We start from the raw sequence: 72,089 nt of genomic DNA on the forward strand, positions 1-72,089 counted from the left end.
TCCGTAAAATATCGTTTAAGTTGAAAACAAGGGTTTCAAGCTTCTCCTACCTTAAATTTAAAGCAAATAAGGAAGTTTTGAGAAGTTTGGAGATCATACTCCAAAACCCTAGTTTTTACCAAAGCTGTAAAACCGAAAAATCAACAATTTTACCCTGTAAAATTTTCCAAATAAACAGTCATATCCTACACATAAACATAAGCTATAGTTCTACTGATTTAGATTTCTAAAATAACTAATGTAAACAAATTCCCTTACCTTTTTATGTAAAATGAACCCGAGTAGCTCGAAATGGTAAAATCCTAGAACTTCCAACTAGTAAAAACACGTATACTTGCTAGACCGAGGGTGAGAGAGACAACCGGGACCCAAAACCGAGTTCAGAAAGGCTTTATGAATAAAAAGTTTTGAAACCCTAGGAGGGAGAAGAGAGAGATTTGAGAATTCCAAAAAAATGAGCTCAAATCTATTTATAGGTGAGCAGGCCTAGAGGAAAACCGGTGATGGTTTCCCCTGTCACCACCAAACCGTCACCGGTTTTGTGGTTGACCCGCCCTGTTGACCTAAAACCGACAATGGTTTTTCTGCTACTTAGAAAATTGTCCATGATTTTTGCCTTACCTTGCCAAATTCCTTTTTTTTTTTCTTTTGTTTTCCTTAATTTCTCTCTTTATATTCATTTTCTTTTATTTTTAGGGTTCTGATTCCTACGCCTCGGCTGTGCTACGTAGTATAGCACGACAAGCTAAGAAAGAATCTCGGAGGGATTCTCAGGAGCAGAGTCAGTTAGCGGCTAATAAAGGCTGCGCGCTCTAGCAGTTTTCTCAGACGAATCTGGCAGCATTTTCGAGAGGACCAAACCCAATTGTAGTGGAAGACTAAATTCAGGAGATGAAGGAACTATTGGGGGTGCTGGAATGCACAGAGGAGCAAAAGGTCAGGTTTGCCCCTTCAAACTGGTGGGGGAGGCAAAGAGGTGGTGGAGATCAGCTAGGCTGGTGGAGGAGCAGCGTCTAGAGTATGTATCCGTTACCTAGAGCTGTTTCAGGGAGATCTTCTTCAGTAGGTACTTCCCTATTGCCACTCGGGAGTGAGGAGTTCTGACTTCTGACCCAAGGGTCCATGACTGTACAGTAGTATGCGGCCCGATTTGTGGAGCTATCCCGATTCGCTCCACGTATGGTCCCAAAAGAGCCTAAGAAGGCTTGGATATTTGAGAGAGGACTGAGATAGGCAATATGAGTGCCGGTGGCAGCATTATTGGTCTAGAGCTTTACTGAGCTGATGGACAGAGCTATGGCAGCAGAGGCCAGTATGCTAGAGAGAGAGAGAGAGAGAGAGAGAGAGAGGTGAACCAGAAGAAGAGGCGTTTGTCTCATGGGTCTCATTCTAGCTCCAACCAGAGTACGTGGAAGCAGCCTAGTAATTTTACGAGTCGGCAGCAGGAGACGGGGTCTTGAGCCTCTCAGGGGAGTTCTTCGAGTGCCACTTGTCCCAAATGCCATAAAAATCATTTGGGCGAGTGTAGGGCTGGAACAGTTGTCTGCTACCAATGTGAAGTAGCAGGGCATCAGGTGCGGGGCTGTCACACTATATTGAAGTACCCACCTTAGTAGCAAAAGTATGGGAAAGGGAATTAGTCACCTCAAGGTGGTCACCAAGGGAAACAACCCACACACAGGTGTATTCTATGACGCCGAGTGACGCTGAGCATACATGAGATATAGTTATAGGTATTATTTATGTGCTTTCCCATAAAGCTACTGTGCTTTTTGATTCAGGTGCAACCCACTCGTTTGTATCTAGGAGGTTTGTTAAAGTATGTGAAATAGGGACTCAGCCATTAGGAGTTGAGTTAAGTGTGTCCACACCGAAAGGGTCGATTGTTGTATGCAATAAGGTAGTTAGAGACTACCCAGTAGAGATTCAGGGGAGAAGGTTTTCTGCTAGTCTAATCATCTTCAATGTGCATGGATTTGACATTATTCTAGGGATGGATTGGCTAGCATCTAGCTACACAAGCATAGATTGCCAAAAGAGGAAGGTAGTGTTTAGGCCTCCGGGAGAGCAATAGTTTAAATTCGTCGTTGTGTGTGCATTCTGCACCATAGATCCTTCCAGCGATTCAGGCAAGGGGATTACTCCAGGGGGGTTGCCATGGGTACCTTGCATATGTGAAAGAGACACCAAGGGAAGGATTGAAACTAAAGGATATCCCAGTAATAAGGGAGTTTACGGATGTGTTTCCCAAGGACTTACTAGGATTACCTCCTGATCATGAAGTAGAGTTTGCCATTGAGTTGCCTCCAGGGACAGCGCCAATTTCCAAGGCTCCGTACTGAATGGCTTCAATTGAACTGAAAGAGCTAAAGGAGCAACTATTGGAACTCTTGGATAATGGTTTTATCAAATCGAGCGTATCACCCTGGGGAGCGCCGGTGTTGTTCGTGAAGAAGAAAGATGGGTTAATGAGGATGTGCATCGACTACAGAGAGATTAACAAGGTAACCATAAAGAATAAATACCTATTACCACGTATTGACAACCTGTTTGACCAACTAAAGGGTACTCAAGTTTTCTGTAAGATCGATCTACAATCTGGGTATCACCAACTGAAGGTGAATTCGAAAGATGTATTGAAGACAGCCTTTCGAACTCGGTATGGCCATTATAAATTTTTGGTTATGCCGTTTGGTTTGACGAATACGCCTACAGCATTCATGGATTTGATGAATAGGATGTTCCACACGTACTTGGATTAGTTCATGGTGGCTTTTTATTAATGACATCCTAATTTATTCGAGGAGTTCTGTAGAGCATGAAGCTCATTTGAGGCTAGTACTTTAGGTACTTAGAAAAAGAGATTGCACGCTAAATTTAAGAAATGCGAGTTTTGGCTAGAACAGGTTGCATTTCTAGGACATGTGGTGTCCAGGGAAGGAATATCAGTAGACCAGAGTAAAGTAGAGGCAGTAGTAAACTGGGCAAGACCGAAGAGTATACATGAGATCAGAAGTTTCTTGGGTCTTGCAGGGTACTATAGCCAATTCATCGAGGGTTTTTCTAGGCTGTCGGGTCCTTTGACACAGCTTATGAAAAAGAACAGCAGGTTTGACTAGAATAGTGAGTGTGATCGAAGCTTCCAGGAGCTGAAGCAACTTCTAGTCACAGCCACAGTGTTGACCATTCCATCAAGGGATGGTGGTTACGTGATTTATAGTGACGCATCCTAGAAAAGGCTTGGATGTGTTTTGATGCTATAGGGTAAAGTTGCGTATGCTTCTCGTCAACTCAAGGAGTACGAGAAGAATTATCCTACGTATGACTTAGATCTAACAACAGTGGTATTTGCACTAAAGATTTGGCAACACTACCTATTCGGTGAAAAGTGCAAGATTCTTACTAATTAAAAGAGTCTTAAATACTTCTTCACCTAGAAGGTGTTGAATATGAGGCAACGCAAGTGGCTTGAATTGATAAAGACTACGAATGTACCATCAGTTACCACCCCGAGAAAGCTAATGTGGTAGCCAATGCTTTGAGTCAAAAGTTAGTGCCTTGTGTCAGTCTCGATAATTGGGATTCATCATGAGATCATGATGGACCTGGAAAGGTTGGGTGTAGAGTTAGTAGAAGGAAATCACCAGGCATTCATTACTGGCCTGGTGGTACAACCAACCTTATAAGAGAGGATCAGATCAGCTCAGATGAAAGATGTAGAGCTGGTAGAGATTGTGAGTGGATTACAAGATGGGTTGAACGCAGATTTCCACGTCTCAGATGATGGGATGTTAAGATTTCACACCAGTATTTGGGTATCGAATGATGAGGGGATTAAACGAACCATCCTGAAGGAGGCACATCGCTCTTTATATACGGTACATCCAAGAAGCACAAAGTTGTACAAGGATCTATGAGGTTCATTCAAGTGGTCTAACATGAAAAGAGGGAGCCCATTTCATAGAGCAGTGCCTGACGTGTCAAAAGGTGAAAGCCGAGCACCAGAGGCCGGCAAGACCACTACAGAAACTTGACATCCCAGAGTGGAAGTGAGAGCATATCTCGATGGACTTTGTGTCGGTATTGACTTCAATGGTGCATGGGCAAAATGCTATCTGGGTAATAGTAGATCGACTGATGAATACTGCGCACTTCGTTCCAATCAGGGTTAGTTATTCGATGGATAAGCTGGCAGAGCTTTATGTTCAGGAAATAGTACGACTTCATAGCGTCCCAGTTTATATAGTTTCAAATCGAGACCCATGGTTCACTTCTCATTTCTAGAAGAGTTTGCAGGACGCCTTAGGATCTTAACTCACCTTCAGTACCGCATTCCACCCTCAGACGAACGGATAGTTTGAGAGGACCATTCAGGTTTTGGAGGATATGCTGCGGGCATGTGTACTAGATTTCGGTGGTAGTTCGATCAGGTATCTGCCATTAGTCAAGTTCGCGTATAATAACAGCTATCAGGCTAGCATCAAGATGGCACCATATGAGGCCTTGTATAGTCACCGGTGTCGATCTCCATTTTACTGGGATGAGGTAGGTGAACAGTAGGTGTTGGGATCAGAATTAGTTCAGTAGACCTTTGCAAAAGGTCGAACTGATCAGGGAGAGGAAAGAGTTATGCGGATACTTGCCGACGGGTGCTAGAGTTTAAGATCGGGGATATGGTATTCTTGAGGATTGCTCCGATGAAGGGGGTGATAAGGTTCCTAAAGAAAGGCAAGTTGAGTCCTCAGTACATTGGGTCATTTGAGATCCTAAAGAAGATTGGTCCAGTGGCCTATCGAGTGGCGTTACCCCCAGCATTGTCTAGAGTGCATAATGTCTTCCATGTATCAGTGTTGAGGAAGTACGTGTCAGATCCTGCGCATATGATTAGCTATAAACCCTTAGAGATTGGAGATGTTTTGACTTACGAGGAAGTACCAGTCCAGATTCTGGATCAGAAGGTACAGAAGTTGCGTACAAAGGAAATATCGTTAGTAAAGGTATTGTGGCGTAATCATGCGATCGAGGAGGCTTCTTAGGAGTTAGAAATAGAAATACACCAGAAATACCACAACTTTTTAGTGATGAGAAGGGTTAGGCAGATCGATACGATTGATCAAGTAAGGGTTAGTTATATACATGTCAGGTATAGTAAGTATGTTGAGTTTGTCAATTGTTTATGAGTTTATATATGGATGGTCTCAGGGAGTTTTATGTATGGTATTGTTAACTCCCAAGACATTATGTTGTAACCACGGTATTCTTTCGCCATAAGAGAGGGTATGTAATAAACTTGGGCCGGAGCCGCTATGTGGGTGGTTGCCAACTCTTCTGTAGAGTTGAGTTGTGAGATGTATGTTCAGTAATAGTTAGAAAATTTTGAAGACGAAATTTTTATAAGGAGGGGAGATTGTGGAGACCTGAACTTGGAAAAATAAGTAAAATAAATAAGAAAAGAAAATTTTAGAAGTGGAACAGTAGGCTTCGTCGACGAAGCCTATGCTTTTGTTAATGAAGGCCTTATGTGGTTTGCCGAAAAAATTCAAAGCCTCATCGATGAAGAGATCCAGAACAGCTGGAAAATATCAGGCTAGGGTTCGTTGACGAAGGAAGAGGTTCATCGACAAATGACCTTGGTGGTTCATCAACGAAGGCACCGCTTCGTCTACGAATTTGACCAGGTCAAGGGGTTTATAAATAGGATTTTTGTTTGCTTAATGGTTAAGAAATCAAAATCTCTCTCTCTCTCTCTCTCTCTCTCTCTCTCTCTCTCTCTAGAACCGACGCACACACACTCTCTCTATATGATCCTTTGCTGTTTGTCGCTTGTTTCGACAATCAGAAGTTGCCACGAGGATCAGGGAGTGAACATCTACAATCTTAGGGGAGTAAATTCTTGATCTCGTGAAAAAGTTAGGGTTCAGTTCTCAAGCGTCTCGGTTTATCTTCAGGAAATAGGTAAGGGGATTAAGTTAAGTCAGTCTTTTTACGAAATTAAATCATTATAAATGTTTATGAAGTAAGTATTTTCAGGTTTTTAGTTGAAGTTTCTAAAACCAACCGTTCAAATGATCAATTTTCAAACCTAGGATATATGTTATGGTATTTTCAGTATAAACGAACGATGGGAAGCTCGGTTTATGTTTTAAACGGTATATGTTATGTTTTCTTGGTTGCCTACGGCTATTTTCAAAGTACAGAAAATTGCGTGGCAGGCAAATGATATGTATGTACTACTTTATAACTGAAATGATGTATGTTTGTGAAATACTGGAGCTGTTTATGAAAATACAGGAAGATTTATATGATGGCTACGAGGGCCAAGTTTTATATGTATGATGGTCGTGAGGGCCAAGCTTTATATGATGGTCGATGGTTGAATTATGTATATGATGGTCGTGAGCGCCAAGCTTTATATGATGGTCGAGGGCCAAATTATGTATATGATGGCCAAGGGCCGAATTATGTATATGATGGCCAAGGGCCGAATTATGTATATGATGGCCAAGGGCCGAATTATGTATATGATGGCCAAGGGCCGAATTATGTTTATGATGGTCGTGAGGGCCGAGTTTTGTACTATGTCAGGTTTTATATGAAATGAATACGAAATGGTTTTATTACTTAAATTGCACGATATGTTTTACGAACCCTGATGAACCATTATGTTATGAGCATGGTACCGTTGCTAGGAATTATATATGTGACCATGTGCGCCACACTATATTGCAAGAGTGGTGTGGTGGTTTATGTCGATTAGCCTCGGTAGAGGGTGTACCATACCTAGAAGTTTGGACTTTCAGGACATAGTAGGGCAATTGGGTCATGCAAGTAAGTTGTGGATGCTTGCGTAGTCGAAGTTATGATGCGGATATATGTTGACTTTGTCTAGGTTGATCACCCCAGGATTAATCCAGCCTTCGGGAAGCACAACCCTAACCACGGGGGTTTATACATGGCATTAGTCCCAGGAGGTGTCTTTTATGCATATTTGTATATTTATGTAAATGATGTTACGAAATGAATGAACTGTTTATGTCAGGAAAATGAAACAAGTATTTCCAACTATATAAATATGTATGATGTAAAGACAGTTATTTTCGGTTATATGAAGAATGATGTTTTCTGTAAGCACTAAAACATGCTGCCCACACACTGAAATTAACTTGATCACCTTTACTGAGAAGTGTCTCACCTATTATACAAATAATCTTTTTAGGAAACTACAGGTATCGTGCTTAGCAGGATCAGAGGGTGAAAGTTAGAATAGTTTCTTTTTGAGAGTGTCTATAAGAACTCTGATGTGAGTAGCTATGTTGTATGCCTTCGGGCTTGTATTATGATCGTATGGACCGAACTAGTTGTCCCTTTTTGGGCCGGTTTGTAATATGGATGTTTGGGAACTTATATGTATAAAGGGACTTAGAACTCTGATAATGTATGTATGGCGAGTGTTTCATTACTTCCACTGCATTTATGTTTAATGATTATGGTATCAAGTACACAGACGTCACTAAAGTAGCACCTCGAGCCCACGAAGGGTTCGGGGCGCTACAAAGATGGCATGATAAAGGAAGAGATAGTGAAGAAGTGTTGGATAACTAGTGGTCTCACACCACTTGATCTCTAAGGAGAACGTCGTAGCCTCTCGCCACTCAATCTTAAGGATTGGAACAAAGCTTAAACAAGCTTTAAAAGGAAATTCTTTTGATATATTGTATTCAAAACTTAGCTGTTGTTTTTGCTATTACAATAAAGACTTAGCATAGGGGAAGGGGAAGACAAGACATTACTTTTTACACAAGCATTGGGGGGCATAGCCTTGGGAACTAAATATGGGGAAACTAAATGATTAAACACTACACATATTAAAAACACTCACAACTTTCTAACAATGCACATGCAAGAAAGTTGTCTTGCATCATTATGAATTAAAGACTAACAATAGACAAAAGGGAGGCCCAATCTATGTCGGGCCTAGAGGAGTTGTGTGGGGCCTAATGGATCTGTGTGGGCCCCATATGGGTCTTGAGCTCAAACTTGCAATAGTAGATCACTAGGGTCTTCTCATGCTGAAAATATTTAAGATACTTCCATGTGTACTTGCCAAAATTACCAACCGTTGTAGACATATGGGGGGTCATCCATATGTCACCATAGGCAAACGAAAGAGGTAATGGATGTTGATCCCCATCAGTCCGGATCTCTGTATAGGAACACTGTCAACTTGCTAGTTTCCCGAGCTAGAACTCCCTACAACCGGGGGACGAAGATCATTGCCCTGAGTTTCTAACTTTACCTGCACAAAATGCTCATTTTGCTCCAATTTTCTAGCTCCTGTTTCTCTTCATCAAATTCTTGAGTACGCTTCACCATAACTTTCTCATCGAAAACTACATCTCTACTAATCACCACCTTGTTTGTCATTAGATCCCACAGCTTGAACCCCTTCACACCCTTTTGATACCCCAAAAAGATGCAGCATCTAGATTTTGTGTCAAGCTTCGATCTCTCCTCACTAGACAAGTGAACATAGGCTGGACAACCAAATACCTTCAATCTAGAATAGTCTACCGCATTTCCCGTCTATACTTCCTCTGCCACTTTCCCCTCTAGTGATGCCCTTGGCGGTCGGTCTACCAAGAAACAAGTGATACTAACTGCCTCAGCTCAAAATTTCTTCTCTAGTACTACATTAAGCCTAATGCACAGAGCTCTCTTATCTAGAGTTCAGTTCATCCTTTCAGCCACACCATTTTGCTAAGGTGTCCGGCGAACAATGAAATGTCTTTTAATGCCCTGTTGTGCACAAAACTCCATGAACTAAGAACCATAGTACTTGGTCCCATTATCTAACCTGAGGTATTTAATTTCCCTCTCGGTCTAGTTTTCCACTTTAGCTTTCTATAAACTTAAACTTGGCAAACGTATCTAACTTGTGCTGCATGAAGTAAACCTAGACCTTCCATAAGTAATCGTTAATAAAACTCACAAAAATAAACGTGTCCTCCCTGAGATACTACTCTCACCAGCCCCAAATATCAAAATGTATGTAATTAAGAATACCTTCCATCTTATGTATAGCTAATTTAAACTACACCCTACTTTGCTTCCCAAGAAAAAAAACTTGCAAAAGTTTAGCTTGCATGTTTTCATGCCCTTCAAGAGCTTCCTTTTGTGCAGTTTTTTCATACCATGCTCACCCATATGCTCAAGCTACATATGCCACAAGATGGTTTTATCAAATTCATAATCTACGATTGCAACTCCACCTATAACTGTAGTGCCCAACAGTGGATAAATGTTTCCATCAAACCTTTTGCCCTTTCATCACCATTAGATTGCCTTTATATACCTTCATAATTCCACTTTTAGACTTGTAGCTGATTCTATTACAGTCCAAAGTTCCTAATGAAATTAGACTCTTCCTTAGGTCTGGAATGTGTCTTACATCACATAGAGTTCTTACAGCACCATCAAACATTTTGATTTTAACATTTCCTATGCCAATGATTTTACATGATACATCATTGCCCATAACTATTGAACCTAAATTAACCAACCTGTAAGTGTTGAACCACTCATTGTTCAAAGTCATGTGGTAAGAACACATAGAGTTTAGGATCCAAGAGTCCGTAAGACAATCTGACCCCGACAAAACTGAAAGTATATCACCATCACTACAATCTAAATTTCCTCCTTGAACTACATTTGCTTTTTAGCATTCCTTTTTTTCCAATCCAGACACTCCAATTTTATGTGCCCCTTTTTACCACACTTAAAATACCGGATATCCTTTTATCTTCTTGGACTGGGTTTGGGATTTTTGACTCGATCAATTTCTAATTTTTTCTCTTCCACGATCATCGTTACCCTTCACTACAAGCTCTTTACCGTGTGAAATTTCAGCGCAGACTTTCATTCTTTGATGAAACCCCAACAACGCGCTTGTCACCTCTTCCACGTTCAGGGTCTCTTTGCCCCATGTCAAAGTCAAAACCAAGTTCTCATACGTATGAGACATTGGCAGGGAATTCAGTAGCATCAATGCCTTATCATCTTCTTCAAATTTCACATCAGCTGCATTAAATCACTTATGATTTGACTAAATGCATTGATGTGTTGGTTCAAATCAGAACCCTTCACCATCTTAAGCCAATGAAGCATTTGCTTAAGAAATAGTTTATTCGTAAGAGATTTAGACAAATATCGGCTTTCAAGTTTTTGCCAAACAGCCGTAGGAGAATTCTCTTGCATATAAATCGTCAAACACTTAAATTCACTTTGAACAAATTATTTTGTTGAATTGCTAGTTTTTCGTCTACTTGACTTTGAGCATATAAATATAAATTATATAATAAATGTATTCCTAGTTGAAGCATTGTCAACATAAATCCATAAAGTTCCATCGACTCTCAAGGGTCTAGAGTCCGTACTGTGCTCGACTCTTGAGGGTCCAGAGTCCATACTGGGCTCAACTCTCAAGAGTTCAAAGTTCCTACTATTATATTACAAATCAAACATGAAATTTAAATTGTTTGTGCAAAATTAAAACAAAAAACAACAAGAAATCTAAACTACTTCTGCAAAATTAAAGCAAAAACTGGGAAAAAAAATTGAAATGACTTCATATATCAACTACCACTTTATGACTTCTTATCTCACAAACTCCCACTCCTTAGCTCCTGTGCTGTAAATATATAAAAATGGCAAACCATTAAAATTCCAAGTTTTCAACAATAAGCCAAAATAATAAATTATATATTTTCAATAATGATAATTGATAGCATGTAATTTCTATGAAAAAAACTCTTACTTAAGCATAATCTCAATGTGAAACTAACCCTTTTGTATTTCTTTGATTGGCTTCTTCACCAATTATGGACTCCAATGCAACCTTTGGCAACTCTAAAAAATTGTATAAAAGTACTTGTAAGTTATAATAACTAATCATTCAATGAACAAACAAAATTTTTTGATAGTATATATACATATGTATGTATATAAATATAGTATTACCTTTTCCTAGATTTTCGAGGTCATCTAAGTCACCCTTTGAGAGGAGGCTTTAACCTCTCTTTTATGCAAAGGTCATAACAATTCCTAGAATTTATTTATCTTGATGGAATTCGAAAACGAGGGCACACAATTTTCATAAGGAGTTTGAACCCCATATTCTCTACAAATTTAAGTGGTGATTCATCAACAATAAGCATATAAGATAATGCCTTTCGAATTGCTTCTTAGTCAAATTTCCAATTTGTATAAGTTGTGTGTCTGAGTCCTCTACATTTTTTTAGGCTGGTTGATAATTTAGTTGTGTCTGTTTTGTTTCTTCAAAATATGGATTTTGTGGTCATCTAACCATATGACATTTGAGTGTGCCTGTACCATTTTTTTAGGATTAATCAATAAGGCAATAATGACACTTACCCTTAATTTCACTATATTTGGTCACAAATTTAGTGAAGTGATCCCACACTTCAGATTTCGGTCTCATTATCTTCCTCGTTTTTTGATTAGATTTTGTAGGATGATTAGTATTGCTCTCACCTACCATGCTTGGATTTGAAGGTTGAGGTTGGGAAGCCCCTTGCGTAGTTTTTGCATTCTCCGACACCTCCACCTCCACCTCCATAGGCAAGTCATTACTCATTTTTCCTTCAATATTGAAAAAAAAAGTAAAGCGCAATCTTAAATAAGAACTCTCAAATGGGCGGGCTAAAACAAATTCATACAAGGTTGAAAAGAATCTAACAAATTAAGAAGCAAAGAAAGCTCGTTTGCACCCCACATCATTGAGATCTGTGCAAAAGTGAAAACCTAATAAAAACAATCTTTATAAGAAGGAATTTAGGGCAAAAAACAATGTTCTCCAACCCAAAAATTAAGTCAAAAAATGAATCCAAAGCCCACTACTCATCTTATACTCAATATAAAGAAAATGAGTGAAATCTATGATACACTAGTTTTCATGAGAAACTCTATCCCAACATTATCATCCCACATATTCTCTTACAAGTCAAGTTAACTCTAGATCTTGATTGCAAAAATGGTAAAAAAAAATTAGCTTCCCAATGGGGAAAGATTGTAGCCACTTTTGTGCAAGGATGGATGTTAAATTCTTGTGAAAGCTCCCTTGATCTTATCCATAACTACATGAAGAAGGGAAGAATTTAAAACAAACCCTTGATGTATCGGAAATTCTCTAGATTATCACAATTCACAACACTTTTTTTTGTCATGACTTAGTGCAGCTACTAAACAACAACCAGTGTTCACACAAATCACACAAAATTCTAAACATTACTAAAATATAATTGAAAATTTTCATCGAACCAAGATGATAAATGTTAAAGCATCTAGAAACAAAAGATCAACACAAGATTCGCCAATCACAACTACCAGTTCTTATATGCAACAAATATTAATTGTATAGAATGCAGAAATGACAAATCTCAAATCTAATGACTTAGTAACAACCCGAGACTTTGAGAGGTGACGACCATTGCAGGGGCTAGGGCGACGGTTACAGCGAGGGCTTGGGCAACGACATGGTGACGACTAATAGAGGTGAGCATAATTCAATTTTAACCGAATTAACCGACCGAGTTCGATCGGTTTAGTTCGGTTTATTTATAGTTAGGTTCGGTTCGGTTCGATTTTAGAATGAGGTAAATTCGAGTATTTGGTTTTCAGTTTGGTTATGAGTAATTTATATTTCGGTTAACTGAATAACCTGAATTTTTAATTAATTCATAATTAAATATAAATTATTAAATTATATGATTTATGATTTTAATTTTTAGGCTAGGTTGGGCGCTAGGTTCCATTCAGGATTCGGCCATTCCAAAATCCCAATTTCTTATTTACCGCTTCCATCTTCCATCATCTTCCGCTCTTCCCTTCCCAAGTTCGCAGTTCGCAAGTCGCAACCTCGCCTGCAGCTGGCACTTCCTCACAGCCTCATTCCCAGTCCCAATTCCCTTCAGCTTCATCTTCCCTTCCTAGTTCCCTTCCCACTTCGCAGTTCGCACACAGTCGGCGACGGCAAGTTCAAACCTCCTGTTCCAGATCGGCAGATCCAGTCTTCCCCTTCGGACTTCGGCCTCCACCTCCCCAACTTTGCAGCTCGCACTCTCGCAGACTCGCAGCACTCCTTCAGACCTTCCGTCCTTCAGGTTTTTCGTTTTTCCGTTGTGTTGGAAACTCAAAAGTCTTTGCATTTTGATGTTTATTGAAATTTTAAAATACCCTAAGATGAGCACAATGTGTTTGATTAAATGCATGAGAGAATATTTCCTCCAAATTATTATATTTATGTTGATCGGTCTCCCTCTTTAAAATGGGTATCTTTGTGTTCTTTGTTCATATTTGTTTGAATGTTCATTGAATTTGAACTTTGTTCCTTTTTAATTTTTTTTTTTATATTTGTGTTTTCTTACTTTTGTTGTACCCGAAGTCCGGTGCCCTGTTCTCTTCTCCTTCGGTTCTTCCCTGCTCTTACCAATAACCCAGATGAAATTTTTTCTCATAATTAATTTTACTTTTATTTAGATAAATTTGGTTAACTGAATTACCTGACAATTTGGTTTGGTCAGGTATGGTTCGGTTAAATGGACCAATTAGGTCGGTTTGGTTATGGGATGGAGTTAACTGAAATAATTCGGTTAGTTCAGTTAATTGGCCGAATTAGCCGAACCAACCGATTGCACACTCCTAACGGCTAGGGCAACAACAAAGGGCCGAGGGCGAGGCGACTCAAGCTCTCGATCTCAAAGCCAATTATTCGAACGGTGGGATGGAAGTTTGGATTTGGAGTAGGGGTGAGCACAACAGACTGACGGAGTGCGCACTGGTTGGTCAGAGATTGGTGTGGAGGCTTGTTAGAGCTGGATGGTTGGGCGCTGGACGGTGGACATTGGATGCCTAGAGGGTGGAGGGCCTGGTTGCTGGAAGTGTGGAGTGTGGACTCTGGAAGATACATCAGGTACTGGGTTGGGTAGGCAGATAATCGGTTAACCGGGTTAACTGGTGAACTATTAATATAATTCGATTAAATTGGTTAATTGACATTTAATTTCCCCATAACTGAACCAAAAATCAAAAAATTGATTTTACCCAAAATTAAAACCGAACCAAACCAAACCGAACCAAATTAAAATTAAATTGAACTGAACTGACTGAATTTAGTCGGTTATTTCGGGTAATTCGGTTTTCACCAAATTATGCACACCCTTAACTGCCACCATCATATCTTGAAGGTTTGGAGGGTGTTTCCATCTTGGAGAATGATGGGATGGGTAAGGAGTAGAAAGAGAGTATCAATGTTTAGGAAGGGTTTAGAAGCTCAACAACTGATGGACAAGATGATCTAGAAAGAAAAGAAGTTCGATTAGATGGTGGAAAAGGAGAAGTGAAGAAAGGCTAGTGAGATTTAGGAAATTTATAATGCTTTGTTGACTACAACTGGAAGGGTTTTTGAAGAGGTTTTCTTATTTAGTTTCTGTTAGGCTTTTTCTTTATTTCCTTTTGTTGGCTGTGATGTGGTGCAATGCAAGTTATTGATGCACAATGTGCTTTTTCTACCACCCATAGCAGGGGAACCATGGTAATTCTTTTGAGCTTTTGCTTTTGATGTGACAATTTAAATTTGTGTTGGAGAAGCTGCAGTAGGGCAAACATCGTTTGCTGAAGGAAGTTTGTGGGGATGCTGCAAATGCTAGCGATTGATCAATACTTTGATGTTATAAGGGATTATGGCAATGAGATGAGAAGGATCGAAGTTGAAAATGAGGTAAAATAATGATGTTCTTCTCAACGCTTACCCTCAAACCTCTGATTTTTCTTTTCCTTCCAATCTTAAATCTTCATTGTTGTTGATATTCTTGGAGTTTTTTTGTCCCCTAAAATCTGGTCTAACTTAATTCTAATTTATTTTCAAAAATAGGATACTTGCACAAAGTGAAGTTTAGATAACTCTATTTATGATTTTTCTAAACTCAATTTCTATAAGAAAAATAAACATTCAATATTTTCTGCAATTGAGTAGAAGTTAGATTTTTATAATAAAATTAAGTTTTTGGTTTTTCAGAATTCTAGCTACCGAAATTTTTAAATTTAATTTTGGTGCAAAATTGAGTTTGCCATACTCAATTTCTTAAAGTTCTCCTTCTAAGAAGGAATGTTACCCATGGCTGGTTTGAACAGTCTGCTTCCTATTCCTTACCAAATGTAACCCACCATGATTTGGGTAGCTGCCACCACCCTTCATATATTTGTCCATTTAAATTAACGAATGGACATAGGGATGTAAATGGGGCGGATTTGGAGTGGGAGGGGCAGAACCTGAATCTATCCTGCCAAGAATTACCTGTCCTGCCTACTGCCCTGAATTTGCCTCAAGGCATTTAGGTCTCTCATTAGGGGATTCACCTCCTGCTGAAGACCCAAATCTGTGCTGCGAACTATAAAGAGCATACAATTTTCTTTTGAAAAAAAAAAAAATTCATTATGCATTTGTATTATGAAGGTGACATAACTTATCATATTTTTAATATAATTATAGATAACATAACCTTTTTAGTAGAATAATATAAAATAAAATAAAAATAATACTTTTTTGAATTTATGAATAATTGAATGAAAATAATATATTCATACACATATGTAGACACACTCAGGCATACATGTACATACATTTGTTATTTGATTCAGGGTGAGTTTTCTTTAAGCAGCCGGTATTTCAGGCAAGATTTCCTACATATTGCCGCGAATCTGCCTATGGTCCAAAAATTCATTCCAACTAATACTCCAAATCTGTTTAGAAACAAATATTACAAACAAGCCCCCAAAAATACTCATGATTCTACCACTAATTAAACTAAACATATAAAATAAACTAATTAATTAAATATCCCCTAGTTAGAAAAAAATTGGTTTTGAATTTTGAAATGTTGGAGGATCATAATAAGAAGTAAACTTGGACTCTTTGAAAGTTGGTGCTTGACTGTTGCAAGAAACCACATTCCATTGGCAGCTATTGACTTGAATTGAGAGTTGATATCAGTGAACAAATCGGGAATGACAATCTCAACAATAGGAATGTTTGAAAGACTTTGTATGTCTTCAAACTCATGCATTTCCTTGCTTATAGTGACTTCAAGTTGAGTAACTTTAACATGATCAATAGTGTCATTCTTTGTCTTGGTTCGTAGAGTGCGCTTCAAAATGATATCTTTACCATTATAGTGAAAGACATATGTTTTCATGTCCTTGAGTCACACACAAATCATCCAACCCAGGAGCACCAAGGAGTACTTGGCTAGCATTCATGGGTATGCATAAATATGTAAAGTAGCATTATCAACCGAAGATATCTCATGAGGCTCTGGGCAAGGTTTTAGATGAAGTTGCATAAGAGTGACCCTGTTTATAGAGACCACATTCATAGGGCATTTTTCATCAATGATGATTTTGCAAACATTTTCTCCACACTTGAATAAGGTGTGAAAAAGCTTGGAATTGTGCCCAAAGTTTGACAAATGTTTTTCCTTTTTGCCAATAACTTGTCGTATGATGCTGGATTTATACATACATAGATATATATATATATATATATATATATATATATATATATATATACTGCAACAATATATCACGGAAAATCCTCGACACAATTTGCCCAGAATTCTCAAGAACCATCTCCGATTCACTTTCTCTTGAGTAACATGCAGAAATGAAACAAATTCACTTAGGAAATTTACAAAATGCTGCAATCAAATCTGACTTTTGATGCTGGCAGTAATATTGTGCTTGCTTGCAAGTTGCAACATATTGTGTCTGCAATCAAAATTTCATGCAGCAGATCACAATATCATGGAAAAATTCCAAAGTCTTTTGGCTGCAGCAATTCTCATAAAACTGGAAAATACAGGAGACTGGCAGTTCTTCTCATGTGCATCACTGCTGCATGGAGTGTGTGCGCTGTTGGGGAGGGTCCTCTGCCAATGAATTTTTATCTGGTGGTAGATCAAGGGATGATTAGTCAAGTGCTGGTGGCAGTGTGAAGAAATAAGTCCAGGAAGTTGGGGATTTGAGGGGGCGATGGCTGGAAGATGTTTGGCGGGCACGTGAGACTTCAGCAGTGATCGGAAGTGATGAAATTGTAGGGGGTTAGAGTTTCAGGGGGTTCTGTTTTTAATGGCGTGGATTGTGTTGTGAAATGTTGGCTGGAAATTAAGGTTTGAATTCAAGGGGCATGCTGTAATTTTGCTGGAAGTTGCAGGTTGTTTTCTTTCTTTGTTTGACTGAAATTCAAGAAAATCAGAATCCAAGAGAAATTAGAAGAAATAGAAAGAGGAAGGAAAGGGAAGGGAGGAGAGAGGAGATACCGGGGGGTGGGGAGTCATGTCCAATTCCAATTCAAATTCATCAACAACTAACTACAACATGGATTTCTCACACTATTTATAAGAAAGCCTCTTAACATGAAATTACATAAACTCCTAAAACTACATTGTGTTACAAATTTACCCCTACTTTACCCAAATATTACAAATAACTCCCAAATACACATAATCCTATTCTGATTAATACTAAACAGACAGTAACGTACTAATTTTACCCAACAATTTTCAATCCAATTCTTCTTAAGTAGTCTCCAACATGGATCTTTCCAGTGTCTTGCTTCTTGTCCTACATTAACTCTCCCCAGTTAGAAAAATTCGGCCTTGAAATGTTAGAGAATCAAAAGTGTGAAGCAAACTTGGACTTTTCGAAAGCTAGCGCTTGAATGAAACAAGAAACCACATTTCATTGGTAGTACCATAGACTTGACTTGAGAATTACCATCAATGAACTCATTAGGGATGACAAACTCTACAATAGGATTGTTTGAAATACTTTGGATGTCTTCAAGCACTTCTATTGCTGGCTTGTAGTGTCTTCAATTTAAGTAACTTTGACATGATCACTAACCTCAGATTTTTTGTCCTGGTTGGTTGGTAGAGTAGGCCTCAAATGCTTTTCTTCCCATTGTAGTGGAAGACATGTGTTCCCCTGTCGTTAAGTTGCACTCAAATCATTTAACCAAAGAGAACCAAGGAGTACATGGCCAATCTTCAGAGGTATGATATCACACCAAACATTATCAAGGTAAACGCCTATTTGGATAGGAACCAAACATCTTTCATAAACATGTACAATAGAGTTATCAATCCAAGATATCACATAAGGATTTGGGTGAGGTTCCGGATGAAGCTGCATACTAATGACTCCATTCATGGAAACCACATACATTGGACATCTTCCATCAATGATGATTTTGCAAACCTTTTCTCCACATTTGATAAAGGTGTTGTAAAGCTTGAAATTACACCCAAAGTTTGGCAAATGACATTCCTTTTTCCTATAATTTGACACCGTGTTGCTGAATTATGCATATGATGCAGCTATATATTACAACCCTTTAACACAATTTCCCACAAGCCTTTACTCCCAATTTCTCAAAAACTATCTTTAACACACCTTGTTATTGATTGTCCTGCTGAAATGAAACAAATTCACGAAGAAAACTCTCAAATTGCAGCAAAAAAACCTGATTTTTGATGCTGCTAGTGACAGTTTCTAGGGTTTCGTGCCAAATTATCGTGCTTGCTTGAAATTTAGTGTCTCTACAATTAAAAGATCTCCTTGCAGCTCAAAATATCGCAAAAAAAAATCAAAATATTGTGGCTTGGCAATTACTCGTGAGACTGGAACTCTCACTAGCAGTTGCCGGTGCGTGGGCCACCATCAATGGTGCTTCAAAGATGACTTTTTAGGCGAGGGTAGATCAGGGGGGTGGGGAATACAGTGGTAATGGCTGTATGTCAAAAAAACTCCAGCAAGGGTGAATTTTTAAGGGGTCGGTGACTGGCGAAGTTTGGCCAGAGTGTGGAGCCACATGAATGGTTGGATGATATGATGAAATTTTGAGGGGAAGAGTTTTGGAGGGTTCTGTTTTTGGTGATGTGGGTGGTGTTGCAGGATGGTTGCTGGAAAGTAGTGTTCAAGATTTGAGGACATGATTGGAATTTGTGAAAAGTTCAGAAACTGCCTTTTGGTGGTTTTTATTTCTTAAAATACTGAAATTTCAGAATAGAAATTAAGAGATGAGAGAGTAACAGAGAAGGAGAGCTTAATGGAGATAATGGAAGAAGAAGAAGAAGAAGAAGGGAGAAAAGCAGAACAGAGAAGGGAGGATTAATACAAAACAGAGGGTGAGAGAACAGAACAGAGAAAAGAAAGAAGAAGAAGAGAAGAGGAGAAGAGTGAGGGAGAATGGGTGGACTGAAAGCTAGAGAACAAGAAGAGAAGAGGGAAGAAGAAGCAGCAGATTGGGAGTGAAGTTACAGAGCAGAGGAGGAGAAGGAAAGAAGAAGAAGAGAAGGAGAAGATGCAGCGGCAGAGGGAGATGGAAGTTGCAGAACAGTGAGGGGAAGGAAGAAGAGAAGAAGAGGGGGAAGAAGAGGGATTGAAAAGATAAGATAGGGGAATTGAAATGGATGAAAGAGATTGTGGTTGGGCTCTAATACCAAATGATGCAGGGGCAGCATCAAGGTTTTGCAGCCATGGAGAAATTAGAAGAAATAAAAGAGAGGAAGGAAAGGGAGGAGAGAGGAGATACTAGGGGGGAGTTCACATTCAATTCCAATTCAAATTCATCAACAACTAACTACAACATGGCTTTCACACACTATTTGTAAGAAAGCCTCTTTACATGAAATTACACATAAACCCCTAAAACTACATTATGTTTCAAATATACCCCTACACAAATGTTACAAACAACCCCCAAACACATAATCCTCTTCTAATTAGTACTAAACACACACAAACCAACTAATTAAACGCAACAATTATCAATCCAATTCTTTTTAAGTAGCATGGATCTTCCCAAGGTCTTGCTTATTGTCTTACATTTGAGAGAGAGAGTTTGAATTAGGAAAGAAGAAGAAGAAGAAGAAGAAGAAGAAGAAGAAGAAGAAGAAGTGTAGTGTAACATACCCCTACACAAATATTACAAACAACCCCCAAATACACGTAATCCTCTTCTAATTAATACTAAACACACAGTGACTTACTAATTAAACCCATCAATTATCAATCCAATTCTTCTTAAGTAGTCTCCAACATGGATCTTCCCACGGTCTTGCTTCTTGTCGTACATTCGGGAGAGAGAATGGGGGAAGAGAATTGAGAGAGAACATGAACAAAGTATGAGAGGGAAAAAATAGAGAAAGAAGATATGAAGACTAGGAATAGAGGGGGATAGAGAATGAAGAGATGAAGAGGAAATACACACAATCCTACTACTAATTAAACTAAACATATGTGATTAATTAAACAAAACCCAGAATTGAGAGAGAACATGAACAGAGTAGGAGAGGGGAAAATTAGAAAGAACAGAGGAAGAGGAGAGATAGAAAAAAAATAGAGAAAGAAGATATGAAGATCAGGAATAGAGGGAGATTGAGAATGAAGAGATGAGAGGAAATACACACAATCCTACTACTAATTAAACTAAACATATGTAATAAACTAATTAATTGAACACGTCCCTTGATCCTATTATTTTGAATTAATCTCCAGAAAGAATAGAGTAAGAGGAGAGGAAAAGAAAAAAAAAAATAGAGAAAGAATATATGAAGATCAGGAATAGAGGGGGATAGAGAATGAAGAGATGAAGAGGAAATACACACAATCCTACTACTAATTAAATTAAACATATGTAATAAACTAATTAATTAAACACAACCCTTGATCCTATTATTTTGAATTAGTCTCCAACAAGGGGTTTATCCATTGTTCAGCTTCTTGTCCTACATCAGGCAGCCACTTGTAATTCAAGCAGAGACCCAAAGAGTTTTAATAAATCAATTTTAGTATTTTACTTGAACTGCATTTAAAAATTTCATTTGGAAAAACAAAATTGATTTTATCTTAAATTGAGTTTTAGAAACTTGATTTTAAGAAAAGCTGAATTTTTATTTTAAATACTAATTGAGTTTAAAATTATGAAGTCGAATATATGTTGCCCCGACATTTCTATGATGGTATCATGCCCAGTACACACACAAACATATTTCTGACACTATGAACACTTTGACAAATAGTGTATAATGTTATACATTTCATCAACACTTTTAGGCCCTTCTATTCTAACTTTTTAAAATGTTTATACAAATGATGGCACATCGGAATAAGTTTTATTTTCCCATACTAATTTTTGTCCTATTTCTTCTGATTATTGTTTCAGACTCTGAAAAAAAAAATGTACAATGGTTATATTTCATTTCTTCACCAAGTGTTGTAATGAGCATAATGACCCTATTTTAATTCATAGAAAATATAATTATGAAAGCATAACAACGAAATCTTTGGTATTTTAAGAAAGTTACAATAAATTGTCAAAATTTAGAATGAAACAAGTGAGAAATTAAGAATTTTATAAAATAAAAGAAATACAAAGATGCATATGTATTTATATTTTATATTTTAAATAAAAAATGTTATATAAATATTGGAAACTTACTATTTGCTATACATAATATATTTAACTATGATACTAAATAATTATTAATTAGCATCTCTTGTGTAGTGTCCTGTATTTTTAGCATTCATCATGTGCTCATTTGTGTCATGTTCTGTCAATACCTGTGCTTCATAGAACAACTTTCTTAACTCAACTTCCTGCAATTATCTTTTTTTGTGTTCTTATGCACCTTTTTTTGGGCTAAATTGATATGGTGATTTGTGTGACATTGGAGGGGAAAGGAGATTGAAGAGAATTCATGGAAGATTAAGAGAAAAGAATTCTATGGTTCAAACCTCAAAGTTCCAATGGGCAATCAATAATTGAAGGTACCAATAAAAAAACAATGCAATATTTATTGGCAAACAATGTGCGAAATCAATATCAAATATGAAAACAACAACTTGAAATGTGAAAGCGCAAATGCTAATAAATCAAAAGCAGTAGTTATGCCTATGAGTAGTGTAAATACAAATTAGGTGATCTGTGCAATGTGCAATCTAACCAATGCTTATTGACTGTTGCAGCTTGCTTTAAATGAGCTTATTTGCCTTTTGCAATCTTTGTATATTGCTTAGATTTGCTCTTTTTTTTGTTTTTTAAGTTGACAAGTATTATACAAATTTGTGTAGTGCATGTGTATGTGTGTATTTGTGTGTGTGTTTTTGTGTGGCTGTGTGTTTTCATAAGCATAGAAACTTTCTAGCTTGCTGGAGTTAGATAGTGTTTCAGTTTTAGCAGATGCTAGTTCCTAACTTGGTGACTTTAATTTTCAATACTGTGCAGGGATTTAGACCCAAATTGCTCAAATGCTTGGGTAGATTTTTCTAGTTTCAAAGTAAGAGATTTCATGTTAATCAGTTGGCAACCCAGATGAGTATTGTCAAAATGACAATGGGTGTTTTGAACAGAAACATATACCTTTTGTAGAGAAGTGGAATGGTAATGGAAACTAGTAGTGGCAGTGAAAATCTGACCCATCCCAAATGGAGAAAGGTGGCATATGGAGGAATGCAATTTGGATTTGATGACAACTACACAGATGAATCTTTTCTTGAAGATATGGTAATGAATGCCAATGTTGTTAAGCGGGACATGCTCAAGGTGATGCTAGACTCAGTCTCTATCTCTCAGTACATATGTATCGTTGCTCTTGTTGTCTTGGTATGGACTTACACTCTTGGAACAACCATTAATGAAAGTCTCCTCTTGTTTCTTGATGTGAGTCTTTTTGTCTCAGGTTTCTTAGTTCTCCTCCTGACCGAAGAAATGTGTTCCCTAAATCTTCTTTTTCGCTATTTTCTTAAATTTTCCTTTTTCACGACTGGGTTATATGTTCTGGCTCCAATCTATCAAACTCTCACACGATCTATTAGCTCTGACTCCATTTGGGCAGTAACTGTTTCACTTCTCATACTCCATCTCTTCTGGCATGACTATTCGGGATCTCCTGTAGGAGCAACAGGGTCACTACATAATCCAAACTTAACCAGCTTTGTTTCCTTGAATGCTTCTATTGTGGCTTCAGTTTTCATTGCTTCCTGTCTCCCATCAAGACTACATGTTTTTGCTATCATGCTGTTCTCATTGCAGGTCTTCCTCTTCGCTCCACTGGTGACTTGTTGTATTAAGAAATACTCTTTTAGGTTGCACCTATGGTTCTCATATATGTTGATGATTGTGACTTTGGCTTTCGTATATATGTGGCATCAATTACTTTTTGTACTGTTGTTGGCTCTGTTGGTTTTTGTCATTGTTGTGTGTCCTTACTGGCTTATAAGAATTCAAGAGTACAAGTTTGAGATCAATGGTCCCTGGGACGAGGCTAAGCTCTGTTTTGATGTCACAGAGTGAGATAACAGTTGCATCTTTGTAAGTTCTGCGAACTTTAAAAATTAACAGTGTTATTTGGATTATTTATTTATTTATTTTGCAAGTTTTATCATCTAATCCAGTCAAATGCTATCTATATTTACATTCTAGGCTGATTGCTGCCTATAGTATGATTAGTGATTGGCTCTTCATTTCTTCTTTTAGTTATGATTTTATTCATCAGGAAAATATTTGAGGTAGAGTTCAGTTTTAGATGATTGAAGTAAAGACCTGATATCATTGCCATTTGCACATATAATTTCATATTGTTTAAAGATGGTTGGCCTGCAAACTTGCCCAACCCAAAAGATTCTTTTATGTGCTCAAGCTTTGGCCTTAACTAATGGCAGGTTAATAAATTGATTTTTGATAAAAAAAATTCAAAATTATAATTGATAGTAATACTTGTAATTGCTTGTTCTATGTTAATTTTGTGTTAATGTCATTGTTGGTTCTTCTTATTGTTTTGGTTGCATTGAGAGCTTTAAAACTTGAGCCTTCACACAATCTTATGCCAATCAAATAAACAGGATCAATGGTCATAATATGTTTTTAGTCTCAAAGTAGAAAAAATAGAATGAAATAGGGTATAAGAGAAATTTTGAAGCGACTATTGGTTGTTAGAACAATATTTAGTGAATGAATGTCTTTATATTGATAGAGGGAAGTAGTTTATATTTCTCTTGGAAGGAAATTAAGTGCATTAAATTGAGGCTTATATTAGGAAACTAAGAGTTAGTGATTGCAGTTGTTGTTTATTTAAAATAATGTTTGTATAAGATAGATAATTGGTTAAAAGCATCTGGAGTTATTGTGGTTTTTTGCTTGTAAGATTGATTAATATTGAGAAGAGAATTTGCTTTTAAAAAAAATTATTAATAATTTAGTTGCTTTGTTTTATCATGCTCCATCTTTATGTCATTGTTTCTTTTGGTAACAAATATGTTTAGCTAAATATTCTTATTTTTGGTGCAAATCATCAGTCCTAAGAATAGGACGTCTGTCTTACAGCCATATTTTTATTTGATTCCCATCATAGTAGTTAAAAGGGTGCCCCCAGAACCAGCCCCAGCCCCAGCCCTTCGTCTTTGACCCTTCAAAACAGCCCGAAACCAGCAGGAGGAGTTCGTCTTCAACCAATCGATCCTTCAGTTCTGCTGCCTCCTGCCGGCTGCTTCTTATAATATTAACTTGCACTAAGCCTCTAAGTTATATTATATAATGTATAATTAATTATGTAGTTTAATGCAAGTTTATACTTTTATAATTAATATGTAACATTTTTTACTAAATTTTAATGCAAGTTCATACTTTATAATTAATATGTAACATTTTTTACTGAATTTTAATGCAAGTTCATACTTTATAATTAATATGTAACATTTTTTTACTGAATTTTGCTGCTGTTTTGTAATTTGTTTGGAAATGCAGTATACAAACTATACATTTTTGTAAAATATATTAATACATAACATTTTTTACTGAATTTAGCTGCTGTTCTATTGTACTCTTTTCTTTTGATATTAAAGATGCTTCTGGACCTTCAGCCTGGCAATTTTATTTCATTTTCTAATTTGAAGCTTGAAATCTTGCATGCGTAATTACTTATGTTGAACTATGTTTTTTCACTTGGAAGTTAGTACTTGGTAGTCATATTGAATATTGTGGCATTTTAAATTCTAATATAACTATTGATGCGTTTTATATTAATTACACATCAAATAGGCATTGTACACAATTTTAATAATTGTACGTCTCACCATCATGAGGCGCCCGCCTTTGCCTCACGCCTCGGCTCCAAATACCTTATATGTCTCAGTGCACCTTGCATCTTTGACTACTATGATTCCCATTGTAAGACTTTCAGGAATGTATACAGGATTTCCATTTCAATGTTTGGTTCAATATAGGAATCTTGGTAGGTATTTCAATGTAACGGGAAGCGAGAGTAATGGTCATGAATTTTTTTCACGCATGCACAAAACCATGCCAAAATTGAAAAAAAAAGCATGAAATCTATTAATAAGCAATTTTTAATAAATTTTAATGGCTTTTATTCAACCTACAAATGCTTTTTAATAGGCAATATGATTTTTATATCAATTTTAGTGTGCTGTTTACAAAAAAAGGCATTTTTTTTTTAATAGTTCACATTACTTTAATGGGTAAAAGGATGTAGAAGCGTAATTAAAATGAAGAAACAAATAATTGAAGGCATAAAGTTACTAAAAATAAGTCAATACTCAATATACACATACATGAATTTGAAAAATGATTGGTATCAAATATCAATAATGAATACATGAATACAATATTATAAATTTATAACCTAGCACATGTCACCACAAAAAAAAATGACGTGGAGGGGTCTTCATAATCTACATCTCTATCTTGAGATTGGGATTGGGAATTATCTCCCCACACTTGTGGAAATACATTGCTGAATAAACCCATGTTTACATTATTTCATTGTTGCTCCTGAAAACCTACTGTGGTGAAAATACAATTGATATAGGAGGTGCATAATCTCTTGCTTGACCATATGCTGAATAATATCCATAAGTTAGGATTGGGGCTAGCTTTGGGTAGTGTGTAGAAGAAGACTCACTAGAACCTGAGATTCCTGACCCACTAGGATAAAAAATAAGACGCATAATATGGATCATAGTGTTAAGAATCTTGAGATGATGGATATGCTGGATGAGATCCATATGATTATGATGATATATCATCTAAACCAAAGTCGCCAAAACTATGAACCACATCATATGAATCTTCAACACAATCGCGATCTCTGTATTGGTGACTTTTTCTTGTTTGTGTACTATGACTCTCACTAGGGTCACCACTAGGTTTTTATGTTGAACTATGTTTTTTCACTTGGACTGAAATAAAAATATGGCCATAAGACAGACGTCCTATTCTTAGGACTGATATTCTCAGAAATGTTCAATAAAAAATATTCCCATAAGACGGACATCCTATTCTTAGGACTGATATTCTTGGGAATGCTCATTCTATGGGATTATTTTTTATGCTGTGAACCAAATGACCCGTGGAAGGTTTTTGTTTCTGATGCCACAGTTGTGGACAAATCCTGTTGTGAATCTTAAGAATCCAGCTCTTTGAACTGTTCAAAACACTGAAACTGGTAGTTAAAGAGCAGGTCTTGGGAAAACCTAGTTTTAAAAAGGTCTTACTTAGTGTTTGATGTGAGAAAATCATCTGCTGCAAAAGGTTTTGTTTTCAAATGGGCTTGATTCTGATGGGCAAATCCTTGAGAGAATCAAAGGAATCAACATATATTTATAATATTTGTTTAGAGATATTTCATTATTTATTTTGTGGTTTGTGTAACTGCTTGAATGGGGTGTGGATGAGGGACCATTTAATCTGGATGTTCCAGGAGTTTGAGTTCTAGGCACCAAACGTAATGAATTATGGATTTTCTAAACCTTGCCATATGGCCTTTTGTCCAGTTGCGATGCTATCTCCTTGAAAGTTTCCATAACATGGCTTATTTTTTTCGAGTGGATCATTTTATTCCCTGAAAATATTAATTCAATCCTGGGTAACTCTCATCTGATAATTTTGCAATCCATTTATCTGATTTTGATTCTTGCTGGGGTTGTCCTCTATCTGTTTGCAGGTCCCCAGGACAGGAGGTTTTGAACTACATCCAGTCTTTATATGGCAGAATTTTTGGTGATGGGGGACCATTCGTAGCAAACATGATTTTGTAGCGCAGCAGCAGCTGTTGATTTTTCTACCTGGTGGAGGTTTTGCGCGAGCGATAACATCAGTCTGGAATGGCCTTGAAACTTGAAGCTCTCTCTTGGAGGATTTGTTTTTTCCAGGTCCCCAGGAAGCCCTTTTGTTCTTCAGGGGCTGAGCGTATGTATTTGCTTTAGGACTGTAACCCCCCGCGTCTGTTAGATGAGCAGTTGGGGATGCTTCATATTTGTTCTCTCTTACTCTTTGTTCCGCGAGGAGCTCTTTGTGCCCCACCTCCTTCCATCAGATTTTGTAGCCATTCTATTGTTTTCCCCTGTTAATGCCAGGCGTTTTTTTTTTTTTTTCAAACTAAGAGGATTAGAAAAAAGCAGACTTTTCTTTGATGAACAAACAAATAGGTGGAAGGCGGAAAAGCATTTTCAAATGGGAGATCAGCTCAAGGCTCTATATGATAGTTATTAACAGATTAGGCTCTAACAGTTTTATCATATAAAATGTACCTCAAATGGTCAGTAGCTAACCTGTATTTTTACATGGATTTCCTTGATTAGTGAAATTATGACACGTACACATTGGGTTCTCAGCCGGCGATCATTGTTTTCTAACTGGTGCCAAGACATACTAATTGATTTCTTTTATAGTTCTTGCACGCCCATACTTATAATTTCAGTTGTGCAGCTGTGCGCATATGTGAAAATAAACCTTGGTTGAAAGGAATGCCCAAAATGCCAGATCGCCTTTTAATTATCATGCCAAAAAAATAAATAATCATGCTGATTTTTCAGATTAGTTATTTTCCTTGCCAATCCTTTTTTTCCCTTGCTAAACATTAAAACGAAAAACATTATGTGAAAATTCTATGTGACAAAAGAAACAGATTAATGTTTCTATACCAATCTGTTAGAATTGGAATCCTATACACACCCCATATTTGAAATTTGAATGTAAATTTGAATAAAATGTTACAGTACTGTACTAATATTTCATCCAAATCCAAATCAAATCAAAAGCATGAAAGAATATTGGTGGCTCTCATGTTGAATACACACCCTACTGGTGATTATAGTGGGCTAACAAATCGTGCCTGTACACTTTCAAATCATAATACAATACAAGAACTTGTGGCTTTGAATTTGAAATTCAGCATAGTAAAAGATAAAACTCTTTATGCATAAGTTTTTCCCACTTTACATTGTTTCTTTCCAGTGACTGAAAATGCCATGAATTTGGTTACATCTTACTCTCGTTTCTCACGGGACAGGGAAGAACCCTCCGCTTCACCTGGAGTAGAATGGTTTACACTAGCCTTTGCCTCTGCAACAAATGCAGGATCTGGCTCATGTTTAGCCGCAGGTTCCTTCATTGCCATGCATATGTAGAATGCAATTACCATATTCACCGATATAACGGCAAGGAAACCGCTCAACAATGTCAGAGAATGGTCAGACAAACGAGATGATCCTGTTGCAAAGAATTATGCTCATGTCCAACTTAAAAACGAAAAATAATAATCATCCAACTAAATCACTGGGTAGCTCCACCATCAACACCACATTACAAATTTTGCACCTCAAGGCATAGCTGATAATTTGATCAAAATATACCGCATGTGCAAAAAACGAATATGAAAAATGAAATAATAATATGGAATCTGGAGAAACCCCCACCCCACCCCATGGGCAATAAAAAATAAATAATAATAATAATTAAAAAAAAAAAACCATGGAGAACGGAATAAACTAAGAAGAATCACATGATGCAGCCTTTAAAAGGTTGTCTGGAGAAAAAGGTAAAAAGAATGGGAAGATCAGAACATGGGAAAGGATCTAATACAAGAGGGACTACCAATTTCAAGTGTTGCACTTTCATAAATTGCAAACCTACAGGCTATTTTTTGGCATTGAGCTTATAATCTAATTATCGTGAATACCTGCTTCATAAAAAAGAGAACACTTAATGACTACTTGGAATAGAATGATTAACTCTATCATAAAGATAGCAAAAGAGATTTTAGGTGAATCCAAAGGAAGATGCTCGGGTTGTAAAAAAAGGTGGTGTTGGGATCAAGAAGTTCAAAAAGCTGTTAAAATAAAAAGAAATTAGAATAAAACATAATAAAGTTGTAGAAATATAAAAAACTTTTAAAAGTATAACGAGATAAAAAGAAATGCAAAAAGTCATTAGTAAAATTAAACATAAAGCTTATGATACTTTATATACTAGACTAGATACAAAAGAAAGAGAGATTTATGAACTTGCTAGAGCAAGCGAAAGAAAATGCAAAGATTCAAGTAATTTAAAATGAATAAACAACGAGAATAATATTGTCTTAACTAAAGAAGAAAACGATAAAGAGACACGTGGCGGAGACACTTTTATAAGCTAATTGATGAAAACCAAACAGAAAGTTTGAACTTGGAAGTGAGAATTAAGGAAAAGACTAGAAATAGGAAATTTATTCACAAAATTAGAGTCCTTGAAGTTTCTTAACTTTAAGAAAGATGAAAAGTGGGAAATATATAGGATTAGATAACACACCAATTGAAGTTTGAAAATGTTTAGGTGGGGTAAAGAAAGTATATTGTTAACTAATATATTTAACATTATTATAAAAACCAAGAAAATGTCGGAGGAATGGAGGAAAAACATGTTAATACCTTTATACAAAACAAAGAGAATATTCAAAATCATGATAACTATCGCGGAATTACGATTATGAGTCAAAAGATGAAGCTATGGAAAGGGTAATTGAACAAAGAATAAGATGATAAACAAGGGTTTTAGAGAATCAATTTGATTTTATGCCTGGGCGATCGACAACAAAAGCTATTTATCTTTTAAGATGATTAATGAAAAAGTTTAAGGAAGAGAGGAAGGACTTGCATATGATTTTAATTGACCAAGAGAAAGCTTACAATAGAGTATCTAGAGAAGTACTTTGATGGGTTTAAGAAAATAAGGGAGTATGCAATAGATATACTGAGGTCATTAAGGATATATACGATATAGGAACGACTAGCATTAGGACTATAGGAGGAGAATCTAAGAGATTTTCTAAAAAGAATAGGTGTACATCAAAGTTCTAGTTTGAATCCATATCTTTTTTACTTTAGTGTTTGATGAACTCACTAAGAATATCCTAAACGAGATCCTTGGGTGTATGTTATTTGTGGATGATATTGTCTTAATTGATGAAAGTAGGAGTGGAGTGGAATCTAAGTTAGAACTTTGGAAAACCACTTTAGTCTAAAAATTTTTAGGATAAGTAGGAATAAGATAGAATATATGAAATTTAATTTAAGTAACATATGGAGGAGTATTGGAGAGAAGGTTGAACTTGATAATCAAGAAATTAGTAGCACTAATAGATATTGATATACCCCACCTAGAGGGACTTAAGGCTTGATTTTTTTGTTGTTTAGTAGATTTCAACATCTTGGATCAATTATGCAAGCAGAAAGGGAAATTGAAGAGGATGTAATAATATATAGAGTTCAAGCAGGTTGGAGAAAATGGAGTGCGTCGGGCATATTGTATGATCGTAAAATACCCTTAAAACTAAAATTTCTATAAGACGACTGTAAGGCCAACTATGCTTCATGGTTCAAAATGTAAGGCAACAAAGAAACAACATGTACAAAAGTAAAAGTTGCCGAAATGCAAATGTTAAGTGTTAAAGATGAGTGGTATAGCATTAACAAGTGCATATACACAATAAACTAGGCATAGCACCAGTTAAAGATTAAATAAGGGAGGGGTGCCTTAGATGGTTTGGGCATTTCAAACATAAGCCTAGTAGTGCAACTGTGAGAAGGAGCAAGTTAGTTATTGTTTTTGGCATGAAAAGGAAAATGTTTCTTAATCCAACAAAGGAAAATGCTCTCGATCAGGTAAATTGGTGGCAAAGATTCACCAACCCCACCTAGTGAGACTTAAGGTTCGTTGTTGTTGTTTTTATCAAGCCCATTTGCTGTCAGCTAGCGTAAGCAAGAAGTTTGGGATATCTTTTGTGTTTCTTCCATCAATCATTTAGATCTATGCTATTTCAACAAATTATGGTTTTGAGGGCCATTTAGTATGAAAAAAGATGCTCCTCTAGGAAGATATGTGAAGTGGCTGTGATGATCCACAAGATTGTCCGCATTCTAACTCATTGAGACTATCCAAAAAAAAAATTCTATTTCAAAAGTTCTAGGCCTTGGAAATAGCATCTAATCTAACAGCCAACAAAAACTCCTAAGGTTGGCTTTCTTCCCAATGGAAAAGATGCTAAAGAGAGAAGTTGAGCTCTTTAGACTTTAATGCCAGCCCAACAACACATTGATAAACACTCTGGGGGTGCAGCATAAACAAGGAACTGCGTCCTATCCCTTCAACATGACTTTGAAGGCTAACAGAAGCTGGTCCTCTTCAAAGCTGAGGGACATAATCAGCACAGCTACTAAAAAACTCACCAGCCTATAAAGTTTCAACCTAGAATCCTCCTTTATTTTAAGGAATCGTTGATTTTTTTATGTTATCTGTGGAGGCCTTGGACAGTCAGACACGACTTTAATAAAGTTAGAGATCTTGATTTCGCATTTTCTGCTTTAAATATTTCTAAAAAACTACAAAAAGATAAACCTCAAAATTAGATTGAATTCCAAAAGAATCAATGTTCCAATAGAATTCTAGCTCCCAAACCCACACCCCTTAAAAAATTTCTTGTAGGCGGCACAAGCGATCATCTTTTGTAATAGGTCAAACTAATCCTTTCACCACCTACTCCATACAAAGTGACAGGCATGTCGAGGAGAGAAGAAAATGCCCACACCTCCTTCTGCAAAAAAGAAGCAATCTTAGCATCAGAACATCTTGGTTGCTGGAATTGGGATGGAGTTGATAAATCAATTGCATAGCCATCCGAATATGTGTGCTGTTACTAAGTGAAGACCTCTCAAAATTCTTCAAGATATTCTATGAGTCCGTCAACTTGATATAGTGAGAAAACATCAAACTCCTTAAAGCTTCAAAACACATGCACACACAATGGAGGGACGTAGCCATCAGGCAACCAATAAAACAGCCTTTTCGAGGGATTAGTAATCAATTGCATTTACCAGTTAATGTATCCCCAAATAAACAAACCAAACCTGAATCAACTGTAGAAATTTTTCTTTCTTTCACACTTAGTAATTTTATCTTCCCATCCCTTGTGTATTTACTTCAATTAAGTCAATATGGAGTGTTGAAGAGCAGATCAAACTAATCCTTTTACCATGTGAAACTTGATAATAGCTGTTGGCTGAAATACTATGTCTTTGACAAACCCCAAACCTCCCTTCACAGTCTAGGGTTTCAAGGTGAGAGCGGAAGGAGCAGATGAAGAGTCCGATCAGGTATTGAGCCTAGGATGAGTGATAGTTGGTGGTAACTCTTAATGTCATTCTGGAATTTTTGGACTTAATTACAAAAAAGTGCAATGAAAAAAATAAACACTGCCCCAGTGAATTTATATGTAAATTCCCATGTTTAGCACAAGAATATGAGTTATGTAGCACCAGCTCACCAAGGCAAGGGAAGAAGCGACCAATATATGACCATGACAGGCAAGTCTTATTACGCAATTAACAAGCAGGCTCCCCCTCGAAAAAAATCTTGGCTGACTATCCAGTCCTGTGCAAACGTGAAACAGATGGAGTACCGTGGGGTTCATATACCTCAAAAGAGATGAGTAGCTCGTTGGGTCATGGGGGATTTCCAGCAAGTGGGCTTTTGGGTTTTGGCAAATCCAGTAAGAGTAGGGCTTTATGAGATTTGCAGCTTTTGCTACCTTGTGTGTCATTTGGAATTTTGGATTGAGAGGAATTGAGAATCTTCCAGGACCACACAACTTCTACTAGTTTGTTATGGGATAGGGTTGTGTTTCTTGCCTCTTTTTAGGCTCTCATTCTTTTGGGTTCTTCTAGGAGATATTGCTGCCGGACCTAAAAAGGGATTGGAAAACAGCTCTATTGTAACTGCTCATATATTTTCTTTTGTGCTTTTGAAGAACACCTTCCTCCCCTCTCCTTGTACTTTGTCATTCTGTTAGTATCGTTTCTTTTATCCCTAAAAAAAGAAAGAAAAAAAAAACCACCTCAAAGGGATTAAGGAAAGGCTTAATAGTTTCACCAGAATGACAAGGGGAAAAATCACCAGGATGTCTTGTCAAATCATGCTAGTGGGATTATTGAGCAGATAATATCATCAACTAAGGACAACATTTGTTCCCAATTGATGTTGAGATCCAATAATCAGGATGAAACTCAGATCCAGAGTCATTTTTGTGGCTGATAGGACTCAGGAAATTAACAGTGGTACTCGGGAGGCTTCTCATATTGCTGAAAAGCAAGCTTCTGTGACTAGTTCTAGTTAGGTTGATACTTGTCTAATGGCAATGTATTGGGATCATAGTCGTTAAAGTCACAAGGCACACTAAGGCACTTAAAAAACAGGAGCCTAAGTGCGAAAGTAAGGCGCACATTCATTAAATTTGTGTGTGAAATGCACTACATAATGGATTCTCATTATACTTACACTTGAATTCAAATATACAAAGATATTCATAGTAGAAAGAACGCAAAGAAACGTGACGAAAAGAGATCCTTAAAAGGTAAAGAAGAGGAGGAAGGAAAGATGAGAAGAAAAGAGAAGAGAAGGCAAGGTGAAATGAGAAGTGAAGCACTAAGGCAGAGAAGAAAAAAAAAAAAAAAAAAAAAATTTTAACCTGACAATCAAAGGAGAAAAAGAAGAGAAGTGATGCGTTGAGCCATTGAGGCTGTGGAGCAAAATATCAAATATTTCGAAAAATTTCAGGGACTACACATAAAATAAATTGAGGTCCAGGAATAATTGAGGGAAATTTCTGAAAAATATTGTAGTGGCAAAACAAGACAGAAATTAGATAGTTCTAAGAGATTCAAGAGAGAGAGAGAGTTCAAAGGCCAGAATAGAGGCACTAAGGCAGGAAAAAATCACTTAAGGCAAAAACAAAGTTTAACCTGGTCGTAAAAGAAGAAAAGAAGAAGAAGGCCAAAAAGAAGAAGAGGATGATGAAGAGGTGTGAGGCATTTAGACTGGAAAAAAAAAAAGAAGTTTAACCAGGCCGTGAAAGAAGGAAAAAGGAAATGCGAGGGAAGCAGAAAACAGATCATGAGACAGGAGAAAAATCAAGTTTAATTGGTTTGAAGAAGGAAAGAAAAAAAGAGAGGAAAAAACAGAGTTGAATTTAGGAGGTCTGCCTCACTTAGAGACTGCACCTGACCATAAGGCATGAATCTCGCTGCTCCTCTTAAAGGTCACATTGCCTCAGGTGAGTTTAGGCACTAGTCTCTATGCTTCTGTGCTTGCACCTAGCATGTGTCAAATTTTTGGAGAACAATGCCTTAATCCAAAGACATACGCAATAGTCTCACTAAGGGAGATGCGGCTGATCTCAAAGGGGGTGGTATTTTGTCCACCCCCATCTATCTTGAGGAGGAGGCTGGTGAAAAGGGTTTTGGTGCTCCAGAACTTATGGATAAGATGGGCATGTGGTCATCAAAGGACAATTAGGGTGGACTGTAGCAAGAACAATCTAGAAACGATCCCAGAGTTAGCCAATTTAAAATGCTTTATAGATTATGATAAAAAAGGGTTTGAAAAGAGGCTTTCTGAGTTAGTCGTTTTTTTCCCATTTTATTCTATTTTTTAAAAAAAATAAATGATGACAACTATCTTCATTAACACTCTCACTGGAATCGTATTTAAGTACAATTCAATTCAATTCAATTCAATTCATTTAGAAACCCAGCTACATAGAATGGATAGATTTATAAATGAATAGTATTGAATTCTTTTGCTTGATGTTATAAATGGAAAAATTTTATTGACACATTTTTCTTATTCTATCTTTTATTTGCACTTGTGGTTTGCGCCTTCCCTGGACCCTGCATATGTGGGAGCTTTGTGCACTGGGCTGCCTTGTTTCTTTTTTGCCATTTTTCTTTCTTTCTTTTTTTTTCAAAAGAAGGTTCATAAATAAGGGTATTAATGGTCACCATTCTCATCATCAGACAAGTTTTGTCAAAATTGTGACTCGCAAAATGTACCTTTTTTAGAATTGTGATTCTCGCTAATTCTACTCGCTGCATTCCAAGAGTTGGATTTAACAAAAAAATGTGAATTACAAATTATATGATTTGTAAATCCTTCCATTCCAAGGAATGCCTTCAAATAGTAATTCTTTCCTCTCTTTCTTAGTAATTTTTTTTTCTATAAAAAAGTAAATACTGGCAATAATAGCAATTGCACATAGCCAATCCAACCTATCATAAATTTATCAATCCATTCCCCACTTGCATGTTGAACACATTCCAAACTTTGTGAGTTAAATGAAAGTTTTTTCTGTTTACTACCCCCAAAAAGCCAAGAGAGACAACTTGTGCTTGAGCCCATAGAGACAAGTCATGTGCATATTGGGCTGTACAATCAGTCAGTTCAATCAGTCGGGGGGCAAAAATTAAGAAACCTATATTTTTTGGTTTTGTGGGAGGATGAACTGAACCAGTCTTATTGCCGAAACCGAATCAATTGGTTCAATTTGGCAGTCTTGAAAACCAACTGAACGAACTTCCTCTCCATTGCACAGGCCAGTCTTATAATGCGCACACATGGAGAATTTCAAATTTTGGTTATGCTGGTTTTTTCTCTAGAATCTTACAGTTTGAGAGACAATTTGTGGCACACATATCATCCCTTTGGCACACATTGTATAATTAATGAATATGTGAAAATGAAGGAGGACAGGTTGGAAACAGACATTTCATGGCCATGTGCACTCTCTGGGAGCTCTCCCTGCTTCAGTGGCTGAATGCCCAACTCTAACAGGTCCTGACAAAGCCACCCAAATATGATTTCAACATTTGTGAACACAGTTAAAGCTTGATCTACATCATTGATCCACAACCTAACAGCTTAAGCTTTTAGGTAAAAGCAGTAATCTAACATGGTATCAGCACTGGTTACCAGGAGGCCCAGAGTTCTAGTCATGTTGCCTGCATGTATTATTTGATGTTTAAAAAATTATAGTATTCCCTGTAAAAGGTGCTATCTATCGTGTGTCTATCTCTCCATGGGCTGTTGGGCTGCATGTGGGCAAGTGTTAACTCACAATCTAACAGCTTAAGCTTTTTAGGTAAAGTGGTAATCTAACAAACACAAAAGTTCTAAAATCATCTATATACACGTATCTTCAATCTTCGCTAGAAAATCCCGGCTCAGTAGCTGGCGTCCTGAGAAAGGAGGCTGGAGGGACAGGAGACAGCGGCTGGTGGTGCAATGTCAGAGTCAAGGAGCCATCATAGAGGAAGATGATCTCAGGAAGAAGAGTTTGGCAGCTGTCTGCAATGCAAGTCCTTTACTTCTTTTCCCAACTCAACTCCCAAAGGGCTCGCTGAAGGCTAGGCTGGGCTGTGACTGGGCAGGAGGACAGGGCTTCATGGGGACCGGGGACAGTGGAGCTGGGCTAGTGGGTGAGGCATCTTGGTTTTCAGTACTGACTAAAATTTTATTCTCAAAACTGAAAACCAAACTGACTGTTTTCCAGAATTTGCACCGAATCAAACCGAACCAAATAAACTGAACCTGTTCAGTTCAGTCAGTTATTTCGGTTAAGGCCAAGTAGTTTACAGCCCTCTGTACATGACCTCTTCAGGCCCGTTGGTCAAACTTATATCATTACAGAGCTAACATGAACCAGCAGAAACAAAGGTACTTGCCTAAATAGAGCCCTCCCCCCCAAAAAAAAAAGATAGAAAAAAGGGGGAAAAAAAATAACAATAACAACAAACAAAGCCTTAAGTCCCACTAGGTGGGGTCAGCTATATGAATCCTTTTCCATCAATTTATGCAATCATGGACAATTTCCTTCGACAAATTCAGGGCTATTAAATCCTTAATCAATATCATCTCAAGTTATTTTAGATCTACCTCAACCCCTTCTACTGCCGCTCACAGTAACTAACTCACTCTTCCTCATTGGTATACTATGACTATGTGGCCTACGTTGCAAGCGTTCAAACCATCTGAGTCATCCTTCCCTTATCTTATCTTTTGTAGGAGCTACGCCTAACTTACCGCAAATATGTTCATTTCTTAATGTATCTTTTAACATTATACCACTCATCCATCTAAATATTCTCATCTCAGCAACATTTACTTTTTGGATATGCTGTTTCTTAGTCGCCCAACATTCTGATCCACATATAGAGTCGGGCGACCAGCCGTGTAGGAAGACTCACCCTAGCCATTATAGCGACCCCACCCCCAACTCTAGCTAAGAAACACCCTCCATCCACTTCCCCTTTTCCGTGTGCCCAAAAGCCCGCCCCACCTAGTTTATGAGCTCTTTTCTGATTCCCTCTCATGAGAAGCAAGCCCAGCAGGCTCTTCCTTAATCTGTTCCCAGACAGCCAGCCCTCACCAGGCTGCTGGCATTGCTAAATGCTCCACCAACCTGGTTTAACTCTATGCATTACATCCTTTTCAATTTCTCCTTCAACTTGCATAATAGATCCAAGGTATTGAAATCTACTAGTGCTATTGATTTCTTCATCATCAAGTTTAACTTTGTCTCCGATATTCCTCCTACTATTACTAAAATTATATTTCATATATTCTATCTTATTTCTACTTATCATAGAAGCCTTTAGATTCTAAAGCTTCTTTCCATAATTCTAACTTAAACTCTACATCACCCGTAGTTTCATCAATCAAGACAATATCATCTGTAGACAACGTACACGATGGAACGTCATTTAGGATACTCCTAGTCTCCTAGTCAATTCATCCATCACTAATGTAAAAAGATAGGGGCTCAAAGCAGATCCTTGATGTACGCCTATTGTGATTGGGAATTCTCTAGTCTCTCCACTTATAGTCCAACACTAGTAATTACTCCATTATACATATCCTAAATAACATCAATATACCTACTACATACATCCTTTTTTTTTTTCTAAAACTCATCATAGAACTTCCCTAAGTATCCTATCATACGCTGTCTCTAAGTTAATAAATACCATATACAAAGTCCCTCTTCTTTTCCCTAAACTTTTCCATTAATCTTTTTAAAAGATATAACTTCTGTAGTAGATCTCCTAAGCATCAAACTAAATTGATTTTCTGAGACCTTTGTTTCTAGCCTTAATCTTTGTTCAACTACCCTTTCCCACTATTTCATTATATGACTCATTAGTTTAATTCCACGATAGTTATTACAATTTTGAATATCTCCTTTATTTTTGTATATAGGTATTAAAGTGTTTTCCTCCATTAGTCGAACATTTTCTTAATTTTTATAATTGTGTTAAATGAATTAATCATATAATTCCGTTATCACCTAAGCATTTCCAAAGTTCAATTGGGATGTTATCCATTCATATAGCTTTTCTATTTTTCATATTTTTTTAGTGCAAACTTAACTTCTCTAACTATGATCTTGCGAATAAATCTCATATTTTTAGTCTTTTCCTCATTTTTCAATTCTAAGTTTAAGCATTCTACTTGGTTTTCATTAAATAGCTTACTAAAGGAACTTTGTCATCTTTCTTTTGTCTCTTCTTCCTTAACAAAGACAATATCATCCTCACTTTTTATACATTTTACATTACTTAAGTCCTTACTTTTTCTTTCTCTAGCTCTAGCAAGTTTAAATATATCTCTTTCTCCTTCTTTTGTATCTAATCTAGCATACATATCATTAAATGCCCTACATTTAGCTTCACCAACAACCTTTTTTGCATCTTTTATCGCCTCTTTATATTTTTAAAGTTACCCATGTTTCTACATTTTTGTCGTGTTTTATACCAAATTCTTTTTGTCTTTACGGCTTTTTGGACGTCTTAATCCCACCACCAACTTTCTTTGTTATTGAAAATCTTTCTTTTGATTCATCTAAAATCTCTTTTTCTATATTTCTGATAGAGCTAGCTATCCTACTCCAAAGAGTGTTAGTGTCTGCACCATCATTTAGAGTCCAATCACCATCTTTGATCATTTTATCTTTCCCTTTAGGTTCCACCACCTAGTTCTCTTACATTGGTATATTTTATCCTTTCTCTTCCATTTTTAATACAAATATCTAACATTAAAACTCTATGTTATATGGTTAAGCTTTCACCTAGGATAACTTTACAATCCTTACACGATAAACGATTTACCCTCGTAGTTAAGAAAAAATCCATTTTTTTATTTTGTCCACTTCTAAAGATTATTAAGTGTTCTTCACTCTTCTTAAAGCAAATATTCATTGTAATAAAATCATATGACATAGCAAAGTCTAAGATCTGCCCCAAACTCATTTTTGTCTCCATATCCATATCATCCATGTATCCTTTCATAACCTTTATTATCCCTTCCAATGTGTCCATCAGATCTGCTCCTATGAATTTTTTCTAAGCCTCTAATATGCCTTATATAAATCTATCCATATCTTTCCAAAATTTTCTCTTAAAGTTTTCAGCTAAGCCAATGTGAGGAGCATTAACACTAATGATATTTATTATCTCTTGGCCTAAGGCCATCTTGATTTTTATAATTCTATCTCTTACTCTTTTGACATCTACAACACTATCTTTTAAGTTTTTGTCTACAATAATTCCTACCCCATTCTTATATTTTCCTTTGCTAGTGTACCAAAGTCTAAATCTTGATTTGTCAATTTATCTAACTTTCTCCCCCACCCACTTAGTTTCTAGAAGGCAGATTAGATTAGTTTTTCTTCTAATCATTTTGTCCATAATTTCCATGCTTTTACCCATAAGTATCCCTATATTCCACGTTGCTAATCTAATCCTAGTCTCTTGAACTAATTTCTTCACTCACCTACATCCAAAATAATGGGGGAACCCTCGCATAGTTGACACCATACCCAAGCACCGACATGGCATGTCGTTTCGAAGCAATGACCTAGCCCATCCTTGCCTACTTTTCACTACACCCGGGTGCTATAAGTGCAACACGTCGCTTGTAGGGCACATCCCAAAGAATAATTGGTAAGGATTCATATTATAGATATTTGACAAGTTTTATGGTGGCTGTCAGCTACCTAACGCAAACCTCCTCCTTTAATTGGGCTTGAGACCGGCTGTGTGTGAAAATATAAGGATATTAAGTGCATCACAAGCGGAGTTTAAAAACATAAAAAATTAAAAAATACAAAATAAAATAAAAAAACTGGCTATAAAACATTGATATTTTTTTGCCCAAAACAACTAAAATTGACATCTTCAAGAGACTAGTTTCTTAAGTTGTGGTTTGGTTAAGAGGGAGAAGACCCAATGATGAAATTATAAACCGTAACATTGGCATGTACATGTAAAGTTAGAATAATGATTCCAACATACGTATAATCTGCTTCCATGTTGGAGCGTTTCATTCATTCCAATGAGGATGACTGAATTTAGGAGGGTGATTCCTCAGAGTTGTTCTCCTCTAAATCATTTTTCTCACATCTCCTAAAAGCCCCTTCCCCCATTTCTTTCCCTCGAAATCAAATTATTTGGAAGGCTAAGGTTCCCTTGAAGATTTGGACCTTCATCTGGACAGTGTTGCTAGATAGAATTAATATGCACGCCATGTTACAGATAAAAAAGCCTTGCATGTCGATGAAATTAGGAAACATAACACTAGCATGTATATGTAAAGTTAGGATAATGATTCCAACATTACACATAATCTGCTCTCCATGTTGGATCATTTCAATCCTTCCAATAAGGAGGATTAGAAAATTTGGGAGGGTGATTCCTCGAGTTGTTCTCCTCTAAATCAATTTTCTCACATTTCCTAAAAGCCCCTTCCCCCATTTCTTTCCCTTAGAACCAAATCATTTGAAAGGCTAAGGTTCCCTTGAAGATTTGGACCTCCATTTGGACTACGTTGCTGGATAGAATTAATATGCATAACATTATAGATAAAAAGGCCCTACGTGTCTCTGAGTCCCAACATGTGCATGATGTGTGGTGAGTCCAACAAAACGAATATTTGCACGTTTCTTCATTGTAAGGTGCGATTATGCCTTTGGAATACTCTCTTTCCGCATCTTGGAGAAGCTTGGGCGGTGTCTTGGGATGTGACAATCTTTTGCTAGCAAGCCATAGGGATTTTGGTTCAAGTAGAAAGGGATACATTCTATGGAATGGGGCAGTTTTTCTGATCATTTGGACCCTTTGGCTAGAGAGGAATGCAATAACTTTAGGAGTGTTCATCTTCTCCACGTCTATCATGAGATAAAGTCATATTCTTGGCTTCCTTTTGGGATCATTCTCTAGGTTTCTTTTGGGAATTATCACTCCCTGATCTTGAAAGGAATTGGAGGGCAGCTCTTTTGTAATCTTTTTAGTCATTGATCATTGTTCAATGGGGACACCTTGTCCTCAAAATTTTTGTGCTTTGCGCTGGTTATTAATATTTTTTTTTTCTCTTACCTACAAAAAACTATTGAGATTTTTTATTAAATGAATGACATAACTCGAAGATAGGTCTCTCCCTCTATTTATAACACAAATCAAATACATTCTAATGACCATAATACCTTTACTAACTCTCACTAATTAACATAACACTAACACACTTAATAATAATACCAAAAGACTAAAATGACCATCAACACTCCCCCTCAAGTTGGAGCATAGACATCATATGCTCCTAACTTGTTACAAAGAAATTTAACACGAGTACCCTCTAAAGTTTTGGTAAACAAATCAGCTAACTGCTTATCGGACTTCACATATATGGTAGTATTGTGGTAATGAGCTTCTGTACAAGTTTCTCTTGAACAAAATAGCAATCATCTTCAATGTGTTTCGTATGCTCATGGAAGACTGGATAGGTGGCAATATGAAAAGCAACTTGATTATAACTCAACTCCATAGACTGAGAATGTGGAAACCCCAATTCTTCCAACATGCTCTTAACCAAACAAGTTTGCATATAGTGTTAAGTCATAGCTATATACTTTGACTAAGCACTTGACCTAGACACCACAATTTGTTTCTTACTGTTCCAAGAAATCAAATTACCACCAACCAAGATACAACACCCAATCGTGGATCTTCGGTAGGAAGGCAAACTTGTCCAATCTGCATCTACATATCCCTGAATATAAGTGTCAACCTAATCTCAATATAAAAGATCTTTCCTAAGTGCACCTTTGAAATATCTCAAGATGCAAATTACTGCATCCCGATGACTTGTCCTCAGAAAATCCAAAAAAATTGATTCACAACACTTGTTGCAAAAGATACGTCTGGCTGAGTGACTATGAGATAATTCAACTTTCCAACAAGTCTCTAACATCGTCTAGGATTAGGTAACAAATAAAGAACATACCTTCTCTGCAACAAAACAATTCCATACGAGATCTAGATACTTCTATACCAAAAATGTATTTTAACAATCCCAAATCTTTGTTTGAAACTTAGTTTGTGAAAAATGTTTTTAAGGCTTTGATACCTTAATCATAATCACCTGTAATAACAATATCATCCACATACACAATAAGAAGGATCTTACTCGATGAAGTATGATAATAAAACACATAGTGATTCACTGCACAACATTGAAGGCCAAATTCAAGTACTACAAACTACAACACTGAATCGACCAAACTATGCTTTGGAGATTGTTTTAAACCATATAGTGCCTTCTTGAGCCGACACACTAAGCCAGACTCCCCCTAAGCAACAAACCCAGGTGGTGGTTCTATTTAGACCTCCTCCTCAAGATCACCATGCAAGAAAGCATTTTTCACATCTAACTGATGTAGATGCCAGTGACAAGTGGTATCCAAAGAGATGAATAGACGTATGATGTAAATTTGGCAACTAGGGAGAAGTGTCGAAATAATCCAAACCATACACTTGAGTATACCCCTAAGCAACAAGACGTGCCTTCAAACAAGCCACAAAACTATCAGGGTTGACTTTCACTGTGTATGCCTAGAGACAACCAACCACAAACTTGTCAGGAGGAAGAAATACCAAGAGTCTCAAGTATCATTGTCCTGTAAAGCATTCATCTCTTCAACCATGACATTCCTCTACCCAAAGTGGGCTAAGGCTTCCAAAACAAATTTAGGAAAATGGCAGTAGATGATAGAGTAGTAACAAAACTATAATAGGAAGGTGATAAGAAGTCATAGAAAACATAGTTGGAGATGGGATGTTGTGTACACATGCGTTTACCTTTTCGAATAGCAATCGGGGGAAATATGATCATTAGATGATGGAACTGAAGGCGTTAGTAGTAGAAGCTAGAGGGAACTCTCTTCCTTGGAGCCGCCGTCGTGAATAAACTTGCAAATTAGGATGATCGAGATGATGAGAAAAACTCAAACTACATGGAGAGACAAGTGGTTGATTCAGTAAGGACAACAACCTATAATCAAAGATTAGGCAGAGGAAGAGACTCATTGAGATCAGAAGCACTTAGGGACTGAGTGTAGTAAGTTGAAGACTCAAAGAAGGTAACATCTGCAAAAACAAAGAAGCAATGCAGAGTAGGACTATAACAATGATATCACTTTTGAGTATATGACTAGCCCAAAAAGACACATTTTATAGCATGGATCCAACTTATCCGCCTTGGAAGTTAGTTTATGAACAAAGGGGACACCCAAATATGCAAGGAGGTAGAGAGAATAAGGGTGAATTAGGAAAGAGAAAGGAATAGGGGATTTTACCCCGGAGGATGACATCTTATTTATAAGATAGCAAGTAGTAAGTATAGCATCACTCAAACACTTTAGGTGCATGCATTTGATAAAGTAAGGTGCGAGTAATATCAAGGATATGTCTATTTTCCCTCTTAGCAACCCCATTTTGTTGAGGCATGTGGGCACAAGATGATTGATGAACAATACCAAACTGAGTCATATACATAGTGGATTGAGTATTGAAATATTCTTTAGCATTACCACTCCAAAGTATTCAAACCGGCAAACCAAATTGAATGTTTATTTTAGAACAAAAGGCACAAAATATATGAAATAACTCAAAACGATCTTTTATTAAATATAGCTAAATCATCCTGCATCCACAAAGGTTACAAAGTACCGGATACCCAACTTGGATACAACTCTACTAGGACCCTAAACATCAAAATGGGCTAACATGAAAGGGCTTGCAGCCCGTTTATTGACTCAGGTAGCAAAAGGGACACGATGATGCTTTCCCAACTAACAAGACTCACAATCAATACTAGACACAGAACTCAAATCAGGAACTAAACAGTTCAACTTTTCCAACAAAGGATGACCAGGTGATAATGAATTTGGAGAGGTGTAATCGCCATTGTGTAGGCCGTAGAAGGAGATAGCAGCTCAAAGTGATAAAGTCCACCAACTTCACGCCCTCTGGCAATCATCTTCCTTTTCTTCAAATTCTGAATAACCACAGAATCAGGGAAAAATGTTACAAAACAATTCATGGATATGGTGATCTTGCTAACAGACATAAAATTGAAAGGAAACTTGAGAATATACAGAACCAAAGGAAGAGAAATAGAAGAAACGGGATTTACAATCTCAATTCCCTTAACGACAGTGGTGGATCCATCAAAAAGAGTAACACAAGGTAAGTTTTCAGGATACTAGAGAATAAAAAAGAAATTAGGTATACCTGTGATGTGATCAGTTGTAGCAGAGTCAATAACCCAAGGACTAGGACGAGAAGTACTGGATGACAAACATGATGTGGGATTACTTGTTTGGGCAAGAGATGCAATGGGAAGAGAAACTTGTTGTTACGATTTATACTATTGGAACTTGGAATATTCTTCCTCTGACATAGATATAATATGTTGCCCCCCACTTGGCCCCAAAGATGTGGAGTCGATGGTAGCTATATTGGCAACACATGCAGGTTTATTGTAGAGTTCCAACACTACTTAGTAGTATGATTACCTCGTCCACAATGAGTGCAATTCCGAGGAATGCCTCTACCTCGTCCATCTCTACCATCACGATTGCTTGAACCACCTTGATAACTTCTATTAGTGTTTCAAAAGGCATTTTTGAGGCGCAACCCTCGATGCGTTTTGGGACAAAACGCCTCAAGGCATATGTGTAAAGGCGTAAATCCAAGAAAGCGTTCACCTCAGCCAACAAAGCGTACGCCTCAACCAAAAAACCACGCTTTTTGATACCTCATAAGCAAGGCATACGACTTTCAGTATTCCTGGGTTAAAACACAATTTTATAAGTCTAGAACCTAAAACACACGTAAACCCTATCCTCCCTCTCTCTCCTGCAAAGCTTTCTCTCCTCTACTCAAACGCCGATGCCTGACGAAGCCTTCGCTCTCTCTTCGAAGCCTGGACAAAGCTCGACGAAGCCTCTGCTCTCTCTCAAAGCCTCTGTTCTCTCTTTCGAAGACTCAACAAAGCTCAGCGAACCCTTTGCTCTCTCTTTTGATGAAGCCTATGCTCTCTCTCGAAGCATCTGCTCTCTCTCTCTCTCTCTCTCTTAGCATCTGCTCTCTCTCTTTCGAAATCTCTGTCCGACGTGTCTGAGTTCTTTATTCATCTCTCATGTTTTTGTTTTATATTTTAATTGCTTAAATTAAATCTTGCTGCACCTGCTACAATGTCTAAAGCTGATTCCAAGGGGCAAAAAAAAGATTTTGTTTGGAAATACATAAAAGAAGTTGATGGAGAAAAATATTTTAGATGCAAATTTTGTGATCAACGTTGCAGTGGGACTGTCACAAGGTTTAAACATCATTTGGCTAGTACAAGGAAGGGAAAAACCTTGCCCAAAAGCCCCTCAAAATGTGAGTAATGAGTGCAAGAATGCTCTTGAAAAATTCCAAGAAAAGAGGGGTAAAAGAAATGAACTTCTTGAAGAGATTGGGCAGGGTCCATGAGGAGGGAGTCAAAGTGCTAGGTCCAATGTTGGAGATTTTGAGCAACAAAATAGTGGGAGTGGCCAAACTCCTAGGGCTAGAGGTCCAATGGATAAGGTTTCATTTTCACAAACCAAACAATCCACTTTAAACTCAAAATGGAAGAAGGAAGAAAGAAATGAAGTATGTAGGAAAGTTGGCCGTTGTGTGTTCAACAATGCTTTACCATTTAATTTAATGGATGACGTATATTGGCATGTTATGGTGGATGGAATTGCTAATTATAGGTCAGGCTTCAAGCCTCCAACAATGCTTTACCATTTAATTTAATGGATGACGTATATTGGCATGTTATGGTGGATGGAATTGCTAATTATAGGTCAGGCTTCAAGCCTCCATTTATGCATGAGATGAGGACATGGATCCTTAAAGATGAAGTGAAAGACATCAATGACATGTTATAAGACCACAAAAATGCTTGGAAGGAATATGGATGTTCTATCATGATTGATGGATGGACTGATGGGTGTTCAAGGGTCTTGATTAATTTCCTTGTGAATGGTCTTGCTAGTAAATGGTTTTTAAAATCCATTGATGCTTCTAATTCTATAAAAATGGTAATTTGTTGTTTAAGTATATGGATGAGGTGGTTGAGGAAGTTGGTGTGGAGAATGTTGTGCAGGTGATAAATGATAATGCGAAGAACATGATAAATGGTGGAAAAAGGTGGAAAAAGGCTTATGGAAAAGAGGGAGAAGCTCTATTGGACTCCATGTGCTACACATTGTTTGGATCTCATGTTGGAGGATATTGCAAAATTGAAGATCCATGCAAGCACAATCCTAAAGGCAAAGCAAGTTGTAAAATTTATTTATAATCATTCCTATGTACTTGCAATGATGAGAAGCATTTCACCAACGACAAAGAACTCATCCGCCCTACAGTGACGTGCTTTACTACTACATTTTAGACACTTCAGAGCATTTACAAACAAAGGCGAGGCTTTCAATTTATGTTCGCTTCGGAGATGTGGTGCACTTCTACATATGCAAAAATGCATGAAGATATAAGGATTCGCTCAATAATTTACTTGACCAACATTTTTGGCGTCACGTGGCGTATGTTATCAAGAGTGTTGTCCCTCTTGTGTGTGTTCTAAGGGAAGTTGATTATGAGGAAAGACCAGCCATGGGGCTTCTCTAGGAGATGATGGATTCAGCAAAGGAAAAAATTGCTGCAAATTTTTCTAAAAATTAGAAGAAGTATGGACCCATTTGGAGAAAAATAGATGATAGATGGACTCCATAACTTCATCACACTTTACATGCTGCGGGATATTATTTAAATCCCCAATTGCGTTATAAGGAGAACTTCTCTAATTGTGATGAAGTGAAGAAAGGACTATTTGAATGCATGGATAGAATGTTGACATATGAGGAGAGGCTAGCTGCAGACATCCAATTGAATTTGTTTGATAATGCACAAGGGGATTTTGGGACTCGAGTGGCTGTTGACTCCAAAATGTTAAGAAGCTCAAGTAAAAATAATATTTCAGTAAAAAATAGTTAATTAGTAGTACTCTATCCTTGTTTCTTCTTAGAACTTAAAACTCAAACATGTTCTTTTTTATTTTGTAGCTAATTGGTGGAAGCGTTTCAGGATAAAGACCCCAGAATTGATGAAATTTGCTATTCATGTTCTCAGCCTGACATGTAGTGCTAGTGGATGTGAGAGGAATTGGAGCATATTTGAGCAGGCTCTTAGTTCTTACTTCTTACAAATGCCATGTTATTATGGTTTCACTCAAATATGAAAATATCTTCTAATATCTAAAAATATAAATGGATTAAACTCAATTGTAGATTCATACGAAAAAGAGGAATAGATTAGAGCACAAAATATGAATGCTCTAGTTTACGTCAAGTACAACACCAAACTGAGGGAGAGAGCTACAAGAAGAAGAAGACAAAATTGTGATCCAATATTGGTGCCAGAAGTACCTTCAGATGATGAATGGATCACAGAGAAGGAAGAACCTATCCTCCCAAAAGATACTTCTTCGGTTGATGATGAAAATGTCCAAGATGTTGATGCTATTAGAACTTTGCCCGTGGTACCTCTTGAAGGAGATGATGCTCAAGCAACACAAGCTTCTGATAGCTCGCATTCTAATCTTCCTAGAAAAAGGAAGATTAGTGATTATTGTGAGAATTTGAGTACATACATATCAATAGTCATTTTTGAATCTACTAATTTATAATTCTCCATTTCTCCTAACTCCTAACCTATAGCTTTATTGAATATGTAGGCCCTCAAGACAAAGGCAAGAGGCCAACATTGGAAACAATTGAGGAAGACAATGATGTTGAAGTGGGAGAGGAATTTATTAGTGGAAGAACTCCTATTATAGATGATTATGATGAAGATGAGGACGTTGATGAAGATCTTGATAGTTCCCTTTGAACTTTGTTAATTAAGATTTACTAGAATCTTAGAAATTAGAATATTGGATGATGAGACATTGTGATGTTGTAATTTGGCTTTTTCTCTTCTTTTTGAAACTTATGGCTTATTTTTAACATGCATTGTTTGAGTTGTTAGCTAAAATTGGCCTATATGATACTTAAGAATTATTTTTTTATTTTTTTCTCCATTATTCTAACATTTTTCTCATTTTAATACTATATATATAATTTTTTTATTTATTAATTATTTTAAAAAATACAGTCCCAAAAGGCTTATGCTCGCCTTGCAGAGGGTCAAATGCCTAGCCTTACGCCTTCGCCTTTTAAAACACTAACTTCTATAGTTGTTTGGTAGAGAAACCATGCATGGCAAAGGCTGTCCTCTCAGAGCCAAATGCAAGAGCAAGAGAACGTGTGCGTAAGGAAGCACAAAGGAGACGAGAATAAATATCAACAAATGATGGCAACTCTGCATTACTAAGTATCTAGGACCGACTCTGCCTCAAACTCAGGTTTCAAACCCGCTAGAACTCAAAGAACTGTCATTTGCTCCCTCTACTTTTGCATCTCATGAACATCGAAAGTTATTGTTTGCATGATGTTAAGCTCCTCATGAATACATTTCATTTCTCCAAAATAATCTGTAATGCTCTTATCTCCCTATTGTAGCTTAAAATACTTCTAGTGTAAATCATACACACGTGTAATGTTACTAGAGTACAAAAACTAGGCATAATCCCAAACCTCCTTACATGTATCTAGATGCATGTACATCTGTGCAATTTGGGGCTCCATCAAATTCCACAAAGGGGAAACAATCAAGGCATCTTCCTGAACCCACACTTCTTTTCTTTCCTCATTAGAAGGACCAGATTGGAACAAGTGATTTCCAAATCTTGCTAAATAAACCCGAATAGCCTTAGACTACTGAACATAATTCTTCCCATCCAACTTTTCAGTTGTTATTTGTGGCAGCAATGAAGGAAACGGATTCATAGATTCCGTCCTAACACTCACAAACTAGCAGCCACACCAATATCAAACAAGAACAATCAAAACTAACCGGGACAACCACAAACGAGGTGAACCACTGAAACAACCATGGACAATGTGAACCACCTACAAACTGATATTACACTGCCACAGCCTCACAAATCAACTTATGAATACTGCCACTGCTCCAAGAGACTCACAAAGAACCTTTACAAACAATGAACAACAACTAATGGATTACCATGAGTGCATGGTTGAAAATGGTAGCATCTTTGAGCAAAAATATGCCCAATGGCTTGGTAATATGGTCTAGGGAAGGAATCAGAACATTCTGGAGAAACAAAATTAGAAAAAGGTGGCGGGAATCACTCTCATGCGCCAGCACGTGGAGTTGGGACTGCCGGAAGTCAGCCATCGCGTGGGTGCATGTGGGAAGGTTTCCAGCGATGGGATTTTGCAGGGTGATGATTCAAAGGATTCTATTTTTGGCTACATGGTTGGTTTTGTTAAATAATGAAGGGTTGTGGTGGTTCTGAGAAGCGCAGCGATGGGAGGGTGTTTTCTGACGGTGGCTGAGAGTGGATTGGTGATAGGATTTAGGTTGGATCATGCTTGATACCATGTTTAGATTTTTGATTAAATGAATGGCCTACTCAAAGATAGGTCTCTTCCTCTATTTATAATATAAATCAATACATTCTAATGACCATAATACCCTTACCAGCTCTCACTAATCAACATAACATGAACACAATTAATAATAATACTAAAAGACTAAAATAACCATTAACAAAAACATTAACCAGAGTCTGCACCATCATTGTTCCTCTATAGCCAAACTAAAATTGCTAGTTTTTTTATCAATCACAAAAGGAGAGTAATTAATTGAGTTTTATAAACAAGTAATTCTTAATCACATGGAATTCTCAATCAAAAAGTTAACCACAAATCCTACTAGAAACTTGCAAAAGCATGAAGAAACAAGACAACCCTTTTATATAGGAGGCAAGTTAGGTATTTAGGTTTTAAAATCCCAGCCACAGGTCATGATACATAATTAGAGATAAATAAATTGGATGGCTTTCAATTGATTACTCAAAGCAAGAGCAATTGCCTACCCTCACATTAAATACAGAGTTGGTACAGGATCTGACATTTTCCTCTTCTGTGATGATTAGCACCTAGCCATCTCATGGACCACTTTGGGACTCACCTCCCAATTGAACTTGAGCTCCCCCCAACTTCAAAGTTGGGGACCACTATTCAGATCAATCAGTAGAAATGGCAAAGAACACCGTCCACCAAGATCCAGCACCTAATAGACCTCACTACATTCTGCCCAACCATAACCCAGAAGAGTCTCACCTACTGGGCCCCTAACCCATCTGGCAAATTCAACCTCTCCTCTGCCTATGACAACTAGAGACCATCTTGATACTGCTGACCGGGTTAACTTCATTCCACAAGAAAACCCTCAGATCCAATGTGCAAACTCTGCGGCATTGGGATTGAACCAGGGATCACTTATTCTTTCAATGCACTTTAACCTCCAAGATTATATGATGGATCCAAGCTGCACTCAACATCCCCAAAAGACTTGCTAACTGGGCCCAATCCGCACAATGGCTGGCTTCACTGGGCTCCTTAACACCTGAAATCCTCTGCAAGCAAGCTTGGAACACTACACTCTACCACACTTGGCTATCCACAAACAAGTTGCTATATAACAAGTTACTCCCAACGACAACTCCATTATTCAAAATATTGCTGTAGAATTGAAAAGCCTAGTTTAGTCCCACGCTATCTCACAATTTGCTTCTTGCTTCTTGCCTCCTGCCCCCACTCCCCCTCCCCAAAAAAAGAGGATAGGTTCCACCTCAAAGTGACGGAAGAAAAAAAATGGAGAGAGAGAGAGAGAGAGAGAGAGGAAATCTCTGCCACTTCCTAACCAAAAATTTTCATTATTTGGAATTTTTGTTCATAGCCTGAATTACTAATAAGTAATCTGACTTATAATAATATTTAACAGTACCTAATATAATATTTTTTACAAAAAAAGATGCATTACCTAAAGTACTTTTAACCATACATGATAACAAACAAACAAAGATCACAGAACACATTAATTGCTAGCTCATGCAATGAAAATATCATTTAATGTTACTAAATTACAACTCCAAGTTTTTGGTGGGCATCATTATGTAGGAGGTCACGTCAAGGCTAAGACCAAAAAAGGCGTCACAGGAAATGTCCGAAAAGACACATACAACTATCAATTAACAAATAAACAAATAAAAATAAAAATTACAGACCCAAGTGGAAAGGAATGGCAAGATATGATTAGGGTGACAAAAGCTAAATGATCCATCAAGGCTTCAGTGGGTTGAGTGACAGTGAAATCACCAATGGAGGTGCACTGTAGTTTAGGGGCATTTTCATCAGACTGTGCAAATAAGAGTGAAAATTTCACTTGCATAAGAAGTAGCTGTCATTGGGGAAGAAGTTGTATCAATGGGTATTCAAATTAGTTAAATAAGAATACTGGGAAATATATTATGGTTGTACAGTTAAAAAAACACAATTAGTGCTACCAGCGTAAAATTGATGCAATAATGAAAATAGAATCCAATTCTATTGGGAGCAATTAAAATAAGCTTACCAGGAAATAAGTTGTGGTTAAAACCATATAATATCGAAACTGGAGCTACCCACATAAACAATGATGCAATAAAAAACTTTTTTATGACTCCTAACATTACTGCACCAGTCTGCAAAGAAATAAAAGACTAAATGCTGTGAGAAGAATGTTAAGGCACTATACCATTGAATTAGTGAAGTACAGTCAATTGATCACAGTCACACATGAGAGAGAGAATCATTGCATAGCCAATGAACTTAAATAATTTGTTGTAGCATGCCATAATGATCATGATCAAATACAGTTCCAATGAATAGCTCCATATTACCGCATCAAGTCCATAATTCATATAACCAGAACTATAAATGCATGTTTTTAAACAACAACAACAACAACAATAGTGATAACTAGAAATGTATGCATGAATAAAAGCTAAAATTGTTCACGTTGCCAACTTTTTCCAAAGATGAGCTGAATTTATTTATAGGCTCAAGTTTTGATCATTTGGTCTAAAAATACATCTCAAGGTTCAGACACCCTGCTTTGGGATTTCAGGTGGATCTATAAAGCTAAACAAAGAAAATGACTCAAGTGCTGGTTTCTTGTATTTGGGATTAAAACATTGTTATATATGAGTTATTATAACATCACTGATGCATAACATGTGTACGCTTTCTCAATAAAATTGTGCTTCTACTAAATTACAGAATCAGCAGTTCAGCACTAGTTGATGTTGAAGGGTTCAAGTGAAGAGCTGGAAACTCAACTTATATAGGATTAATACCATTCAAATATTTGTAACATATCACAACCAGCACATACCAGAGCAGAAAAAGTTAACTCTTAGATGTCGTGTTTTTATAAAATTTTATGTGATTATTGTTATATGCATATAAAGAGGTAGGTTTTCATCTTCAAGAAACACTTCAACAATCATAAAATAAAAAGAACGACCACCAGAAAGCTAAAATACAAATGAGAACCTCCGAGACTTGAGAATATACATTTTACCAAAGACAGTGGTACTAAATAAGAAGTGCTCTGTAAGTTCAAAGAACGGTGGCATACATCTTACCATGGATTTGAACACTACCTAAGAGCTCCAAATAAGCTTCCTCAATAATCATTAATTTATACACATTTATGCTATCATACAATGACAAATCTGAATCTAATCTAGATCTGGCATAATCATGTGAAGGCTTGTCTGTAAAACAGATCCTACTTTAAAGTAATAAAAATTCATATTGAGACATAGATATTCTTGAAAAGGATTTAATAAAATATTTACCTACCTGATAAAACATGTAAAAATTAAGTCAAGCATAGAGAGCTCTACCATGCTAATCATTTCGACTCCAGACATTTTTTTGGGAAGTATGATATGGCTGAGCATCAATAATGCAAGTTGTATACAGAATTCATCTTCATATGATATGGGACACATTGCCCAAAATTCTAGAGAGAAAAAAGAGCGATAATGTTGAGAAACACAACTTCTTAAAAGGTACAACTGACCATAACTTTATAAGAAAGCAGAGAAAAAATATCCCTACACAGTTTTACATATTAGAATTGTTTTGTATTACACATATTTTACGTTAGAAATTCTACCTTCAGCCCCATTTCCAAAACTGACCACAACTTAATAAGTGTTAGATTACCACTTTACCTAAAAGCTTAAGCTATTAGCTTGAGGGCTAATAATATATATAAGGCCTTAACACTCCCTTGCAAGCCAGCCTAACAGCATGTGGAGAGATAATCAGACAATAAACAACATCCATTATAGGGAACAAGATAATTTTTAACAAACAAAAAATAAAAACAAGAGTTGAACCTAGGACCTTCTGGTAACTAACTTGGATACTATATCAGATTACCATTTTACCTAAAAGCTTAAGTTTTTAGGTTGTGGGCCAAAAATGTATATTAAGCTTTAACAATAAGAATGCAGAGAAAAACATAAAATAACACTACATAGTTTACCTATTTGGAATTGATTCCCATCACATAGCTTTTACAAAGGAAATCCTACCTTCAGCCCAATTTCCTATCTTCTTTCCCTTGCCTTGTGAATCTAAAATATATCTCTATTTTCAGGAATCTAAAAAGAACACATTTTTGCTAATAGATCAGCCACCAAAAGCAATTTACAATGGAAAACAGAACATTAAAAATAAAAAATAATAATAGAACAAGGAGCACATCCACCTCATATTTTGCGACATATATAGCATAAATATCTTAATAAATGTTTTTGGCAAGCAAATTGAATAATTTGAATTTGAAACAGCAGAAGAGAATGCAACCCAAACATTACCCATAATAGAAAAACAACATTCATCAGTTTCAGAATAAGCATCCTACCAAAGGTGGCACAATAAAACAACACACTAATCATAGTCACCTCATTTGCCCTCGATCCTACAACCTGCATTCTCTAAATGCCAATGCCTCCTATGATCCACAGCCGCCTTGACATACCCATAAATCAAGGAGTTCCATGACTAAAAATCCCCTCCGATTAATTCAACTACTTCCCGCACCAAATTTAGGTGTCCATACTTCGCATTCAAATCCGGCATGGCAACCCAGGAAACCAAGTTCACATTTGGAATTTTATCAAACAACTCATGTGCATACACTATGGCCCCCATGAAAATAAAGCAGGTGAATTAAAGAATTCTGAATTAAAAAAGGCATGTTAAATGGTCGAGTGAGACCTCTACTCGCAGCATTTCAACAAAACTGATAATGCTTTATTGGGCACCTCGCTTTCAGATAATCGCTTATAAGCATGTTCCAATTAAAGACTGTTGAATTGGATAATAGAAGGAAACACGACACGAATAATTAATGTCGCCCGTCTCAGATGTTTAGGGGATGAAGTTGAAATTCTAACGTGTTTGTGATCAAAACTCTTAATGAACTGATGAAAACCAGTAAAGAAATCACAAAACAAGACGACGATAACGATGACTTAGGGATCTTTGCCGTAGTAGAATCACAAAATGAGAAGATAATGATGACGATGATGATGATTTAGGGTCTCTGCGAAGAAGAAGAAGAAGAAGAAGAAGAGAGTTGAGTAAATATCGGAGAGATGAGGAGAAGGGAGGGACAGAGATCTGAAGAAGAAGAAGAAGAAGAAAAGGATAATAATTACCTGGATTGGATCTAGGGCGTTGATGCGAGCACGAAGATGACAAAGCAGAGTGGAGTGACACAATCTGAAAAAATAAAATAAAATAAAATAAAATAAAGTAGAACATAGCTACTGGAAAGACAACGCAGACCACCCAGAAGAAGAAGATGAAGAAGAAGCAGCTTACCGCAGAAGAGAATAGAGAAGAGGCGGCTGTGCGTGGAGACAAGAGGGGGTGTGGGCTTGGGAAATTAGTGTTATTTGGTTGTTTTAGAAGAACAAAAGTTTTCAATATAGATGCAGATGCAGCACTGACAAATTATAATTAATTTATACATTAAATGACTTAGAATATATATATATATATTATAAAACTTTTGTGATAGCTTTTTAAATACTTAATATTTTATTAAATTATAATTTTAAAAATAACTTAGTTATTATATTACGAAATAAATTATGATGGTAAAAAAAAAAATTTTGAACTTAAAATAAGAATAAAAGATTATCCATCATTTTGTAATAAATTATCTGATTCAAATAATTATAAATTCATTACTTAATTAAGTTTAAAATGAGTTATAATTTATTTATCTAATAATTTGTCTATATACATAATTCCATCCAAACTGCTTTAGCAAGTCTATTACAAAATGTAAATAAATGTTTCCTATATGTCAAAATGGGAATAGTAGGAGAGGGCTACTTATTTATTATTAGATGCCTAAATAAATTGTTCAAGATATTTTATTAGACTGGTCAATTGCATATAAATAAAATTATACTAAATATTTTTTCTAATTTTTAATCAAGTTTAGACATATAATTTTTAAAAAAAAAATTAATAATAAGTTGCCATAATTTGATTTAAAATATTAAATTTTCAATAATTAAAATTATTTATATCTTGTTTATAACTGTAAAATAGATGCCTAAACAAAAGATACTATGAAACTATGTAGAAAAATCTTTAAGATATAGGACTTAAATGATGGGAATGTTCTAATTAATATTAGGAAAAATATTAAATTTACTAAATATATATCATTTTAGATAAAAATTTAAATTATATATTTACTTTTTTTTACTTCGTAAAAAAAATTGATGTATGATGATAAAAATATTAATACATTTATTACAATTTCTAAATTGTGATATACTACCTAAAATATTTAAGGCAAAAAACACTGACCTCCCTTAAAGTTTGACAAAGAGATACTAACCTCCCTTACGGTTTCAAAAATTCTAGACACCTCCCATGAGATTTTAAGAATTTTATGAACCTATCCCGAGATTTATCGAAAAGGCACAAATCTCTTTTTATATTTTATAAATAAAAAAAAATAAGTCTTTCGAGGGGAAGGGGATTTGTGTCTTTTTGGTAAACCTCAGGGATAGTTTGAATCCTCAAGGGAGGTCAACAGAATTTCTAAAACCTCTGAAAAAGTCTCAATCTTTTTGCCAAATCTCAAGAAAAGCTAGTGTCTTTTGTACAAATATTTCTTAAATCCTCTTTTAGGTTATCACTTAGGCCAACAAAGCATCTAAAAATAAAAAGGTAGACTTATTACATTATACCCATTTCTATGTTACAATACTCCATAGTTTCTAAGTCTTTGCATAGAATTAATTTGATGGTCTTGTCTTTATTTACTCTATATATAAAATACAAATAGTATAAAATATTTTTTGAACAAAAAATTTTCTTATTTTTTAAAGGTATGATCAAAACTTCCTAGTACTCTTAATTTCTATGTTGTATATAGAAGTAAGAACAATGTAAACTAATTTGTTGGCAAAAGTATTCTAATCTTTCAAAAGTTACTATATATTCCTAAAAGAAATATATATAAAAGTAGAAAAATTTCAAATTATTGCAAGCACAAAAAAATATCAATCTTTGTTAAAGGAAGATCAAATATTTTAAAAGAAAATTTATACATAATAAAATAATTCAATCAAAATTAGATCAAATTATATTTAGAATGTCAAGAAATTACTACACCTTTAAAATGTAGGAATGGAATGGAATAAACAATATTTCTCCCTTGATTTTTATTGTGTTTATTAGTCAAATTTTCATTTCATTTCTTTCCTATCAACTCCATTCAACAAGTCAAACATGTCTTTATTATTAAAACATGCAAGGAAAAGTGAAAAATATTGAGTTAGTTAAAAAAAATACATTATATATATACATACATATAGATATCTATATCTATAACATAAAATAATAAAATAACAAATAGACTGGATTAATCATTTTAGAAAAATTATCTATATATTTTTAAAATAAAAAATATTACAAAAAGAAAGTAAATTTAACAAAAATTAAAAAAAAATTATATAACATATATTTTGAATAAGTTAAATGTCTGAACCTAAAAAAAGAAACTTCATTTTAACTAGAAAACAAATTAAGACAAATTACAATAAAAAATTCGAATATTGTAGATCATTTTTGTAAATAAAAAAAATATTATCTTTTAAAAATGAGTCAAAGAATTTCTAAAAAAAAGTAAATACAAGAAAATTAGTTAAATTTAGATGTAAAAAGTTATTTTACCTAAGATTTGAACCTAAAAAGTCCATTTAGTTCAACAAAAATACAATAAATCTTATAGTATTAAAAATACTAAATAAAGACATCTCTTAAAATAAAATAGATAAATTCTCCCAATTTCTTCTAAAATTATTATGACATGTCTAACATTATTAAGATAAATAATAATATAATTTTTGAAATGGAAATAAAATTGTTGACTTAGCAGTGCCCATAATTTGAAATTTGTTCGATTCTTATTTTTTTATAGCCCGTTATATTGTTGTGTTTTTTTTATTCTTATTTGTTTATTTGTTTGATTCTTATTTGTTTATATTGCTTGCTTATTTGTTTGACAAACCGTTATTTTTTTTTTGTTTTTATTTATTTATGTTAATTTGATTGCTTATATTGTATAACCTATTATATAGCCCGTTATATTGTTTTGTTGTTTGTTTACTTTTATTTTGTCCGTATTTTATTTTATGTGTGTTTTAGTTGTGTCAAATTTTAATTTTTTAATTTATCATATATGGTTTTTGTTGTTAATTATTTTGGTTGTTGAACTCGATGTTTCTGTCTTTATAATTATCATTATCTTAAATTTATATATATTTATATATATATGTATTTTTTTTCTTTATTAATTCTTAATGTTTGGGTTGTGTTGTTTTTTTAATTTTGTTCTTACATTTTTTTTTTTATAAAATAAATAATTCATCTTTATGTTTCATTTTTTTTCATTTTGCTAAATTCATGTGGTAGCTCTAAGAGGGGGTTTTCTAACAAGATCCCCTCTTTTGAAGATCTTATTAGATATTCTTAAATCACACCATGTTTTGGTTATATTATATTAATTATGTATATTTGTTCATTTATTTGTTTATTTAAAAACAAGTAAATTAAAAAGTTATTAGAATTTAATTTGGGAATAATTCTTAATTAATTAGATATCGTTCATAAAACGGGTGCATAGTGCGAATACCTTCCCCTAACATAACCGAACTCTTGATCCCAATCCTGGTGTACGCTAACCAAAACTATTCGTAATTGAGTAATAATCAAGTGTTCTAACTGCACCAAGGAAATTTAGGTTAGTGGTGACTCCAAACCCCAAATTTTTCCAAAAATCACTCACATTTTTATTCTTCTCGCCTTTTCATCCCGAGACGTCTATTGACTTTTTGAGTCTGATCTTTGATACTGACAAAGCACATGTATCTTATGTGTGCATTTAGTGTGCGAGCAGGTTTACATGTAGCACGGACATAAGATACAGAAGAAATGAAAGTCAAGACAGAAATTAAAGCCCACATAACAACTTAGCGTATTCCATGAAGAGAAGAGCAAAAAGAAGAAGAAGACGTTTATTCTTTATTGTAATTGCATTTAAATTTTTATTATCTTATTTGTAATAATGCATGCATCTGCATGATATGTTTGAAAGCTCAAAATGATCTTAAGCTGACCATAGGGGACCCAACAATAGTACCAAAAATCCTTTTTTCAAATGTTAAAATTAAATAAGGATTTTTGAAATAAAATTATAGTCAAAATCGGGGCAAAAACAAATTGGTCAACCGACGTTAGATTTTTGGCTTAGTTAAAGAGTCTCGATCGACCGAACCCTTATGTACTAAATGACTCAATCGACCGAACCTGCCATGTGAAGCATGTGCTATGAAGTCTCGGTCGATTGAACCCACCATGCACAAATTGGCTTGGTTGACCGAATAGGTCAGAAATCAACATGTTGACTTCGCTTGGTCGACCATTCTATTTTGAACACACCGTCCTAGGTCAACCGATCCATAAAGTGTCTGACATGCTAACTACTTGGTCGACCAAATCATATAGTTCAAGTTAGCATTAGTTGACCGAACCATATGAGCGGTCAACCAAACCTAAGTCATGGTCGACCGAACTTACAAAGGGTTCAGAATCGCCCTAAGATGGTCGACCAAACATGTAGTTTAAAATTGTCATGGTCGACCGAACCTTATCCTTGGTCGACTGAACTTCTCGGATTGGCTTATTCTTAACCGCTAATCGTCATTAATTTTGTACTTAAATCTTTTCTAAAAATGACGAGCGTATCCCCAACGATCATAAATTTCCCAGAGTCTATATATACCCCTTTCATTTGCTTAATTAGTAACTTTGATTAGCAAATTTTTTTCTCAAATTATTTAGTTAATCAAAGTTCCCCCAACTACTTTTTCATTGCAAAAATCTTTATGGGGTAAATTTTATACTCTCTTAAACTCTCTTTATCACTCTTTGAAGATCTTTTGAAAAAGAGCATTTTATTTTGTTTAGGCATTTCATTTTTCAAATTCACTTACTTTCTTGAACTTTTAGTTTAAAAATTATTTTTGAGAGTAGGTTTAGAGTTATTCCCATATTATTTATTTGATAAATATTTTGTGGGAAAAACTCTTCGTAGCCTTTGAATCTTTGCATTTTGGGTGTGTGATTCTCAAATTAGAATTGATTAGAAAATTTTAACTATATGTTTATATAAAATTCATGTCATAATGCGAGTTGATTTTTAAAATTTTTGAACCTCAAGCTTTCCAAAATAATTGAGAGTTTTATTTTAATTCATGAAAATAGTTTGAGTTTTATAGTAGTATAGCTATCTCATCATGATTTAAGTCATGTACTCAAGTTAGCAATTTTTGAATGACCAACAAGTAGTTTGCAAAGTATATCTAATTTTTCTTTTTTTACATTATATTTGTGGTTTTCTTAATTTTTTATTTATTTTTACAATACATATATTTATTTGCTTTTTTAATCTTAAAATCGCCACTAATAATGCAGAGACTCGAAGAATTATAGAAATTAAATAATAAAAGAGGGAGAAAAAGGAAATTTTAAAAGGGTTCACAGCACGTGTTCGTCGACGAAGCGGCTTAATGGGATTGTCGACGGGGACATGTGTCTCATCGACGAGGAATTACCAAGAGGAGTCTTTCAAGGCCTGAAATTTGTCGACGAGTAGTAAGTGCTTATTGACGAACCTCCTTCTTGCACTCGTCAACGAGATGACGTGGCTCGTCGACGAGTCTGCATTTTATAAATATGCTGAACCCGGATTTGTGCAAGAAATTTTGCATGTAGAGTTTCTCTCTCTAAATTTTCGCCCTCCTCACCTTCTCTTTAACTTTCTGACCCAATTCTTCGTCGGATCGACAATCCAAAGCCGTCACGCTACTCTTGGGAAGTTTCTCTTCACTTTTGTAGGAGTGGATCGTTGGTTGGACCAATTTGGGCACCATTCCAAAATTTGGGTAAGTTAGTTAATTTCAGTATTATTGGGATATTTGGTGTTTCTAGACCGAGGAAAATATGTTAGGGAAAATAATATTGAAGTTTTGTAAGGGAAAATGTTAATTTCAGGGTGTTGTGCTGGGAACACTGCAGGTGTAGGATTGGGTGTTTTGAGAGCTTCCCAATAAGTCAGGTAAGGAAATAAACTAAGTCAGAAATTTTCATGAAATTATTTATTATTTTATAGCATTAAATTTCAGGAAAATACGTATATTATATAATTATGTTTGGGAAATACTATTATGAACAGGGATATGTTTAAATGTGTTTTATCAGAAAATATGGTTTTGGGAACGGATTATACAGTCAGTAGATTACCCATTTCTGTGTGGCATGAGTTTAAATTTCCATATATTTATGTATGTCAAAATAAAATACTTTTCCTAGATCAAGCATGATATGATAGTTTTCAAGGCAATTATGAAATAATACAAGAACTATAATTTTACATATTAAACAGTATAGAAAAATTATGTTCAGTATATTATGATATGCCGGTGCAGATGTCGTGATTTATGTTATGTTATGCCGGCGCAAATGTCGTGATTCATGTTATATATTGTCGGCGCAGATGCTGAGATTCATGTTGACGTAGATGCCATAATCATGTATGATAAGACGGAATTTATGAAATACGAAACAGTTATATTCAGTATATGAAACATATTATATGTTATCAGAACTCGAATGGTATGGTTTAGTTCAGTTTCAAGAGCACGGTACCGTAACTATATGTTCAAAATTATGATAGTGCTACCACACGACCAATAGTGTGGGAGATGGCAGTTGATGTGACTTTAGTGTAGAGTGGAGTAGTCTCCCAAGCACTTTGGGGTCAGGTGGGGCAGGCCCATCGTACTTACAGACTTATGTTTGATCTAGCATGGTCGACCAACCATTGCTAGGTCCCACCTTTAGGCTGCACAACCTGGTCATGTGGGGGTAAGACATGACATCAGCTAACTATCCATTCTGGTTGTTATTTCAGTATTGTATAGTTATATAAAATGATTTTCATGTATAGCAATCTAGTATGCTTTATTATGATATGACAAAACATGTTTTACTCAGTTCTGCTACAGATAGATTTTACCAAATATGCTGATCATACTGTTTATATGTATAACACGAAAAAGCTCATAACGCCACACATCGATATTAGTTTATTTCCCTTACTAAGAGGTGTCTCACCCAAACTATATATAAACATTTTAGGGAATCTAGGTAGAGGAGCAGATAGAGTTCCGCGACAGTAGAGTCTGACCAAGCTAACCTGTCAGAAGGGTGAGTTGTAGAGCTAGGGTTGGATTTATTTTTGGGAAGTAAGGCTACTTTTGGTCTTTCTAGTGGATGATTGCATGTATATAATAGTTTTAGTAAGACTCTGGTATTGTGTTTGGTTGTATGGTATGTTGTAATTTATGTTTCCTACTGCTTAGGTATCTGAGTTGTATTTTGGGTATATCCCTGGTTCCCATGGGTCCAGATTGATTATGTTATTCAATTGTATAGGATTATTATATTAAATATTATTATGAAAAAAAATATGGTAAATTAGGCAGATCGTTACAATTTGATATCAGAGCCTAGGTTACTAGATTCTGTAGACTCTAGAGTGCAACGGAAACAATACCAGAGTATAGGAAAAGAATTTGAGGTTTTGTTTTGCAATTTAGAGGCAGGACTTCCATGGTGGTTTCCGTGTTTTTTTTAGGGTGATGATTTTAGGAAAGTCATAGTAAACTATTGCGGGGTTGTGTTTCTAAAGTGTAAAACTGGATTTGAAATAAGATAAGGATGTCAAGGTGGGGGATTTTGGTTATATGCGTAAGTTATAAGGATAGGGTCCCTAAGTCATGTTTATTGTCTTTTCAGGATGGACTCTGGAGGAGATAGTGCCCATGCGAGCAGGAGTAACGGTGTAGGGTCCTCGAGTGCAGGCGGGGCTGATTCTGATGTGGTATTATGTAGTGTGGCTCAGCAGGTTATGGATGAGATCGCTAGGAGCTCCAAAGAGTAGGGTGACCCATCTATAGGCCATGGGTGCACGATAAAGAAATTTACCAAGATAAATCCTCTGACATTTTTAGGAGGAGTTGATCCTGAAGCTGCTGAGAATTGGATGCAAGAGATTAAGAAGGTTTTGGCAGTATTACAGTGCACGTAGGTGCAGAGGGTCCTCTTTGCCACCTATAAACTGACAGGGGAGGCCGAGAGGTGGTAGACTGCTGTGAAACTTTTGGAGCAGCAAAGGATGGCGCCAATAACTATGACATGGGACCGATTTAAAGAATTATTTTTTGACAGATATTTCCTAACTACTGTCAGGGAAGTTAAAGTAGAAGAGTTCCTGAATTTGAAGCAAAGACAACTGACGGTCCAACAGTACACAGCGTGGTTTATCAAGTTGTCTCGCTTCGCCCTGTTTATCATACCCAATGAAGCAAAGAAAGCAAGACAGTTTGAAATGGGTTTAAGGTGTGAGATCTATAGGCAAGTTATGGTATTCAAAATACAGGACTTTACTGAGTTAGTTGATAGAATAGTTTTGGCTGAGGCCGATGAGGGATTGGGTACAGAGGAACATGGACAGAAGAAGGGGTCCACACCTTCAAGCTTTCAACAGGGCTTTGGTCATGGTCAGTGGAGGAGAGGAAACTACAGCAAGGGTCAAAGGCAGGAGACTGGGGGTCGTGAGGTTCAGGGTGCTCAAACCTATCCTGTATGCCAAATTTGTGGTAAGAGGCATCTGGGGGAGTGCCGAACAGGGAGAGGTATATGTTACCGCTGTGGAGGATCAGGGCATCTAGCACGAGATTGTCCTACACCTATTAGTACTACTCCTGCTCTTAAGCAGTTCAGGGGAGGTTACCAGGCATTTCATGGAGGTCAGCAAAGAAATATAGCCCCAGCGAGGGTTTATGCTCTAGCACTAGGAGACGCTGAGATGGCCGCAAACGTCGTGACTGGTACCCTTACTATTTTTTCATGCCATGTTATTGTTTTATTTGATTCAGGTGTTACTCATTCTTTTGTGTCTGCAAATTTCATTAAATTTTCTGGAGGCAAGAATCAGTTATTAGATGTAGAAATGTCACTAGCTTTACGACTTATTCAGTGGTAAAGTGTCATAGGGTGCTCAGAGGCTATCACGTAGAAATTCAGGAGAGAGTGCTAACTGCCGATCCAATTGTACTTGACATGTATGGGTTCGATATAATACTGGGTATGGATTGGCTGACAACTAACTATGTTAATATTGACTGTCATTTGAAAAAGGTAATTTTCAGACCACTAGACAAGCAAGAATTCAGGTTTGTGAGGTCGTAGGTATGTTCCCCGCCTCAGTTAGTGTCAGCCATGCAAGCAAGAAGGTTACTCCTGGATGATTGTCAGGGATTTATGGCTTTTGTGAAGGAGGTGTCTAGAAATGAGTTGAAACTTAGCAATACACCATTGGTTAAGGAGTTTCCATATGTTTTCCCAAAAGAATTGCCAGGATTGCTTCCTAATCGCAAGGTAGATTTTCCTATTGATCTACTTCCCTAGATGACATCGATCTTTAAAGTTTCTTACAAAATGGCTCCAACAGAGTTGGGAGAGTTAAAGGATCAGTTGCAAGACTTGCTGGATAAGCGTTTTATTCGGCCCAGTGTATCATCGTGGGGAGCTCCAGTATTATTTGTAAAGAAGAAAGACGGGTTTATGAAGATGTGCATAGATTACAGGGAAATTAATAAGGTGACAATCAAGAACATGTATCCTCTACCCCGTATAGACGATTTATTTGACTAGCTTTAGGGTATGCGAGTCTATTTCGAGATTGACCTCAGATCAGGCTACCACCAGGTAAAAGTAAAAGCAGAAAATGTCTCGAAGACAACCTTTAGGACCATGTATGGGCATTATGAATTCCTTGTTATACCTTTTGGTTTGACAAATGCTCTTACAGTATTCATGGATTTGATAAATAGAATCTTTCATCAGTATTTAAACCGATTTGTTGTAGTTTTCATTGATGATAAACTGGTTTATTCAAGGAGTTTTGAGGAGCATGGGGCTCACTTATGGCTGGTACTTCAGATGCTTAGAGAAAAGAGATTCTATGCCAAGTTTAGTAAATGTGAGTTTTGGTTGGAGAAAGTGGCATTCCTGGGGCATGTTATTTCAGGGTATGGTATTTCAATGAATCCTAGCAAGATTGAAATAGTGTTGAATTGGGAAAGGCCGAAGAACGTTCAGGAAATTAGGAGTTTCTTGGGATTGGCGAGATATTACCGTCGGGTTGTTGAGAGATTTTCAGCTTTATCAGGGCCTCTCACGCGTCTAACCAAGAAGAATGTCGGTTTGAATGGGATGATGATTGCGAGTAGAGCTTTTAGGAACTAAAACAGAGGCTTGTCACTGCATCAGTGCTGATCATTCCCTCAATGGGTGATGGTTATGTCATTTATAGTGATGTTTATTTGAAAGGGCTCGGTTGTGTATTGATGCAGCATGGTAGGGTTGTAGTTTATGCCTCTTGACAGTTGAAAAAGTATGAAAAGAACTACTCTACCCATGATCTGGAATTGGTTGTAGTGGTGCACGCATTAAAGATTTGGAGGCATTACTTGTACGGTGAGAGATGCAAAATATTCTCTGATCACAAAAGTTTAAAATACTCCTTCACTCAAAAGGAGCTGAACACGAGACAAAGAAGGTGGTTGAAACTTATTAAAGATTATGACTGCACTATTAGTTACCACCCAGAGAAAGCAAACATGGTAGCTGATGCTCTGAGCAGAAAATCAATAGGACCAGTACTGGCAGCTATGGAGGTTCAGCATATGATCTAGATGGATCTGGAGAGACTCGGCGTAGAGTTGGTAGAGAGTGATCCTCAGGTATTTATTGTCAGCCTGGTAGTGCAGCCTACTCTACAGGAAAGGATTAAGACAGCCCAGAATAATGATGCCGAGTTGGTGGAGTTGATCGAGAAGGATCGAGAAGGTGCAAGATGGATAGGGGGAAGAGTCCAGTATCTCAGATGATGGAGCTCTGCGATTCCGCACCAAATTATGTGTGCCTGCAGATGCTGATATCAGGAGGACAATTTTAGAGAAGGCTCATAGGTCCTTGTACACAGTTCATCCATGTAGCACTAAAATGTATAAGGATCTGCGAGAGTCTTACTGGTGGAGCGACATGAAGAGGGAAATTGTCGAATTTGTATAATAGTGTTTGACGTGCCAGTAGGTAAAAATTGGGCACTAGAGGCCGGAGGGCCAGTTGCAGCCACTTTACATCCCAGAGTGGGAGTGCGATCATGTATCTATGGACTTTGTGAAGGGTTTGCCACGGGCACTGCATGATCAGAATGCTGTTTGGGTGGTCGTTGATAGATTAACAAAGACCGCTCACTTCATTCCTATTAAAGTCAACTACTCCATGGATAGATTGGTAGAGATTTATATTTAGGAAATAGTCCGTTTTCATAGTGTGCTAGTGTCTATAGTGTCAGACTGAGACCCACATTTCACGTCACAGTTTTGGAGGAACTTTTAGGAGGCTCTGGGGTCTCAGTTATTTTTTAGCACGATGTTTCATCCTCAGACGGACGGCCAGACTGAGAGGGTGATTCAGGTATTAGAGGATATGCTGCAAGGGTGAGTGCTGGATTTGGGGGGTAGTTGGACTCAGTATATGACGTTGGTAGAGTTTGCATACAATAATAGCTATCAGGCCAACATTGACATGACACCTTATGAGGCGCTATATGGTAGGAGATGTCGTTCTCCTCTATACTGAGATGAATTAGGTGAGCAGTGAGTTGTGGGGCTAGAGCTAGTGCAGCAGGCATATGATAAAATTCAACTCATCAGAAACAGAATCAGTGCAGCTCAAAGCCGGCAGAAAAGCTATGTTGATACTCGTCGCAAAAAACTGGAATTTGATATGAGAGATCACGTGTTTCTGAAGATAGCGCCATTGAAGGGAGTTATGAGACTTGAAAGGAAGGGTAAGTTGAGCCCTAAGTTCATTGACCCTTTTGAGATACTTGAAAGAGTGGGGTCAATGACTTATTGGCTAGCTTTACCGCCAGCATTGTTCAGAATGCATGACGTATTTCATGTTTCCATGCTGAGAAAATACGTCACAGACCCCTCCTATGTGATCAGTTATGGTGAGATAGAGCTTAGGGACACACTGGCGTATGATGAGGTACCAGTGCAAATTCTGGACAGGAGAGAACATGAATTGCACAATAAGAAGATTCATTTAGTAAAAGTCTTGTGGAGAAATCATGCAATAGAGGAAGTTTCATGAAAACTCGAGGAGCAAATACGACCGAAGTACCTGTATCTCTTTAGCAGGGATTAGTAGTAGTCAGGAAAAGTTACTAGTGAATATGTAAAACTTCTTTTGTGTAGGTTAGTTATATGTTATAGTCTTTTCGGTAGTAGATGGTATTTTGGTTGTGGGAGAATTTTATTTTATGTATATTTGTAATCTCCCAAAAACCTGAATGTAACCACGGTATTCCTCCGCCATAAGTGAGAGTAAGTAATAAAATAAGTAACCCACTTTCTTTAAGGGATGGTGAATCGCTCAAATAGTAAATTTCGAGGATGAAATTTTTATAAAAATGAGAAAATGTAGAGACTCGAAGAATTATAGAAATTAAATAATAAAAGAGTGAGAAAAAGGAAATTTTAAAAAGGTTTATAGCAGGATTTCGTCGACGAAGCGGCTTATTGGGATCGTCAATGGGGACACGTGTCTTGTCGATGAGGAATTACTGAGAGGGATGTTTTAGAGCTTGAAATTCGTCGATGAGGAGTAAGTGCTCGTCGACGAACCTCCTTCTTGCACTCATCGATGAGATGATATGGCTCATTGACGAGTCTGCATTTTATAAATATGATGAACCCGAATTTGGGGCAAGAAATTTTGCATATGGAGTTTCTCTCTCTAAATTTTCACCTTCCTCACATTCTCTCTAACTTTCTAGCCTATTTCTTTGTCGGATCGACGATCTGAAGCCGCCACGCTACTCCTGGTAAGTTTCTCTTCATTTCTGCAGAAGTAGATCATTGGTTGGGCCAACTTGGGCGCCATCTCAAAATTTGGGTAAGTTAGTTAATTTTAATATTATTGGGTATTTGGTGTTTCTAAAGAGAATATGTTAGAAAAGATAATACTGAAGTTTTGTCGAGGAAAATATTAATTTCAGGGTGTTGTACTGGGAACACTGTAGGTGTAGGATTGAGTGTTTTGAGGGATTCCCAGTAAGCCAGGTAAGGGGATAAACTAAGTTAGAAATTTTCATAAAATTATTTATTATTTTACAACATTAAATTTCAGGGAAATACGTATATTATATAATTATGTTTGGGAAATACTGTTATGAACCTAGATATGTTTTAAACGTGTTTTATCAGAAAATATGGTATTCAGAACGGATTTTAGGCATGAGTTTAAATTTCCATATAATTATGTACGTCAGAATAATATACTTTTCCCATATCAAACATGATATGATAGTTTTCAAGGCAATTATGAAATAATACAGGAACCATGATTTTAGCGCGGGAGGTGAGCAGCTCTAGATGTTGGTAATCGCCGGCGGCAGATGGGTGCTAGCAAACAAGTGCTAGCAATGGTCAATAGCAAATAGGCGGCAGCGGCGAGGGGTGGCACTCTAGTGATTCAAAGGCAGTAGCAGGAGGAGGAAGATGGCGAAGAAGATTTAGGGCTTTTGAGAACGCATGGGATTTTTTCGAGAGGGAACAGATGAGGATGTTTGGAGAACATTTTTAGCGACGATTTCAAAACCGTCACTAATACATTTTAGTTAGAATTTTTTTTTTAAATTTAATTGAATTAATGGTTGTAAAAAGAGTCACCAATACTTAATAGTGACCAATGAATTTCGTCATTAATAACAAGAAAACCGTTACTAATATATTGGCGCTATGTGGTTAGAGCAGGAAAACTTACGTTTAATCATGAATTATAATTCGTCACTAATGATCAGTTATTAGTGACGATTGTATTTTTCGTCACTAATAATGCAGCTTTAGTGACGATTTTTGGTTTGTCACTAATAATTTCATCGCTAAAAATGACATTTTTTTTAGTACTTATAACTTTAAAACTTTTACAGTTCATCGCTTATTAAATTCAGCACATTTTCTAAAAAACACTTCTGCACAAAGTAGTTTCTTATGATCTTTTAAGTAGTTAAAAATCTATACTACTACAAAGGGGATCCCCTATTTGGTGTCATTTTTCTAAAACTCATAATTAACCTTAAATAAATTATTTTTTTATTTGTTGAAAAATGAATATGGAATTCACTTATTAGATATCATCTTTCAAAACCCAAAATTAACTTTATGTAAAATATATTTTTATTTGTTAAAAAAATGAACACTTGAAGGTTTAAGTGTAAAAATTACAATTCACGTTTAACCATTCTTAAAAAATTGAGAAGTATTTTTTCTTTTCCTTTAACCTCTTCATTCAATTTCCAGAATGCCCTTATACTATTTAATTTTTTGTTATTTTTTATTTTTTTTACAAATTTTAAAAAATAAAAAATCTCAAAGCTCGCACATAGTGTGTGCCTTTGGTTAGAGTGGACTTCAACTTTTAATAATTTTAGCATACTTCTTTATTTAGAATCACTTTTGTTTAAATATAATATAATTTTTTAAATTCAAATTTTAATTCTTTTAGATTTCGATAATTTTATTGAAATTTCTTATTCAAATTTGATAACTTTTTACCACTTAATTTGTATAATAATATATTATGTTACTTATTTAGTTAGATGACATATGAATTGTTATACGTTTATATTACCTATTAAGTTAGATGACATATGAATTTTTATATGGCCCCATCCTCCTCCGCTTCGGCTCCCACCGCACTACTCTTCCTTTAAAAAATATATATTTAATATATTTTTTTTAGAGACTGAAATATTTTGTGTAAATGTTTACTATTTTTTCTCGTTAGAAAAATGCTATTATATCTTTTTTTTTAAATATATATATATATATATATATTAACATGTCCAATTTTTTTTAATCTTAAAATTCAATTTTTCTTTATTTTAAATTTTGATACTTATATTCTTTCAACTTTTGATCATTTTAGCATACTTCTTTATTTAAATTATAATCATCTTTGTTTTAATATAATATAATTTTGAAATTAATATTTTAAAACTCAAATTTTAATTCTTTTAAATTTTGATAATTTGAGTGAAATTTTCTTGTTTGAACTTGAATAATTTTTTACCATCTATTTTTTTTTAAAATAATATATAATATTGCTTATTTAGTTAGATGACATGTGAATTGTTACCTGATATTTAAACTATAATTGAACTAAAGGAATTGGGCGAGGGAAGACAATAGGGCCAACAATGGTGCGGAGTCGTGGCTGAGTGCATCTTCCCCATCATATAGAACCTTAAAGCCTAAGGGGCTCTCGAAAACTAAAGCATGTTGTGTAAAACTACACTATCTAGTGACGACGCTTTTGCATTTTAAATCTCATCTACACGAACAGTCGGGGTGAATAGCGCGAATTGGTGAAAGAAAGTGCATAAAAGAAAAAAACATAAAATTTGAACTTTTTCAAAACACTCATTTAATTTTTTAGAGATTGCAACGTATGCATTGATCTTGCTCGATGCACACTGCACAAAACTAATTGTTCTAGAAATCATCATAGTCAGCTAAAGAAGAATAAAAGAATTACCACAAATCATAAGCACAAACACTTCAATGCAAGAAAAACAAAGTGGGTGGAAAAATGAAGCCGTAAACCAAAAAAGAAAAAAAAAGGATGCACTTAATAGAAGAAAAGTCCAAAGCAAAAAAAAAAAAAAAAAATCTCAAAAATGGTTGTGACCCTATTCAAATACGAAAATAAACAATCCACCTGACCTAAAATTATCATTTCTAATCAATTTAAAGCACCACGATTAAATTTAACAAACACATCAAAGAAATTTATTTGCATAGCTATTTTCAACTTCTCACGACCTTAACTCAAATGAAAAAAAAAAAAACACACACACACACAGAAACTAGAAGAGAGAGAGAGAGGATTCACTAAATTTCACTATTGATTACAAATCTACTACTAAATTTAATAGTTCATTAATAAACTACATCAGAACCCTAAATTCTCAAATTTAGGTTAATCTTTCCCAAATTTAGCAGAGCGTAGAGAGGGAATTACTAATTATTTTTTAATAAAAAATAAAATAAAAAATAAAAGAAAACATACCAATTGATCCGTCAAAATACTGTAGAATGATAGAATACATAAAATAGAGAGGGAGAGAAGAGAATTTGAAGGAGAAGAACAAAAGACAAAAATTTACTCCACTCTTAGTGAGATTAATTGATTTTTTTTTTACTTTTACACCCTCAGTAGATAATTTATTTAATAGATAAAATAAATATTTATAAAATGTTAATATGAGAATTTTCAAAGATGATCCCATGTTGAATGATAGGATACAAAGAACAAGAAGGGGGAGACGAGGATTTGGAGGATAAAAAAGAAAAAACTAGAGTTCAGTTATTTGATTTTTTACTTTTATGTCCTTAGTAGATAATTAATTTAGTAAATGAAATAAATATTTATAATAAGTTAATATGAAGATTTAGAAAGATGAAGTATAGATAATATAATTTCAAAACTAATCTATTTCTAAACATAGACATTCTGAAAATCAAATGCAACCTTAAGAAAGAAAGCATATTTTTATTTAGTCAATAATATAATTAGAGTATTATACAAAAAATGTTTAAAAGCCCCTGTTTCAGCACGATTCAGTTTAAACTGACTAAACCCAGTTAGTAAAGGAGCTTAGAT

At 36.0% G+C, this 72,089-nt stretch overlaps 2 protein-coding genes across 18 annotated transcripts; one reads left to right on the plus strand and one right to left on the minus strand.

Moving 5' to 3' along the window:
• Positions 1 to 12,814: 12,814 nt before the first annotated feature.
• On the plus strand, positions 12,815 to 27,529 carry LOC131164695 (phosphatidylinositol N-acetylglucosaminyltransferase subunit C-like). 9 transcript variants are annotated; one of them, XM_058122094.1, is made up of 5 exons: positions 12,844 to 13,178; positions 21,817 to 21,903; positions 22,361 to 22,412; positions 22,505 to 23,446; positions 27,096 to 27,529. In XM_058122094.1, exon 4 carries the CDS (start codon positions 22,514 to 22,516, stop codon positions 23,426 to 23,428), a length of 915 nt encoding a protein of 304 aa, XP_057978077.1. In that variant the 5' UTR covers positions 12,844 to 13,178; positions 21,817 to 21,903; positions 22,361 to 22,412; positions 22,505 to 22,513; the 3' UTR covers positions 23,429 to 23,446; positions 27,096 to 27,529. The 9 variants fall into 9 exon arrangements, 8 of the variants coding, with proteins under 8 accessions (XP_057978070.1, XP_057978077.1, XP_057978074.1 ...); XM_058122091.1 differs by having other exon boundaries at positions 21,810 to 21,903; positions 22,361 to 23,446; XM_058122090.1 differs by having other exon boundaries at positions 22,361 to 23,446.
• Positions 27,530 to 28,111: 582 nt separating this feature from the next.
• On the minus strand, positions 28,112 to 55,659 carry LOC131164697 (uncharacterized). 9 transcript variants are annotated; one of them, XM_058122098.1, is made up of 6 exons: positions 55,515 to 55,647; positions 55,349 to 55,412; positions 54,169 to 54,259; positions 53,519 to 53,637; positions 52,201 to 52,309; positions 28,112 to 28,642 (listed from the first exon to the last, which is right to left on the minus strand). In XM_058122098.1, the coding sequence occupies exons 4-6, from the start codon at positions 53,624 to 53,626 to the stop codon at positions 28,419 to 28,421; spliced, it is 441 nt and encodes a 146-aa protein (XP_057978081.1). In that variant the 5' UTR covers positions 53,627 to 53,637; positions 54,169 to 54,259; positions 55,349 to 55,412; positions 55,515 to 55,647; the 3' UTR covers positions 28,112 to 28,418. The 9 variants fall into 9 exon arrangements, with proteins under 9 accessions (XP_057978081.1, XP_057978078.1, XP_057978084.1 ...); XM_058122095.1 differs by having other exon boundaries at positions 54,169 to 54,286; XM_058122101.1 differs by lacking the exon at positions 54,169 to 54,259 and having other exon boundaries at positions 55,515 to 55,659.
• Positions 55,660 to 72,089: the final 16,430 nt, after the last annotated feature.

This window comes from Malania oleifera, chromosome 9, assembly GCF_029873635.1.
Source record: "Malania oleifera isolate guangnan ecotype guangnan chromosome 9, ASM2987363v1, whole genome shotgun sequence".
NCBI lineage: Eukaryota > Viridiplantae > Streptophyta > Magnoliopsida > Santalales > Ximeniaceae > Malania > Malania oleifera.

Coding starts and splice junctions, on each gene's coding strand:
- LOC131164695 (XM_058122087.1), top strand. CDS start 22,514: ATGGTAATGGAAACTAGTAGTGGCAGTGAAAATCTGACCCATCCCAAA.
- LOC131164697 (XM_058122101.1), bottom strand. CDS start 53,626: ATGTGTCCCATATCATATGAAGATGAATTCTGTATACAACTTGCATTA. Junction 52,310..53,518: donor GAGTCGAAATGATTAGCATG/GTAGAGCTCTCT, acceptor ATTTCTTTGCAG/ACTGGTGCAGTAATGTTAGG. Junction 28,643..52,200: donor TAACCACAACTTATTTCCTG/GTAAGCTTATTT, acceptor TCTTTGCAACAG/GATCATCTCGTTTGTCTGAC.